Genomic DNA, 71,664 nt, shown 5'->3' with positions numbered 1-71,664 from the left:
GGAGGGTCGGTTAGAACTCTTAGTGGTACAGACCACATTTTTATACTCTTACTTAAAGATGGGGGGGGGGTGGGCTGTTGGGTCCGTTACAGTTCAATTGTTAAACTTGTAGTTACATTGAAAGGGATTGTTTTTCTTGTTTTTCTTAGATTTTGGTTCATTAGTTATCACTCTTTCAGGAAAGATAATATACTCTGTATTTAATCGCTGTTTCTCATTCTAGAACAAAGGAAGGAGATATTACTCAGACATCAGAGATTTGGGTAAGACTGTACTCTCTCCCTCGACCAGCAAACAGTAAGTAACCACAGGTGACCAAACACTCACAACACACTATTCTCACTAAGCAATAGCTAGTCACTAACACAAAAATGAGCATCAGAAAGATAGTGTCATGGAATGTAGGGGGCATAACCTCCCCCATAAAAAGAAAAGCAATACTCAAATATCTAAAAAACCAGCACGCAGATATTGCAATTCTAGAAGAAACCCACTTATCAAATGTTGAACACCAAAAGCTGAAACAGGGGTGGGTGGGGGAAGTAATTCATACTACCTATCAGGAAAAGCGAGCTAGGGGAGTAGCCATATTATTCAGGAAAAACTTGGATTATACTATAGACAAGCAACTAATAGATGAGGAAGGGAGGTATGTCCTCCTTAAACTAAAATGCACAAACAAAACTCTTACTGTTGGGGGGGTTTACGGCCCTCACATTAACAAGAAAGAATTTTGGAGAGACCTAAGCAATAGGATACTACAATTTGCAGACACTCCTATAATCTTGGGAGGAGACTACAACATAGTACCGCAATTCCCAGCTGACAGATTTAGAGACCCTGCCTCAGATATCAGACAGATTACAACCCAACGTAACTCTAGGAGAGACTCTATCATCCTATCTAAGTTTAAACATTCCTTAGCCTTAACAGATATCTGGAGAGATACACATCCTGAGGATAAAAACTACACATGTTTCACCCCAGCTAAACACACGCTCTCCAGGATAGATTTATTCCTTACATCCAATTCCCTAGGGCCAATTATAACAGACACAAAGATTGACACCCCAACAATTTCGGACCATGCTCCCATCAGTCTAAAAATCTCCCTCACGCCCAAAAGAGAGGGACCGCGTAGATGGTTCTTCCCAACTTATCTCTATGGAGACGTAAACTTCAAACGACTACTAGTGGGGGAGTGGCAGGCATATGAGACCCTAAACGAGGCACACAAAGACAATACTCTCCTATATTGGGAGGCGAGCAAGGCAGTGCTGAGGGGGGTTATAACATCATATTCTGCGGGTAAACTAAAAAAGAGAAAACTAAGATCAGAAATATTGCTGAGAAGACTGTTAAGTGCCAAAAACAAATATCTACGAAACCCTAATTCTATAACGTATCAATGCTTCGTAGAGGCGAAAGCGGTGAGAGACACAGCATTACACCAGGATACAATAAGGGGAATGACGATGACACAGGCTAAATTCTATAGATATGGAGATAAGACTGGGAAATTTTTAGCCAGGCTTACTAAACTCAGCAGACCGAATAGACACATAAATGCCATTAAAGAAGGGAATTGCATTCACATTGCTACATCTGACATTCAAGCAGCCTTCACAAAATACTATCAAACTTTGTACAAGGGGAACATAGTAGACAAATCCCAACAAGACCAATTTTGGGAGACCATACACACACCTTCCATATCAGAAGAACACCGAGACCTCCTTAATGCCACAATCACGGAAACAGAAACGCTGAAAGCAATATCAACATTGGCACTTGAAAAAACACCGGGCCCGGACGGGCTTCAGGGAGAATTTTATAAGCTATTGGGGGGAGACGTTGCTTCAGTGCTCACCTCCCTCTATAACAAAATTATGACCGGAGAGGTGTCTCTCACTGATCGCTTCACAGAGGCTAATATTAGTGTAATCCCCAAGGCAAATAAAGACCCACTTCTTCCTCAATCATATAGGCCCATCTCGCTAATGAACCAGGACTACAAATTATTGACAAAAATATTGGCAGATCGCTTGGCGATGTTTCTGCCCACCCTAATACACCAAGACCAAACAGGTTTTGTAAAGGGAAGGTCCTCGGTTTTAAATATTAGGAAACTCCAATTTGTTCTAACTCATTACTGGAATAAGGCTGGGAGGAAAGAAAGAGGGGCCCCAGATGCATGTGCGCTGCTTGTGGACGCGGAAAAGGCCTTTGACATGGTCCTCTGGACCCATCTCTTCTACACACTAGAGAAATTTGGTATCACGGGCCTTTTCGCGCACACGGTCGGCGCACTATATGCCAACCCTAAAGCCTCCATATTAATTAACGGGACCCCATCACCCCCCTTCCAGTTGGGTAGGGGAACTAGACAGGGATGCCCGTTATCTCCCCTACTCTTTGACCTATCAATTGAGCCTCTAGCCATCAAAATTAGAACGGAAACGGAGGGATTGTGGATCGGGGAGGTCCAGTGTCATCTGTCTCTTTTTGCAGATGACATGATACTCTATTTACAAAATCCCAAAGAAAATATACCACAAATTATGCAAATTATTTCCCAATTCGGATTAGTCTCAGGTTATAAAGTTAACACGGATAAAACCGAGCTGCTCTGGCTACAAAAGACATCACCACACCCGAACATACCATTCAACTTTAAACATGTTAACAACTCGTTCACATATTTAGGAATCAAACTCTCTTCAAACCCAAGGGAATGGTATCATCTTAATTATCGCCCCATGCTTAGGGACATCCAAGATATGTTGCATAGATGGAACAAGCTGCCCATCTCAATGTCTGGAAAGATTGCTCTCATCAAAATGATACTGTTCCCAAAACTCCTGTACTTGTTTCAAATGATACCAGAAATTATGCATAAATCTGACCTTAAGATACTCAACAAAGCCTGTCTAACATTCGTATGGGCAGGGAAAAAACACAAAATAAAAGGCTACTAGGATGACAGCAGGCATTAGTTCTGGAGGTTTCGCGATCCCACATTTTGAGGCATACTGTGGGGCGGCCCAAATTAAATATGTGCTGGACTGGATGACGGGAAAACAGAACTTTACATTACCGACACTAGAAGAACAACTAGTGACCCCATGGTCACTTCAGGCTTTACCACACATGTCACCTTCACACATCCATAAATTACTCAATGACTACCCATTGCTACTCCAACCTCTCCGAGCCTGGTGGAAAATGTGTAAAAAACTAAAATTCAATCACAATTACACGAAATTCCTCCCACTAAAAGGTAACCCAGAGTTCCCCGCAGGGGTATACACAGCATGTTCAGACAGGGGTTTGACATCAGTGTCTCAGATCGTTAATAATTTAGACATGACAATCAAGTCGTTCAGAGACCTACAAACACAATACAACCTACCACACAAACACCATTTTGCATACTTACAGGTGAGGCACTATGTTAATGAACTAATCAGACAGGAGGAACTCAAGAACCAAACCCTAGGAATGAATAGACTGCTCAACAGGAGAGAGCAGGGAGAGACATCTATTTCCCACATCTACAAACTATACATTCAACAAACTAACGATGAATCCACTAAACATATTAGTGATACACGGACATCTACGCTAAAGGTAGAAATAACACTAGACACAGTTAAACGTAGCATAGAGAGGGTGAGAGGGGCGACTCTATCAACGACAAATCGAGAATCACATGCCAAATTGTTACAAAATGCATACATATCCCCCAAAATCTACAAAAAGTGGAGACCAGACTCAGAGGGACATTGCCCGAAGTGCAGGGCACTGAATGCAGACTTGCTGCACGTCCTGTGGAACTGCCCCAAAATAAATAGATTCTGGAGAATGATATCCTTCTGGATAAAAAATACTTTCCACACAACTTTAGAATTCTCTCCAGAATTAATAATTTTTTTAGACTCCCCGACACTACCCTCAGACAACATTAGGAAATGGACTGTTAACATTATTCTTCAAGCCAGGAGACTTATCTTTAAGGGATGGTTGGGTACCAAGGCCCCTACGATACCACAACTTAAAACAAGTGTGAAGAAGCAATTGCTCAGTGAGGCAGCGGATGCTTTGGGGGACGTGCAGAATAGAACGAGACCATTTATGAAAAAATGGGAAACTTACATTCACACTCTGGATATCCCCACACAAACTCTGATATTGTTACCCCTTAAAAATTCAGAATTTCTACTAGAAGAGAGGCTCAGAGGTAAATGGGACTTCTTATATGCTGATAGAAAAGACAAAACACACATAGATAATAGACAAACACTACACCTTGACACATGATCTGTGGTTGCTATTGGAAGAGGGAGAGAGGAGGTAAAACTGTCTGTGACTAAGAAGGGGAGGTGGAAGAAAAGGAGAAAGAAATAATATATTGAAAAAGAAGGTATTGCCTAAATAGACTCAGAATAGTATATAGTTCATGGACAAAGACTCATACTTGATCTACAAATGTACTAGAATCATTGCTTTACAAACGAAACTAATATGAATCTGTATAATACTCATGAAAATGTAACCATTGAAATATCTGGATGAGATTGTTTATTTGTTCATGGCAACCTTTGAATGAGAAATAAAGTTTGAAAAAAAAACATAGAGAGAAGGACGCTGAAAGGGCACGTCGCAACCCCTAGCAAACAGGACGATCTAGTCCTTTATTAACTCCATAAGCAGGGACATCTGAAAAGCGCAGCATGCGCATAAAATAAAATGGGTCGCATAGCACTCCTCAAAATAGCCATATATATATATATATATATATATACGCAAGTACCATTGTGGGACTAAACCCTTTTTTCTCTATCTATATAAAAAGGTACACCGAATAACAAGGAGGCAGCATTAACTATATACTTATAAAACATGGCGGCCAGAAGATTGCCTAAAGGTAAGAAGCTCACTAAAAATCAGAACACAGCACCGATATCAGTAAGCACGTTTTTTCAGCTCTCAGACACAGCAAATAGCTCTGTGCTTAATACTGCAGTGCCCGCTGAGACTCTCATTGATTCACCCAGCACCACAGAACCTCAGGTAGCTGCTTCTTATATATCACAACTAAAACAGGATATTGCTAACTTGCCATCAAAAGAAGATTTTGCCTCTTTAAAATAATTGATAACCACAGAACTAACATCTATGCAAAAGGACATTAATGTCCTAGGAACCAGAGTAGAAGAGGTGGAAGATATGCAAACTACTATTAATGAAATGATGGGAGCTTCTGACACTCATGCAAATGTACAAGCCTCACAAATAGAGTCTATGTAAGAAAAACTCGAAGACCTTGAAAACCGCAGCAGGCGGTCCAACGTAAGAGTGCATGGTATTCCAGAAACAATAAAGAACTCTGAACTCAGGGAATACTTGCAGAACCTTTTTCAACAGCTTCTGGGAGATCCGGATATACCTGATATGGATCTAGAGAGGGTCCATACGGCTCTGTGCCCTCCTCCACCTATAGGAGCACCCCCCAGAGACGTCATTCTCAAATTCCTGAGAGAGAGGAAATCTGGACCAAGGCGAGGCAGTCGCAAAAGATATCATACCTAGACCATTCGCTGAAGATTTAACCAGATCTAAGCCCAAGCACATTACAGTGCAGAAGAGATGTCCGTTTCATTACCACTGCACTGCAGGAGAAGAGCATCAAGTACTGATGGGGGTACCCATTCAGCTTGGTGGTAATCAACGAGGGGCACACTCACACCTATAGAGGACCACAGGACCTGGAATTATTTTCCAAAGGACTGGGACTGTCATTACAACCCCCTCATCCATCTGAACTGTCACTAGACTCTGCAGCTATTCTGCCACAATTCAAGGCAGGCACACAATGGCACAAAGTTGTTAACAAGAAAAAGAAGCACAGCTCCAAATCGTGAAGCACAGACGAACTACCTAAATCGCCTCCAGATCCCACGGATTAGTGAGATTAGTATAGACATTTACCATTATATTGTTTTCCTTTTCCTTCCATATATGTCTTAGGTACCTGCAACAGCCCTTTGATAGAGGAGGGCTCCTCGTTAAGGAGGATATCTTAAAATATGGACACGCTGTAGAGACAGTCGAGGGTGTTAACGCACTTATGCAGCAATATGGACACATTAAATGTTTAATTTTTGACGTTACCTAGTTTATATTGAATAAGTAGGAGCCCTACGAGTTATAGCACCGGGGCCATAGCATTATATGTTCCCTTAAGACAGTGCTCATATCTATCATTTCAGATCAGTGGTTGTTAAATGGTTACGCATCCATCTGGGTCCCAGTAATCGGCCGACCCCTATTGTTCTTATAATTATTATGTCAGAAGGAATGTTCTCAATTCCTTCAACTGATGTTTTTACATGTATTCTTAGTTATTTGTTTATTGTTCATGTTATTTTTGCTACTGTTTATTTTTTACCACAATGTGACTGACCACTCTCACATCCCACGAGGTCTATCCACTGACATATTTTACACTTTACGCTACACTTCGTATTGCCCAATGCCTATATATGACACATTCAACGACCTGTACTGATCAATTGCTTTCGACTACACTAGAACACCATAGAACCTAGTAAAACGCTGCTGAATATATTAACAGTTAACACAAAAGGTCTCAACAGCCCTAATAAAAGGAGTATTGCCTCAGGGATTTCAAAGATAACAAAGGAGACATCATTTTACTCCAAGAAACCCACTTCCTCCACAAGAAAGAGCCCAAAACATTCAAATATAAATTCAGAGAGGTATTTTACGCATCTAACCACAATAAAACGGGGTGGGCATATTAATTAGACAAGGCATACCCTTTACCTTATTCAACTTATCACAGGATCGACAGGGAAGATATTTGATTTTAGTCGGTAAATTATACAATACAATAGTCACACTGGCCTGCGTATACGCCCCTAATACCCAACAAGACCGCTTCTTCAAACGCCTCTCTGATGCTATACTGGAAGTTAAAAAGGGCTTATTAATATTGGGTGGGGATTTCAATGTTTCCCTTGACACCGATCTAGATACCTCAACAAGACTTTCCTCAACACCAAACAGAGTATTACACAGAGTCAAACAGCATATCAGGGATTTAGCGATACATGACGTATGGAGGATACATCACACGGATGAACGCCAATACACATTCTTTTCCTTCCCCCACTCCCGCTTTTCTCGCATTGATTATATATATTCCTAGATGTGTCCTTTCTATCTTTGGCGGTTAGATCCACAGTATCCCCCACAGGCTGGACAGACCACTTGTTGGTGAGCTGCTCAGTCGATTGGCCATCAGCACCACAGTCCACATTTGTCTGGAAACTAGACAATGACTTACTCGACCATTAACTTTACCTAGAAAAAATAGAGATGCGCCTTCAAGAATATTTTAATTTAAATGTAACCTCTATACATGACTTTAGGCTTATTTGGGAGGCACATAAGAGTACACTCCGAGGGGATCTCATTAGCATGCAGTCCCATAGACGCAAGCAACAGCGCATATTATTACAGAGCGCATTAACTACCATCACTAACACTGAAGAGAAACTCAAACACTCACCGACTGACTAAAGACTGAAAAAAGACTTACAAACACAGAGATTGATAGTCAATACTTTATTAGATAGAGAATGGAAACTGCTAGCACTCAAAATTAAACAAACTCACTACGATAGCGATAACAGATGTAGTAGACTATTTGCTCGCAAATTGAAACGGCGAACCAACAGATAACATATATTATCCATCACTAGACCTGGTAAAGGTATAGCTTATTCCACTTCTGATATATCAGAAGCATTTTGTGCATACTATGAATCTTTATATAACCTTTTAGACCCCATGCAAATTGGCCCATCTAAAGCAGCTTCTATAGAATCCTTCCTATAAGATCTCACCATACCCACAGTTACCCAAGCCCAGGAAGAAGCACTCAACTCCCCTTTTACAATAGAAGAGCTGCTATTGGTTATAAAAGACCTACCACTAGGGAAAGCCCCAGGCCCTGACGGCTTCACCAACTACAACTATAAAAAGTACAGTAAGATATTAGCCCCACACCTACTAACCCTCTTCAACTCCATTTCTCAAACAAATCCGTTCCTTAGTGGATCACTAACTGCACACATTTCACTGATCCCAAAAGAAGGTAAGGACCACACTAAGGTCGAAAACTACAGACCAATCTCCCTATTAACCACTGACGTGAAACTTTATGCCACTTTATTAGCGACCCAATTGAACGACCTACTCCCATATTTAATACATGCTGACCAGGTGGGCTTTGTCCCTAGAAGAGAAGCTAAGGACAATACAGTACGGGCCATCGACTTAATTGACAATGTTAACAAACGCTCCATCCCCACAGTAATAGTATTCAGTGATGCGGAAAAGGCATTTGATCGGGTTTGCTGGCATTTTCTTCAAGTAGTCTTATTGCGCATGGGTCTGGGCGCGACATTCGTCGATAGAGTATTTGCCATGTATTCACTTTCAATGGCCAGAGTTCGAGTGAAAGGATCCCTATCAGCCCCCTTTACGATATCAAATGGAACCAGACAGGGATGCCCCCTATCACCACTGCTATTTGCCTGTGTGATTGAGACTTTAGCACTAAAAATTAGATCCATTCCCGATATCACAGGAGTCCAAATTGAAGAGTGCCAACATAAGCTTTTGCTATTTGCGGACAATGTGCTTTTTTTCTTACCGAATCCAGTACAATCTATCCCAAACTTATTATACCAATTAGATAAATTTGGAAAGGTCTCAGATTTCCTTATAAATCAGAGTAAATCAGAATTATTAAATATCAATTTCCCAGATGAGGACATACAACATATTCGCCAGGTCTGCATATTTAGATGGAAAAATCGTAGATTAAAATACTTGGGAATATTCCTGACTCCAATGGTTAATGACATTTTTGAAGCCAACTTTATACCACTCCAAACCTCCATAATAGCCACTTTGTCCTCCTGGAGAAGGAAACGCATGACCTGGACGGGTAGGATAAATGCCTTTAAGGTGAGCATTCTCCCGAAGATACTATACCTAATGCAAACATTACCCATTGCACTTCCACAATACTACCTCACACATACAGTACAGGAGACTTTGTTGAAATGGGATAGAATTCTCATAGAATACCCCAATATTTCTTCTAACTATTCCCCTCTTACAGCTTTCATTTCCAACAAAGAATTTACACCAGGTCTCCCAGCTATGAATAAATACGATACATCGTCAGACAGAATGTTGATGATGTGTCACTTGGGGAATGAAAATAGGTTACACAATAGAGACGACCTAATTGAAAAGGGATTCAATTGCTTCAGAAACTGGTATTTCTACCTGCAGTGTTACAACTATTTGTCAGGCCACCCACAAAAAAGGAACATGTTGAGACCTTTGACAACTTTTGAGTCCTTGTGTCACAAGGCCTCCCCTACCCGACACGCACTATCCCTTATTTACACATTACTGAAGCAGACCACACCAGGTCTTATAACTCACTTCATCAGCAAGTGGGGGGAAGAGTTAGATGTACAGATTCCCCACATTGACTCCTCTAAAATATACATAGCTATCAAGAAATCAGCCACCTCCAGTAAATACTTTGAACTGAACATGAAAATACTACACAGATGGTATCTCACTCCATCACATTGTAAGAAAATCTTTAAAAACACTACCGCCATTTGTTGGAGATGCCAAACACATATAGGCCACATGGCGAATATCTGGTGGCGGTGTCCTAACATAATCCCAGTATGGGAAGACATCTCAAAGGAAACCTCTAAATTAATAGATAGGCCTCTGCTAGATATATACACACAACTTAAGATACTCTGGGAGGAATATTTGAAAGATAAATTCAATCCATGTACACTATAACATCACTGACCAACAGAGTAAAAGGATGTCTGATTAGGGCACACACAGGGGAAATGGAGATATGTGAGTATGTAAACAAAGGAAACTTATTGGCTTTGACCAACACATTGATATGTCACAGTAGATAATCTAAATACTTAGATAAATGGGATTATCGGAAGATGGACTAATTATACTGTTGTATGATGCAAATTTTATATCAGACCACACATTGTTTTTTGTTTTATATGTTAACTATTTGTTTTCAATATCTTCTTTTAATGTATGTTACCTACACTGCGCATATGCAGGCTATACAGATGTAATCTTATGCAGACCTATAATAATGTCAACTGTATATGTGCAGTGTAAATATTTTGCAAAATAAAAATTATTTTTGAAGAAAAAAACAAACAAACTTCAATTCTGAAACAGTATCTTTCATTGTCAATGTTTTTACCCTAATTCAATACATTCCTTTTCTTTAATCACAACTCTAAAAACAATTACCAATGAGAAATTCCAGGGCTGGTGAGGAGCATGATTAAGGGCCATGTGGGTCTGAAACGTCGCTAATCCTGTTGTTTTGGGATTTTTTATGGTCCTGTAATAAAGATTTTTTTAACTTTTATACTAAGTGGTGCTGTCACATACTCTTTTGTGGAAAAGGAAAATGTGCGCGCACACACACACACATGCCAAAGGTTTAAAACTGTGTAAAGTAACAAGTCCTCCAGCACTTCCAATAATAAAAGACCTTTATTAATATTATAACATGGGTCAACAAATATCTGCAACGTTTTGGGCCTAGCTCTGCCCTTCCTCATGCATTAGGAAGGGCTGAGCTAGGCCCAAAACGTTGCAATATTTGTTGACCCATGTTGTAATATTAATAAAGGTCTTTTATTATTGGAAGTGCTGCAGGACTTGTAGCTTTACATATGATTTGAGACTTGGTAAGTCTCCTTCGGGCACTCAGTTTGACAAGTGCTGTTCCCATTCCTGGATTGTTTACAAAGGTTTAAAACTGATCACTCAAGCTCCTTGGCCACATTCTTATGCACCCAGAAGTCCAAAAGTATAAATATAAACATTTGCAAAATATATACAAGATGTGTTTACAAAACCAGGCTTTCCCAAGAGCACAAAATAAAAAAAGCAAGTGTAGCTATCAAAACAGATCTCTCCTTGCATAGTTAGCTTTGCTTTTATAATATTGGAGCTTATATTGAAAAATCCTTATTGCTTAAAGTTAAAAGATTATAAATAAAAGTGTGTCACTGTAAAACAATATAATCACACAGTGTACTGATCTTAGATGAAAATGTATTTATTTACTATTATATTGTAATATTTACAGTGTGGTTTAATATTAGTATAAGAAAAAAAAAACTTCAATATTATTTTTATAAAAAGAAGAATTTTTGCAGTAGGTGGAGATTCAACCCAAAAAATGAATTGCCAAAAAAGGCAATCAGTTATTCTTTGTTCAATACTAAATGGAGCATATTTTTTTTACTTTCAGAAAGAAAGACTGGAAGCAAAAGTTGTTTTTATAAAATCTTGGGATGGTGTTCATGTGCTCCTTACCATCACCTAAAAGCAGGGCATATCTCAATTTCTTAAACTAGGTTTTATAGTTCGATACAAAGTGACTTTTATTGATCCTTAAAGGGATAGTAAACCCAAAAATTTTCTTTTATGATTCAAATAGAACATACAATTCTCTTGTTATCCATTGCTGAAGGGACATTATTACACTACTGATAGGAAGCTGAAAACAGAATTTATGCTTACCTGATAAATTACTTTCTCCAACGGTGTGTCCGGTCCACGGCGTCATCCATTACTTGTGGGAAATGTTCTCCCCCACAGGGAAAGGCAAGGAGAGCACACAGCAAGAGCTGTCCATATAGCTCCCCCTCTGGCTCCGCCCCCCAGTCATTCGACCGACGGTTAGGAGAAAAAGGAGAAACTATAGGGTGCCGTGGTGACTGTAGTGTATAAAGAAAAAAAATTTCAACCTGATTAAAAAAAAAAACCCAGGGCGGGCCGCGGACCGGACACACCGTTGGAGAAAGTAATTTATCAGGTAAGCATAAATTCTGTTTTCTCCAACATTGGTGTGTCCGGTCCATGGCGTCATCCATTACTTGTGGGAACCAATACCAAAGCTTTAGGACACGGATGAAGGGAGGGAGCAAATCAGGTTACCTAAACAGAAGGCACCACGGCTTGCAAAACCTTTCTCCCAAAAACAGCCTCCGAAGAAGCAAAAATATCAAATTTGTAGAATTTGGCAAAAGTGTGCAGAGAAGACCAAGTCGCTGCCTTACATATCTGGTCAACAGAAGCCTCGTTCTTATAGGCCCATGTGGAAGCCACAGCCCTAGTAGAGTGAGCTGTGATACGGTCAGGAGGCTGCCGTCCGGCAGTCTCATAAGCCAAGCGGATAATGCTTTTCAGCCAGAAAGAGAGAGAGGTAGCAGTAGCTTTTTGACCTCTCCTCTTACCAGAGTAAACGACAAACAAGGATGAGGTTTGTCTAAAATCTTTTGTTGCTTCTAAATAGAACTTTAAAGCACGAACAACATCTAAATTGTGTAATAAACGTTCCTTCTTTGAAACTGGATTCGGACACAAAGAAGGAACAACTATTTCCTGGTTGATGTTCTCGTTGGAAACAACTTTTGGAAGAAAACCAGGCTTAGTACGCAAAACAACCTTATATGAATGGAACACCAGATAGGGTGGATCACACTGCAAAGCAGATAATTCAGAAACTCTTCTAGCAGAAGAAATAGCAACCAAAAACAGAACTTTCAAAGATAGTAACTTAATATCTATGGAATGTAAAGGTTCAAACGGAACCCCTTGAAGAACTGAAAGAACTAAATTTAGACTCCAAGGAGGAGTTATGGGTCTGTAAACAGGCTTGATTCTAACCAAAGCCTGAACAAAAGCTTGTACATCTGGCAAAGCTGCCAGTCGTTTGTGCAACAAGACGGATAATGCAGAAATCTGTCCTTTTAGAGAACTAGCTGACAATCCTTTATCCAAACCTTCTTGGAGAAAGGAGAGAATCTTTGGAATTTTAATCTTACTCCAGGAGAATCCTTTGGATTCACACCAACAGATATATTTTTTCCATATTTTATGGTAAATCCTTCTAGTCACAGGTTTTCTGGCTTGGACCAGAGTATCAATCACAGAATTTGAAAACCCACGCTTGGATAAAATCAAGCGTTCAATTTCCAAGCAGTCAGCTGCAGAGAAACTAGATTGGGATGTTCGAATGGACCTTGTACTAGAAGGTCCTGTCTCAAAGGTAGCTTCCATGGTGGAGCCGATGACATATTCACCAGGTCTGCATACCAAGTCCTACGTGGCCACGCAGGAGCTATCAGAATCACTGAGTCCTTCTCCTGTTTGATCCTGGCTATGAGCCTGGGGAGAAGAGGAAACGGTGGAAACACATATGCTAGGTTGAACGACCAAGGCGCCACTAATGCATCCACTAGAGTCGCCTTGGGATCCCTGGATCTGGACCCGTAGCAAGGAATCTTGAAGTTCTGACGGGATGCCATTAGATCCATGTCTGGAATGCCCCATAATTGGGTTAACTGAGCAAAGACCTCCGGATGGAGTTTAGATGCTACTTGTTCAGAGCGGCAAGGAGAATGACTGGGGGGCGGAGCCAGAGGGGGAGCTATATGGACAGCTCTTGCTGTGTGCTCTCCTTGCCTTTCCCTGTGGGGGAGAACATTTCCCACAAGTAATGGATGACGCCGTGGACCGGACACACCAATGTTGAAGAAATATCTATTTAGCCAATCACAAGAGACAAATGTGTGCAGGCACCAATTAGCAGCAGCTCCCACTAGTGTAGGATATGTGCGTATTCATTTTTTAACAAGGGATACTAAGAGAACGAAGCACATTTGAAAATAGAAGTGAATTTAAAAGTGTCTTAAAATGACATGCTCTATCTGAATACTGCAAGTTTATTTTTGAGTTTCCTATCCCTTTAAGGATAGGTGCGCAAAACAAACATTCTGATATAATCTAGATATTTCAAAACAAAAATTGTAACTTTGTATAGTTCATTCAATCATACCATATACCATTTCAGAAAATAAATATCAAAATGTAAATTTATCAAAACAAAAAAAGTAAATGTATTTACATATTTATTAGTTAGAACTAGCAGTATAAGACCAAAACAATAAATACATTATTGTGATACCAGAAAACAAAGCCTGACAGAAATGGTTGGTTTATGTAGCATGAGAGCTTTAGCCAATCACAAAGTTAAACACTGTACTGTTCTATTTGGCAAATATCTGCTGATATTAGGTATTGTAAAGTTTAAAGAATTAAAGCCCAGTATCTAAAATTACTCTTAAAAACAGGGGCACTTTAATTCATACTTACCTTTTTGTTAGGGTAAACAGACGATCCTCCGCCCGCTTCTCCTTCTGTATTTTGCAGATCAATGACGAATCCAGCTTCCTCCAATCGTTGCGTGGCCCCATTGGCGTCCAGCTCGTGGGGCACGCAACGATTGAAGGAAGCCAGATTCGTCATTGATCTTTCCAAAAACAGTTGGAGAAGGGAGCGTAGGATAGGCTGTCTGTTTACCTTAAAGAAATGGTATTTTTTTTTAAAAAAAGCGTGTTTGTAAAGTTTAATGAATCAAAGTGCTACTGTTAAAGGGACAGTAAATGTAAAAAATAATGTTACATAATTCTGCACATAGTGCAGAATTATGTAACATTATTTTAGCGACAGCACTTACCTGGTCTCCTCTCAGGACTCTTCTTATCATGTCATCTTTTTCAAAAGTGCTTCATGGGCGCACCCAATCGCACTATTGAATTGAATGTAGCGCACTCCCACTCCGGTCTGGTAGTGAACTACATTCAGTTCAATAGCGCAATCGGGTGCTCCGCAAAGCACTTTTGAAAAAGAAAAAGAAGACATGATCAGAAGAGCCTGGAGAGGAGACCAGGTAAGTGCAACTTAAGGGGTAAAATCTCTAAAATGACTGTCCCTTTAAGAGTATTTTTAGATATTGGACTGTCATTCTTTAAACTTTACAATAACTTTAATCACTCTGCACTTAAAACTGCAAATAAATGTGGCAGAGTAGAAACTTCCAAATCAAAGTAAAAACTTCCAGTTTGAAAATGATTAAAGGATAGATGTCTTCAAATGATTTGATACTCTGATTCAGCTTCAATCTTCTCAAATCCTCAATAGAAATAAACAGTATACAAAGTATAACCCTGTATGTGAAAACAGCAATCCAACCCAGACAAGGTTACTTTAGCTCTAAGACAAGTACTTTATATACAAATCCCAAGCCAATCAAGAACATTTCCAAACCATTTTGGTGGATAAAATATAAATGTATTACAATGTATTAAAAACAACATCACACATAGTCACTAGGGTGTTATGTATACAGATGACACTCCACATAAATTCTATAAGTATGAACTTAAAAGGAAAATTAAGTCAAAATTAAAATCTCATGATTCAGATAGAACATGCAATTTTAAAGAACTTTTCAATTTACTAATTTGATCATATATGCTTTGTGCTCTTAGCATCTCTTGTTGAAGAGTAAACCTAGGTAGGTCCATAGTAACTCAGGGCTGCGCACTTGTCTTTTGTACTCTTTGGCAGCAGTGTTTGCAACAATGTATAGCTTTGTATAACTTTACTATCCCTCTGTGTTTCAAAACCTCTCTTGAGATATTGAGTATCTTGTCATTTGGAGACCTTTACTTTGAAGTTTCCCTTTTCAAATTGGAAGTTTCTATTCTACCACATTTATTTTAACTGTGTTATAATGACTGTTTGTTGTGATACTTATTTATTTTGCAAATATCTGTCTTGAATAGCGCACTCTATTCAATGTTGTCATAAACTCGCATTACTTCCGGATGATTGTTCACTATCTCCAAAAGCTGAGACGCCAGCTCCATGTCACTATCTGAAAGCTGTACTGTGGTATTAGGGATGAATTCTGGTCCAGAGGATACTAGAACCAACCCAAGAGCAGTCAACTGGGAGTGGACATCCCGCAGAAAGGGTACCTCGCAAATAAACTGGAAAAAGAGAAAGAAAAAGACAAGAGAGAAGGACATATCAAATACTACTGCATGTTTTGAGGTTTCCACAATGAGTAAAACTATTTCAATCCAATAGAAAGAAGCAGTTTGAATAATTAAAACTGTTCAAATTTATATAAGAAAAACTTCTTAAAACTGTAAAAAACTACAAGAAACCAGCTTTTCAATGGGGTTTTGGAAGGATGCAAAAGATAGTTGACCAACGCAAATGTAAAACAGATAACTCCCTGATGTAATTGTATGCAGTTTTTTTAACTTAATAATTAATATCAATAATTAATACCAATTCATAATGTTCAATTATTAATTTCCTATAATTATGTATAATTGTACAATTTATATTTTTGCAAACATCCAATCAATTTATTGCAATCAAATTCTGAGGACTGTATTGACGTTGTATACATGGTCCCGTCACAGTGTCAAAAAGATGACACTTGATACAGGCCAACGTGGGTTTTAGAGAGGGCTTGGGTTATGAATTAGGTAAGTACAAAAATAATAATAAGGAAATATGCATGACAATTGGTTTCTAATGAATTCTTTACATCTTATATATGAAAAAGAAAAATGTGCATTACAGCTATGGCATAACATTTAAATTTTGTTAACAAACATAATCCAGAAACACTTTTGGGGTTGTGAATGTCTTCATTGTTTATGTTTAGTAAACATGTCTGATCCACTATTTAAAAAAAAAAAAAGATAAATAAAATCTCCTCAGTGGGCTTTGAGTTTGGCACATTCACAAATTCAGTCATTTGCTGTATTAAAGGGCCACTCAAGTCAAAATAAACTTGTGTTTTTCAGATACAGCATACAATTTTAAGACACTTTCCAATTTACTTCCATTATTACATTTTGCACAGTCTTTTTATATACACACTTTCTGGGGAACAAGATCCTACTGAGCATGTGCACAAGCTCACAGGGTAGGCATTTACTAGTCTGTAATTGGCTGATATTTGTCACATGATACAGGGGACCAGAAAATGGAATAAAAAATAAATTTGTCAGAAAAAAATCTACTGCTTATTTGAAATTCAGAGTAAGTGTTATTGCATTGTCTTTTTATTATGTACTTGTTAATTATGTAATTGTACTGTCTAATGTAGATCTGTTACCGACTTCTGACCCTGGACACATTAACAGTGCTGCATTAAATTAACCAACTTTACCAGTACAGCTTTAAAAAAAACCTTTATTAATTCATAAGGTCACAACGCATATTAGCATTTGTTAGGCAACCGCCTTTATACACTGTGACCTTATGAATTATTTTAATTGTCTTTATTACAGCGTTGTTGAAGATCTATATTGGTATCATTTAACCTGTACTGTTCTCCTGACAAACTCTGCCAGTTTACCCTCTCATATTAATATCACATAGACATTAAAGCACCGTGTCGATGAGAGGTGAAATATGTTCACTGACAAGTTATCTGTGCCAATGACTTTTTTCTATACTGTGCATAAAAATAACTCTTCATCTCCGCTTTCTAAAATGTATTTTATTAACCAATGAAGCAGTCATTTCATATAACCAGAGCAACACATAATCTGCATCTATTAGAAATTGTATTGCAGCAGAGACAATACAAGGAGGCTTTCTGATGCCAGTGTATAGCAGCATTGTAGCAGCTGATGAGCTGTACTTTTTATCTGTTCTAGTAAGTGCAATTTTGTTGTGAGTTTGTGCAAATAAATTATTTTGTGAGTCATTGGGGGGGCATACAACCTAACTACCATGATATAGTACAAATTGCTACACTTTTACTTTGCTTCACTACTGTCTCCTCTTCTGACCCTTTTGAAATTGAAGTTTGAGCAGCACTTGTTTCTTAAACAGAGCACTGCCATATTGGTGCGCAGGTACACGAGAGCCGCTAACTCCACTGAGGAGGTGTTGATGATACAGAGCCAATATTGCAAGCTCAGCTTATTAAGAGAGCTCTTGTGAAGGATTCATATTCCTTTAAAAAAAAAACTTTATTGAAAGACTCTGAATAATGACAATGTTGTGTTTATTTGTTAACTTATGGATTTCTTTGAGCATAGTAAAGGCCACTCTTGGACCCATATGGCAAATCTGTGATCAGGGGTGAGCATTAACCAAAAAGAAGAAAAACAAATAAAATAGTGAATCTCTATAAAGATAAATATATGAAAAGAGATTAATACTGCTCTAGTATTACCATTTGTAAAGGGAGTATGCAAAGGCCAGAACTGAGAACACACACATAGCAAACAATAAAGAAGCTAGGATCATTATAACAAGGTCAAAAGGAGAGGTAAACAAGAGAGGTAAACAACTGGTATGATATCTCACAATAGTCAGAAGAGGTCTGATAACTGTCTATTATTCATGGAACTCTGGTGGGATATACCTTCTATAAACCTGACTGGTTATGTACATTCAAATTCTGGAATATAACTGCAAGTCAGTTATCCTAAATTAGCATGACAGGTTGTCCAGTGGTCTGGGGTCAGGCTATTCGTAGCATTAGTCAAGAGAGTAAATGCCAATGTGAGCTAGAGTTGTTTAATCAACTGTCAGATAATGTTGTAAATATAAGGGTATGCTTGGGAAACCATGTATAGTGTTACGGCTGCTATAGCATTTATGTGTGTACATATTAAGCCTATGGCCCCAAGTTATCAAGGTCTGCGGATCAGGTCTGACAGACCTCGCTGAATATGGCGAGCAATACGCTCGCCGTATTCAGCATTGCACCAGCCGCCCCTGCAGACTCGCGGCCAATAGGCCGCCAGCAGGGGGATGTCAATCAACCCGATCATACTCGATCGGGATGATTTCCGAAGATGTCTGTCTGCCTGCTCAGAGCAGGCGGACAGGTTATGGAGCAGCGGTCTTTGTGACCGCTGCTTCATAACTGCTGTTTCTGGCGAGCCTGCAGGCTCGCCAGAAACACGGGGCATCAAGCTCCATTCGGAGCTTGATAAATATGCCCCTATGTATGAGAACAATGTATCCTACATCTTTTAAGTATTATAAGATTTCTCATGTGAATACAGAATACCTCTCGCCCTCGCCGCAGAGCAATAGATTAGGCATCAAAGAGAAGCACATCGTCTCTGTCTTTATATATATATGGCAAATAACTAGTAGTGTAAATGAACAGAAAAATATATAACACAATGCTATTGTGAGAGCTATCTCTGCTATATTCAGATCCTTTCTACTTTATAACCACTGGGTCTAAGGGCACATATTTAGTATCACATAACGGTTGCTGACATAGCAGTGTGAAACAATAATCAAAACTAAACCTAGTGAGAAACAATTAGATTTCTTATTGGTAACCTGGCAAACTATATGATCCTGAGATAGATGCTTCTGCCTGTTCATTTAAATACGTATGACTGGTATTGAAAAACAAAAAAAAACGCTTGCTTATAAAAGTGAGAGACTGTATACAAAACATTACAGTTCTTATTTAGAACGTGACAATATATTCAAACCTAAGTGAGGTGTAGATAGGGCCTCTATCCCGGGTTTTTTGTCTAATAACGTCCCAGAGCACAATTGAGAGTCTTTTTGTAGAGGGTGTGTGGGCCAGATTGGTGAGGATATGTAATCCAGGTGAGCGTTGGCCTTTATCCTATTTACAAAGGACAGATCTTTTAGACGGAGAAGAATTTCCAGCTGCAGAAGGAAGTCATCTTGAGTACCGACTTTAGATTTAGCGGCAGACGAGGGAGGGGTCCCGCAGTCCCCCTGTCACGCCGCTCTGTGTCGGTTTCCTCTCCCATGGTCGTTGCCATGGTTACTGCAGTTGTTGTGGGCATGCAGCGATGACGTCATCACTGCACGCCGAGTCTTGCTCCTGAAGCTAGCCGGATCACCTGTGGGCCCTCCTTGGCGCGTATCTGCGCCTATGTAAGTGCAAACATTTAATTCCCACATTGCAAAAGTATAGGTTGTCTTGTGCTCCCTGTGTGTTTCTTTCTAATACTCTGTTTGCTTATGCAAGATTGCCTTACTGTTGCTGAACTCTGCTTGTCTGTGACCACTCTACCGTTTAACCCCTGAACTGCTGAATTGCCTTACTGTTGTTGAACTCTGCTTGTCTGTGACCACTCTACTGATTAACCCCTGAACTGCTGGATTGCCTTATTGTTGCTGAACTCTGCTTGTCTCTGACCACTCTACTGATTAACCCCTGAACTGCTCGATTGCCTTATTGTTGCCAAACTTTGCTTGTCTCTGACCTCTCTCCTGTTTTATCCCCTGAACTGCTAATCCTTGGATTGCCTGTCTGTTGCAGAATATTTGCTTCATTCATCACTCTCTGCATTAACCCTTTGGTAACCTGAGGGATTGGACTGTCTTCCTGGTGCCTTCCTCGCCCTGTCTGGGACTACTTCCCTGTTTCCTCATCTCTATTGTGAGTATTGGATTGCATCTTCATTTATTATTTCTCCTTTGTTCTGGGATATTTCCTTATCTTGCCACTTGACACCAGGATAAGAAGACTACTGGCCAGGATTGGTCTGATAGGGAAATATCCCACGAGCATTACACCCCCACGCCGATCCGGGAGTCCCCCTGATCCCCCAGAAAGGCACGCCTCTAGCAGACTCCGACCCACTCGAGTAGGTACACGCAAGGTATCAGTAGGCATCTTGGGGGATGAGGCACTGGTTGATGAGCTGTCTCCGTCTGGATATCTGTGTGGGTCAACTGGGCTGGATATGTTGGTGGAGGTTATGTTATTTTACTTTGCAGGATCCGTTGAAAGGTATGTATCTTGTAGTATATATGTTGGGGCTTCCTGTGGTTTTGTGGTGATGGAGTGCATAGGGAATGCACGTGGCTATAGACCTGTCCGTTCCAGGGCTTGAGTCTGGAGCTCCGATCAAGGTAGTTAGTGTCAGTGTTGTAGTCTGGTGATTCATCAGAAAGTCAAATGGGGCTCTTTCTAATAAGCTCAGCAAACGTTTTTCAAATTGTTCCAAGTGCTGATTAAAACGGCTCATAAGCTCCGACTTCTACTCGGCAGCCATGACTATTGTGAAATAGTGCGTTCCACGAGGAGCTGTGATCCCCTTCTTCTGTTGTTTGTGGATTCCTCTTACTGTGTCTAAGTAGGGTAGGTGAAGTCAAATTTAGATATCTGGTGTGTTCAGTTATGGCAGTTTACCTCAGCGTACCGAGGGGGGTAGCTCTTCCTACTGTGAGCTGCCACCCTAGGCCTCAAGACACCCGATCCCTAACTCCAGTGTCAAGAACACAGCCAGAATTGAAGTAGGTAACTTGCTACCGAGTAGCACAATGATAGGGATACAGATTTTGTATTCTCGCTGTATGGTGGCTCTGATATCGGCAGATTTTCAGAGATTCGGCAGGAGCTCTGGGAAGTTGCGACCACTCAGGATCGCTGTTCGGACACGCCCCCCATAATGTTAATATTTAACTAAAGAATGAAGGATTTTATTTTTAACTCATTCACATGCATTATCTCTCAAGCAGCTCTTGCAACAGCAGCTCTGTATCATGCACTGTAAGAATAAATGCCTAATACAGAAAAATATGGCTATCTTTTCAGTGAAGTTTGCAGCTTATTGTATTTAAACTGTTCATTTTTATTATGTCACTTTAATCATTATTTTACTTTGTAAACTCCCCAGTTTACCGTGCTCTATTCCTCAGCTCTACTACATTTCCCCTCAGCCTATGTGTGCTTCTCCTTGCCACCTTTTCTTGTACTCTTTCCAATTTACATTGCTCTTACCTTGTACACTCCTTTATCCTCTTCATCTAGCACCTCCTTCACATCCTCCGCTCCTGCTTCAATAGCCAGCTCTAGTGCTTGTTCCAAATGTAGAGGGGCGCCATTTTTGTCACATGACTGCACTGTTACTACTCCTTTTTTATCAAAGAAATGTCGAGCACCATCACTTAGGGCAGCACTGCAAGTCAGAAGTCAGATTGGAAATAATAAAAGAAGATAATGTTAAATGCAAACTATGCTAAAAGCAATGGCTGAATGGACATTCATTAAATTGACTTCTACACATTATTTTTTCTGAGTTTATTTGTTAAATAAATAAATAAAATGTATAACAGTGTTTTCTTTATTTAAAAGGGCTGTTCCTCTGCTGAAGAAACAAACTTCTTTCTTCTTTCAACCTCGTCTACTATGTTACTATGTGATACTACTCACATTGGTGTGGAAGAACTGAAGTAATGAGGTAAGACAGACCAAGGATCTAGGTCTAAGTATCGTACCGATCTGTGGATTTTATTCAGTCTGCTGTCACCTAACTGGAACTGTGCCGCCAGCACACTGGTTGAATACCAATGCATAGGGCAACACACAGTGTCTTTGCCTTTTTGGGATCCCACAACTGTTTTCACTAAGGTTGAGTAACCCAGGAGCAATGGTGCAAGTGGTAACTAGAATTGACCTCGTAACCACAAAAAGAGAGTTGCAGGGCCTACAACTAGACCAGTCCCTGCAGTATGCAGTACGAAGTTTCTGCACATCCCTGTGTTATTTCCATGTTGATTTTCCCGGCTACCTGAAAGCCACAGTGACTATGTTGATTCTGCATTTCTTTTAATTAATCTGTATAGCAGACAATACTGTGTGACTAGAAAGTTTATCACACAATTAATCTGCACCATTCTGAGAGTTTGAAGGAAAATCTTGAAGGAAAACAAAATGAGAAGCTTTTTAAACGGACATTGATGTGTAATACCCAACTATTAACATTTGTATTTAGAGAAAAATAACATGAACAGACTTGCTCTTTCTGCAGGTTCAGCCCATTTAAATAATTATATCATTGTTTATAATGGGTGCTGGTTTTAATTAGCAAAAACAAGTATTATCAAGTATTTAAAAAACAAACAGAAAGCAGCAATTTCCCATACATTTAATACTCTGCAGCTCGTATAACAAGTCACTGGAAACTGGGAGCTTGCTGCAAACAAAACTATGCCTGAATTAAAGGGGTTAATTGGGATTAAAAAAGAAACTGTTTTATTTTAGTTAAGCTTTGGCTGCATTATATATTTAGAAACGTATGTTAGTTCATACTGTTTTATATCCATTTAAAGTATGAAGCATCACATACCCATTTTTGCAAGTCCTAGAAGACAGAATGGAGGTGCCTAATAGCGTGATATCGTCAATCATAGAAACATACAGGGGGACAGACAAATAAAAACTCACAAGAGTGTTGGCACACACATTGCTATCATAGGCAGGCCGAGACCTCAGAGTCGCCCGGCAGGCTCACTCCAGGAATCACACAGCCGGTCACGTGATAGTATAACCGCCAATCAGAGTGATCCTCTCCAGCTGCATCAGATAGAATATCCGGGGGAATCAGCCAATCCATCAGCCCAGATTGAGAGGAGTGTGGAGAGGAGTTTAAAAGACATCAACGCGTTTCTCGGTTCATATGCCAATTCATCAGGACAGCCTGATGAAATGGCATATGAGCCGAGAAACGCGTTGCTGTCTTTTAAACTGTTTTTAATAAAATGTTTAAGCATATCCCCGCTCTGTTCTGTATATTTGATCTGGGGGGTTTTCCCTGGACTCCACACTCCTCTCAATCGGGGCTGACGGATTGGCTGATTCCCCTGGATATTCTATTTGATGCGGCTGGAGAGGTTCACTCTGATTGGCGGACATACTATCACGTGACCGGCTGTGTGCTTCCGGGAGTAAGCCTGCCGGGCGACACTGAGGTCTTGGCCTGCCTATGATAGCACTGTGTGTGCCAACACTCTTGTGAGTTTTTATTTGTCTGTCCACCTGTATGTTTCTATGATTGACGATATCACGCTATTAGTCTTCTAGGACTTGCATTATGATTCTTCACTTGGGAGTACTGCCTTAACTTTGGATCAGGAACGACATATTCAGGACTATTGTTTGCTATTAACTCATCATTTGTTTTGTTAGCGCACCTCTTAAGTTTGTACATACCCATTTTTACTCATGAGGCTTTTAAAGTCTGTGTATGAACGGCTGTTATTGTCTGTGAGGGCCTCTATCAGAAGGGAAGAGCCGCCAGGCCCTCTTCCCTCATAAAGTGCGTAGGAAGAAGGTTTTGCCTTTTCCTAGAGAGAGAGAGAGAGAGAGAGAACAGGTCATTTTCTTTACTTTAGTAATAAACTCAGAAAGTGTATTGTACCTGACCACTGTCAGGGGCAGTGCACATAGCACCTAACACTACCTGATAAATACTAATATCCAGTTCCACAGTAGGGAGTAATTTTGCTATATTGCTCTCATGTTAATTACCTGCTCAGACTGACAGCTGTCATTGATCTCTCTGGGCTTTACTCCAAAAATCTGCCACCTAAATTTAGACATCTTAAATGACAGCTAACAGCTGAACAATATGGCTCAGGATGAAGCCCAGTAAGTGACAGGCTTGAAAACCCCCCCTTGAAAAACAGAAAAGTGATTATGTACCAATTAACATTTTGTCCATAAATAATAGCAATCTGGGCTGTTCCTACCTAAGCAGATAATCTTATTTCATTAAAAGCATGGACATAAGAATTATGTTTTGGAATACACAGTGGTCATGACATTAAAGAGACATAAAAGAAAACGCTCTAATGTATTTGTTTTATTATTGTTCTATCGCTTGCAAATAATTATTGTTAAACCTGTGCAAAGTGGTTCCACACATATTTAGTCAGCCCTATAGCAGTAATGCACTATCAGGACCTAGCTGAACACATCTGGTGAGCCAATGACAAGAGACATATGGGTGTAGCCACAGATCACCAGCTAACTCCCAGTAATGCATTGCTGCGTCTGAGCCTATCTAGGTATGTTTTACCAACAGAACAAAATACATTTGATAATAGAAGTAAACTGAGATGTCTGCATGATGTATCTGCAACACAAAAGCTTAATTCTGAAATTCATGTGTGATATGTGTATAATATGTGCATATATGTTCTTTCATTAAAACCAATAAGTATTTTCATTGGGGGACTTTATGTGACACAGAAAAACTGAACTGTAATCTCAATAAATTAGAAGTTATAGTAAGTTTGCAACTCTCATTTCCATAACTTTATGTGATCTAAGCTACATCATTTAAATATGGAGTAGCCAGTCTTTCAAATGTTGTCTACTATCCTTAAAAAATAAATAAATAAAAAGGACTTTTTGTAATAGGGAATCCAAACATTTTAACTAATCAAGTTCCCTTAAGGAACCAATTGGCAGTGACCCCTGTTTTTCAAAGTAAATTCATAAATGTTGTATCGTAATAACAGTTAGAAATTATATTAGCATAGATCTTGTGTGTGTATATATATATATATATATATATATATATATATATATAAAACAAAGAGAAAGTCCAGCACTCGCTTGCAAGCTCTCAGGTAAGATTAACAAAAAAATAAAGAAGCAACCGTGATGAGAATCACTGGGCTTCTATAAGAGGCGCTAAAATTGTAAATACATACACACAATGTGATATATAAAAAATTCCCTGTATGTGCAAAAAATAAAAACAATACAAAGTGATATGACACAATAAAATGATTAAATGGATGAATTAGACAAGCCAGATCTATTAAGTCCAACAGGTGTCCTCAAACGTCCCAGAACTTGATAGGCCGCTCTCTGTCGTCACCCAAGGGGATGATGTACTTCTATGATGTTAAGACAAAAAACAAAAACAGAGGCGCCACATGTGTAGGTCAAAACGATAAATGAATCCAAACAGCAGCAGATTAAGGGTACTCACAAAATTGGCGGCACTCTATTGTGCCAACAGGAGCAGGCTGGTATTCTACAGCGAACCAGCTGGCTGTGTGGAAGATCCCCACCGGATGTATGCAGTATTGGGATTTTACTGCCTGCAGGGCTTCTGGATAGGACCCAATAACAATCCTTCCCTTTGACTGGAACTGCAGGTGGAATGGAGAGATGGGCTGGAATGCCCTAAGGTTACTGATATGGAGACAAACACACCAACACCAGACATATCAGTAACCTTAGGGCATTCCAGCCCATCTCTCCATTCATGGATTCATTTATCGTTTTGACCTACACATGTGGCGCCTCTGTTTTTGTTTTTTTTTTGTCTTAACATCATAGAAGATTAACAAACAGTTTGTTTGATTGAGAGCTTTCATTTGTATGGCTGAATTAGGGACACAGGTTTTGGGAGAGACCTTGACGTGGTACCTGGGCTTGTCCCATTTGGCCAGATTCGGTAACTAACTCTTCCAGTTTTGATGTTAATCTTACCTGATAGCTTGCAAGCGAGTGCTGGACTTTCTCTGTGTTTTATATATATATATATATATATATATATATATATATATATATATATATATATACATACAGTGGATATAAAAAGTCTACACACCCCTGTTAAAATGTCAGGTTTCTGTGATGTAAAAAAATGAGACAAAGATAAATCATTTCAGAAGTTTTTCCACCTTTAATGTGACCTATAAACTGTACAACTCAATTGAAAAACAAACTGAAATGTTTTAGGTAAAGGGAAATAAAACAAAAAAAATAAAATAATATGGTTGCATAAGTGTGAACACCCTTAAACTATTATTGAAGCACCTTTTGATTTTATTACAGCACTCAGTCTTTTTGGGTATGAGTTTTTCTTTGCAAAAACACTCTAAATCTGTCAGAATGCGAGGGCATCTCCTGTGCACAGCCCTCTTCAGATCACCCCACAGATTTTGAATTGGATTCAGGTCTGGGCTCTGGCTGGGCCATCCCAAAACTTTAATCTTCTTCTGGTGAAGCTATTCCTTTGTTGATTTGAATGTATGCTTTGGGTCGTTGTCATGCTGAAAGATGAAGTTCCTCTTCATGTTCAGCTTTCTAGCAGAAGCCTAAAGGTTTTGTGTCAATATTGTCTGGTATTTGGAACTGTTCATTATTCCCTCTACCTTGACTAAGGCCCCAGTTCCAGCTGAAGAAAAACAGCCCCAAAGCATGATGCTGCCACCACCATGCTCCACTGTGGGTATGGTGTTCTTTTGGTGATATGCAGTGTTGTTTTTGCGCCAAACATATCTTTTGGAATTATGGCCAAAAAGTTCAACTTTGGTTTCATAAGACCAGAACACCTTTTGCAACATGCTTTTGGGAAACTTCAGATGTGTTTTTGCAAAATTTAGCCGGGCTTGGATGTTTTTTTTTTGTAAGAAAAGGCTTCCGTCTTGCCACTCTACCCCATAGCCCAGACATATGAAGAATACGGGCGATTGTTGTCACATGTACCACACAGCCAGTACTTGCCAGATATTCCTGCAGCTCCTTTAATGTTGCTGTAGGCCTCTTGGCAGCCTCCCAGACCAGTTTTCTTCTCGTCTTTTCATCAATTTTGGAGGGACATACAGTTCTTGGTAATGTCACTGTTGCACCATATTTTCTTCACTTGATGATGTCTGTCTTCACTGTGTTCCATGGTATATCTAATGCCTTGGAAATTCTTTTGTACCCTTCTCCTGACTGATACCTTTTAACAATGAGATCCCTCTGATGCTTTAGACGCTCTCTGCGGACCATGGCTTTTGATGTAGGATGCGACTAACAAAATGTCAGGAAAGACCTACTAGAACAGCTGAACTTTATTTGGGGTTAATCAGAGGCACTTTAAATGATGGCAGGTATATGCCGAATCCTATTTAACATGATTTTGAATGTGATTGCTTAATTCTGAACACAGCTACATCCCCAGTTATAAAAGGGTGTTCACACTTATGCAACCATATTATTTTATTTTTTTATTTTTATTACCCTTTACCTAAAAGATTTCAGTTTTGTTTTTCAATTGAGTTGTACAGTTTACAGGTCATATTAAAGGTGGAAAAAGTTCTGAAATTATTTATCTTTGTCTCATTTTTTTACATCACCGAAACCTGACATTTTAACAGGGGTGTGTAGGCTTTTTATTTATCCACTGTATGTATATATATATATATATATATATATATATATATATATATATATATACACACACACACACAAGATCTATGCTAATATAATTTCTAACTGAGAGCTTGCAAGCGAGTGCTGTACTTTCTCTGTGTTTTTTGTTAATTTATTTTGTAATTTTTCCTATGGGCCTTGCACCCAGACTTGTCTGGGGTTAACTGCCTGTGACTCTGGGGACAGCACAGCTTCCTGAGAGTGCTATTGAGCACCCAGGGCTGAGCATGTTCCCGGGTCATAGGATGTGTACCCAGTCCAGTCTGAGAGTGCAGTGGAAGAAACCTTGATGTGGTACCTGGGCTTGTCCCATTTGGCCAGATGCGGTAACAAACTCTTCCAATTTTCCTTTTAATCTTAGCTGAGGGCTTGCAAGCGAGTGCTGGACTTTCTCTGTGTGTTGTATTAATTTATTTTGTAATTTTCCCTATGGACTTGTCTGGGGTTAACTGTCTGTGACTCTGGGGACAGCACAGCTTCCTGAGAGTGCTATTGAGCAACACACCACAATATCGGTCCAGCAGCTGAGTGTATGAGAAGTGCAAGCTGTCAGGAGCCACTGATCAACACCCAAACAATACTTTATCCAACAAAACAGCAGCACCTCAGTAAAGTTCAAAGATTTATTGAGGAGACAAGAAAGAACTGCAGTTCTTTTTCTTGTCTCCTAAATAAATCTTTGAACTTTACTGAGGTGCTACTGTTTTGTTGGATAAAGTGCTATTGAACACCCAGGGCTGAGCATGTTGCAGGCTCATAGCATGTGTACCCAGTCCAGTCTGAGAGTGCAGTCCCTTCCGTGTTTTATATATATATATATATATATATATATATATATATTCCTAAAATTAATTTCAGTTTATCAAATTTTTTTGCAAACAGGTGTATAACATTTGTTTAATACAAATAAGTATTTTTAGGTTTTACATAAGCATCTTCTTGTAAATATTACTACTTTCCTAATTTGAAAGCAATATAAAGGGCACATTAAAAAGGGGAAATTTAAAATGCATTGCTTATTTTTAAAGGACCAGTAAATACAGTAGATTTGCATAATCAACAAATGTGTGATAAGACAATACAATAGCACAGTCTGAACTTCAAATGAGTAGTAGATTTTTTTCTGACAAATTTTAAAGTTATGTATATTTCCACTCCTCCTGTATCATATGACATCATCAGCCAATCACAAATGCATCCTATATTATAAAAGGTCAGGTATGTTTGTCCGATGCAGTCATGCACAGTAGAGACTGCAGCACGAGACAAACATACCTGGCCGTAAGGAAGGATCAGTCAAGGCCGTGAGGATCAGACAGCAGAGAGGGTGGGCAGGAATGGGCGTGGACAGTGTGAGCGGGCATGGTGGGGTGTGGCCGGACGGAGCAGGCATGATGGGTGCGTGGCCGGGTGGGATCGCTGCACTGCAGAAATGGCCCGTGTACACAGGCTTTAGGACTAGTATATATATATAATCTGTAAATTTGTGCAGGATCACACATAGTGCACTATAACAAAATAGCAGTGTGAGTAAAATCAGTTTGCTGAAATGCAGATGCTATATAAAACCATTTTTCTCTACACTGTTTTCATAGCTGCTCCATGATAGCAACCTGTATAGGATCTAGGCCTAAAATATTGTATTCTCTGAGATTAATCAATAAGCTTACTTTACTAAGGCTTCATAACTAACAACCTTCAATGTTAATGTGAAAATTACCTAACCAAACTGTCTGTAAGCCTTTACAAGGCCTTTAATTATATGATATTGTTGTTACGTATTATGATTACGATATTATTTAAAGCATTATGAATATTAATAATTAATAACAATAATAAAACTCTAGTCGGCAGTACCTCAATTAATATAGTAGAATCTTATCAGTACACTGCAGTGAAAGGTTATATAATCTCTGTAGTGTATTCCAAGATAATACTATTGAGGTTTTCAGTAATTAATGACAACAAAATTATTATTAAATATTAATACTCAATCCCAAATTAAAATAATTCCTAAATTCTGATGTGAACATTATAGACAGTGCTTATATATATGCAGTAAACTGAATATCACCTATGACCAGATATATATATATCAATTGAATTGATTATTACAATATTAAAGTAATTTAACACACTATAAAAATCTTTAGGTCAATTAATATTCAATTAAATTGTCTGGTACCCTGGATACGGATACAATATAATCTATACATTTACCTTAACTCAAAAATGAATTCCTTATCAAAATAACACACTTGAATTTTACTAGAATCATTTATAATTAACCAGAAATATTAACCAATTCAATATATAGCTTATTTAAAGGGTCAGTAAACCTTAAAATTAATGTTATGTAATTCTGCACATAGTGCAGAATTATATAACATTATATTAGCCAACCATTATTTAACATAATATTGCCTTTTTATTTTTAGCAAAAAATGCTGTTTTACAGACCCGCTCTCTGGGCTCTGCTGAGCGGGTCTGTTTTTTTTCCTCAGCGCATCGGGCCAGCTGTATAGTCACAGCCCGGCCCGACCACGCCATAAGACTAAGTGCAGCTCGCTCCTGCTGTCAGACAGAGCGGGAGCGAGCTGCACTTAGTCTTATGGCACGGTCGGGCCGGGCTGTGACTATACAGCTGGCCCGATGCGCTGAGGAAAAACAACAGACCCGCTCAGCAGAGCCCAGAGAGCGGGTCTGTAAAACAGCATTTTTTGCTAAAAATAAAAAGGCAATATTATGTTAAATAATGGTTGGCTAATATAATGTTTTATAATTCTGCACTATGTGCAGAATTATATAACAATAATTTTAAGGTTTACTGTCCCTTTAGCAACGTTTGGACAGCACATATATCTAAATCTCACAATAAAATCTTATCTTAACTCCCACAAATCTAATGGAATTTCCAGGAAAATATAATTTAATTATCTAATCCAAAATATAGCCTTAGGTGACTTAAAATAATCAACCAGAGATTTTTACCTTATTAACAATTCAATATATCATCAATTCAATAGTACTAAGTTATCATCAAGCCAATTAAAGTGCAATTTCTAAGAGATATCACAGTAAATAAAAATTAAATTTGTGAATATTAATGCCCAACACTTTTCTCAATAATAAAGTTACTTAATGCGAGTCTAATTAATATCTAGAATACCCTGGTCTATGCTATGTTAAATGGACAGTATACTGTAAAATAGTTTTTCCCTTAATGTGTTTCCAATTACTTTTTTTACCAGCTGCAGAGTATAAAATGTATGAGATTTGCTTTTTTAAGGCTTATTTGTGTTTATGAATTAGCTGATTTTGTGTTTTAAAGCCACAACCTAATAAAATGGGTTGAGCTTGTAGCTATAATCAGATCTCATTACTTTATCCCATTGTGTACATATACCTGCTTCCTTATCTTATATCTGTCCATAAAACAATCACCAATACTTGGAGAGAACAATGGAAAATTAACATTTTATTACTTTATCTCTTCTATACCCCACTGGGAGTGTAATTTCTTATAATGACTGTGTTAACACAACTTGGCCTTGAGGCCAAAAACTTTCAGGATGGGTGGGGATACCACAGGCTAAATAAACTATTTGATATGCCAATATAGGGGTAAGGAAAATACTTGTAAACAATTTAATACACTCCAGCAGGCAAAGTGGATGATTGGGAAAAAATTAAAGGAGAGAACATTTTTGAGTAAACTGTCCCTTTAAATTATAAATATAAGTTACCTTTAAGCTTTAGCTATTTCCCTTTTTCTATAAAGAATATCTAGCTATAGTCTATTAAAAATATCTAAAACAATCGCTATACGTTACCAGTTAGCCAATTTGAGAATCCAGCTTTTCTAATCAGAGTTCTTCACTGTCATACAAAGGAAGATATGCACAATTTGGAAGTGGAGTGAATTGAGCCCAATAATCTCTTATACAGAAAGAGGGTCCCAACATGGTTTGTCTTACAAGACTGTGTTCCCACACTCGCGTCAGGTAAGCAAAAATGCACAAAAGCAGGTTTGGAACAAGACAGCAAAAAAGAGGCCCTCTTTCTGGATAAGAGATTATTGGGCTCAATTCACTCCACTTCCAAATTGTGCATATCTTCCTTTGTATGACAGTGAAGAACTATGATTGGAAAAGCTGGTTTCTCAAATTGGCTAACTGGTAACGTACAGCGATTGTTTTAGATATTTTTAATAGACTTTAGCTAGATATTCTTTATAGAAATAGTGAAATAGCTAAAGCTTAAAGGTAACATATTTATAATTTAACATTGCATAGACCAGGGTATTCTAGATATTAATTAGACTAACATTAAGTAACTTTATTATTGAGAAAAGGGATAGGCATTAATATTCACAAATTTCATTTTTATTTACTGTGATATATCTTAGAAATTGCCCTTTAACTGGCTTGATGATAACTTATTAACAAGGTAAAAATCTCTGGTTGATTATTTGAAGTCACCTGGAAATTCCATTATATTTGTGGGAGTTAAACTAAGATTGTATTGTGAGATTTGGATATATGCACTGTCCAAACGTGGTTAAATAAGCAATATATTAAATTGGTTAATATTTCTGTTTAATTATAAATTATTCTAGTAAAATTCAAGTGTGGTATTTGATAAGTAATTCATTTTTGAGTTAAAGTAAATACAGGTGGCCCTCTGTTTATGCCGGTTCAATTTGCGCCGTTTCAGAATAACAACTTTTTTTTCAGTCATGTGACTGCTATTGAAAAGCTTTGGAAAGCAATGCACTAATTAAAATAGCCAGTAGGTGGAGCTGTCCGCTTGTTTTGCAGCAAAGTTATGCAACTTAAAGGGACAGTCTACACCAAAAGTTTTCTTATTTAAAAAGATAGATAATCCCTTTATTACCCATTCCCCGTTTTTGCATAACTTTTTACCTCTGTGATTACCTTGTATCTAAGCCTCTGCAGACAGCCTCCTTATCTAAGTGCTTTTGACAGACATGCAGTGTAGTCAATCAGTGAAGACTCCTAAATAACTTCACGGGAGTGAGCACAATGTTATCTATATGACACACATGAACTAACACTGTCTAACTGTGAAAAACTTTCAAAATGCTCTGAGCTAAGAGGCGGTTTTCAACGGTTTAGAAATCAGTTTGAGCCTAGCTAGGTTTAACTTTTTAAAAATACCACCAAGGGAACAATGCAAATTTGATGATAAAAGTAAATTGGAAAGTTGTTTAAAATTGCATGCCCTATCTGAATCATGAAAGTTTAGTTTTGACTTTACTGTCCCTTTAACCCCTTAATGACCAAGGACGTACGCCACACGTCCTCAAAAAAAATACAGTTAATGACCGAGGACGTGTGGCGTACGTCCTTGGTCTGGAAAGCAGCTGGAAGCGATCCTGCTCGCTTCCAGCTGCTTTTCGGTTATTGCAGTGATGCCTCGATATCGAGGCATCCTGCAATAACCCCCCTTAGCCATCCGATGCAGAGAGAGCCACTCTGTGGCCCTCTCTGCACCGGACATCGGTGGCCGGTATCGTTGGTGGGAGCAAGTCTGGGAGGCGGGTGGGCGGCCATCGATGTGCCGAGTGGAGGGAAGGGGGCGGGATCGGGGGCGGAACAGTCGGGAGCGCGCGCGTGCACGGGGGGCGGCGGGCGGGCGCGTGCACGGGGCGGGAGCGGGAGGGAACCGCTACACTACAGAAAAATAAAGCTGGTAAAAGCTAAGAAAAAAAGTTTTTAAAGTTATAAATAACAGCTAAGGGATCTGGAAGGGGTGGGGGGTTGGTCTTGGGGGAGGGGGGGTGAAGCTACACTACATTAAAGGGCATTTTTTTTTTAAAAAAAAAAGGCACATTTGTTACTAAACTGGGTACTGGCAGACAGCTGCCAGTACCCAAGATGGCGCCCATTAAGGCAGAGGGGGAGGGTTAGAGAGCTGTTTGGTGGGGGATCAGTGAGGATCCTACACAGCAGCATATGTAAATATGCCAAAACAAAAAACAAAAAAAAGCCCAAGTATAGCTTTTATTTTAGTACTGGCAGAGTTTCTGCCAGTACTTAAGATGGCGGGGACAATTGTGGGGTGGGGGAGGGAAGAGAGCTGTTTGGGAGGGATCAGGGGGTCTCATGTTTCAGGTGGGAGGCTGAGCTCTACACTAAAACTAAAATTAACCCTGCAAGCTACATAATTAACCCCTTCACTGTGAGCCATAATACACGTGTGATATGCAGCGGCATTTGGCGGCCTTCTAATTACCAAAAAGCAACGCCAAAGCCATATATGTCTGCTATTTCTGAACAAAGGGGATCCCAGAGAAGAATTTACAACCATTTGTGCCATAATTGCACAAGCTGTTTGTAAATGATTTCAGTGAGAAACCTAAAATTGTGAAAAATGTAACGTTTTTTTTTTATTTGATCGCATTTGGCGGTGAAATGGTGGCATGAAATATACCAAAATTGGCCTAGATCAATACTTGGGGTTGTCTACTACACTACACTAAAGCTAAAAGTATCCCTAAAAGCTCCCTACATGCTCCATAATTAACCCCTTCACTGCTGGGCATAATACACGTGTAGTGCGCAGTGGCATTTAGCAGCCTTCTAATTACTAAAAAGCAACGCCAAAGCCATATATGGCTGCTATTTCTGAACAAAGGGGATCCCAGAGAAGCATTTACAACCATTTAAGCCATAATTGCACAAGCTGTTTGTAAATAATTTCAGTGAGAAACCAAAAGTTTGTGAAAAAATTAGTAAAAAAGTGAACGATTTTTTGTATTTAATCGCATTTGGCGGTGAAATGGTGGCATGAAATATACCAAAATGGGCCTAGATGAATACTTTGGGATGTCTACTAAAAAAAAATATATACATGTCAATGGATATTCAGAGATTCCTGAAAGATATTAGTGTTCTAATGTAACTAGCGCTAATTTTGAAAAATAATGGTTTGGAAATAGCAAAGTGCTACTTGTATTTATGGCCCTATAACTTACAAAAAAAGCAAAGAACATGTAAACATTGGGTATTTCTAAACTCAGGACAAAATTTAGAAACTATTTAGCACGGTGTTTTTTGGTGGTTGTAGATATGTAACAGATTTTGGGGGTCAAAGTTAGAAAAAGTGTGTTTTTTTAAATTTTTTCCTCATATTTTATAATTTTTTTATAGTAAATTATAAGATATGATGAAAATAATGGTATCTTTAGAAAGTCCATTTAATGGCGAGAAAAACGGTATATAATATATGTGGGTACAGTAAATGAGTAAGAGGAAAATTACAGCTAAACACAAACACCGCAGAAATGTAAAAATAGCCTTGGTCCCAAACGGACAGAAAATGGAAAAGTGCTGTGGTCATTAAGGGGTTAACAGCCTTAAATTGATCTGTGTACACAGATCAGACCAGATCTATCGAGCAAAATTTAGCAGGCACTTCCCTGTTATCTTCCTGTCCAGCAGCTTGAGGTGAGGGTGCCTAACTGCTTATTTAATCACTGCAGATTGAAATGCATAGAATAGGTGCAGACCCAATATTATCTAACATGCTAACAATGCAGAGAACTGATTGCAGAAAAATGCAAGTAAAAAAAACGTTTTTGTTAATTAAACTTAGTTTGATGATGATGCAGTCTGTTGTGTAATTATTTTATTAGGTGATGTTTAACAAATGTTTTTGTTCATTAAACTTAGTTTGATGATGATACAATCAATATTATTAGGTTTATAATGCTGTTTAGCATTTAAAGTCTTCATTTCAAAGCTTTAAAAATAATGTATTAGGTGTTACTTATGACAATTTTGAGAGGGGCCTGGTACCTAACTCCCTCACTTCCCATTGACTTACATTATAAACTGGGTTTCAATTTACAACAGTTTCGATTTACAACTATTCCTCCTGGAAACTAACCCCGGCATAAACTGAGGGCTACCTGTATATAGATTATATTGTGTCCGTATCCAGGGTACCAGACGATTTAATTGAATATTAATTGATCTAAATATTTTTATAGCGTGTTAAATTACTTTAATATTGTAATAGGGCTGAGCGATATAGGGGGGGGGGGGGAATCACGATTGCGATTTAATCGCAATTTTCTTAAAAATTACTATAACACCTTAATTTTTCAATAACAAGTTTATTTAACACTACAGAATCCTAATGTACATGTTTCTCAATGTCCAATACACTCTGGGAGCATAAAAATACAAACCACATGTATATATATATATATATATATATATATATATATATATATACACACACATATATACACAATCACATACACAGTTACACACACACGTGTGTTTGTGTGTATGTGTATATATATATATATAAATTATTATTATTATTATTTCTTCTTTTTTAAACATTTTATCTTGACTGAAAACGAGCCCTGCTCCTGTCCAGGAATCCAATACAGGCATATAGCAGTAGGGGTGGGGGGCTGCTCCTTTCAGAAATGCTGTGCCTTGCTGATATCAAATACATTGTAGATGCAGTTAACCCAGCAGCTAGCTAGCAAAGGGGACTGCAGTTTTAGCCTTTTTGGCAGCCGTGGGGTTAACTGCATCTGATATGTATTTGAGCTGTTTCTCAGAGAACAGGAGATTGTGTGGGAGGTTCCATAATGATTACATACCCTAAGTTTCAGACTGCAGACGTCCCTAGGGGGAAATATAAGTAAGTGGTTTTCCCTCCTCTTCAGTCTCCTGCATGGGCTCTGCTTTTAGACTTCTATAGATTGATCGGCTGCTACTGAGATCAAACAGAAAGTGAAAGTAAAACAGACATTTTACAAATGTGTGCTAAAAGCAACCACTAGATGGAGCTGGTTTGCAAAAAATCAAATACAAATCAATGCAGTACAGACACGTCGGAAGATTTTTTTTCCCCCAAAAATCTCGTACTCTGGCGGTTTTAAAACGCATCCGTGATTATGCGTGCAATCAATAGATATATATATGTGGGCATAGGTGATATTCAGTTTACTACATAAATATAAGCACTGTGTCTATAATCTTCACATATCAGAACTTAGGCAGGGCATATGAATAGACCGGTCGGGTCGCCAATAGCGAGTAAAAATTCTTGTGGGCAAGTAAAATTTTTAAGTTACCAGCCCGAACGGCGACCTGACATTTTAAGTGGGATATAAGAAGCAATAAAAAAAATGTAAAATTGCCTTCCACATATGCGCACACAGGAATGGAGGGAAGAAAGGGGAGGTTCTTTCTGTTAAATGCATTCAAATACCTCCCCTTATCTCCATGGCTCTTGGTCTCTTCCTTGTCAGTTGCTACTTCCCACCCCTAAGGTTGTCTGCGCGGGAAGACATCCTGCTAGAGCGGTGAGTGTTTCTTCTCTGTGTGTGTATGAATGAAATATGGGTTAAAGTGACTATATAGTTATGGTAGAGTTATGGTAGGCAGCTTGCTAACGTACATTAATAATAATTTTGTTGTCATTAATTGCTGAACACCTCAATAGTATTATCTTGGAATACACTACAGAGATTATATAACCTTTCACTGTAGTGTACTGATAAGATTCTACTATATTAATTGAGGTATTGCCGACGAGAATTGTATAATTGTTATTAATATTCATAATTCTTTAAATAATATCTTAATCATAATACGTAACACGTTGGAGGCACTCACCTTGAGATATATTGAAGTATTATCACTGTGTCTATAATGTTCACATATCAGAATTTAGGAATTATTTTAATTTGGGATTGAATATTAATATTTAATAATAATTTGTTGTTATTAATTGCTAAACACCTCAATAATATTATCTTTGAATACACTACAGAGATCATATAACATTTCACTGGAGTGTACTGATAGGATTCTACTATATTAATTGAGGTATAGCCGACGATAATTTTATTATTGTTATTATTAATATTCATAATTTCTTAAATAATATCGTAATCATAAATACATAACAATAAAGAACACTGCATAACTAGTAAATACTTAAACCTATGCACATCACACTTACTGCTCCTTTTATAGCAGCCTCAATGGAGGTCTTGGGCATATTTTTCTGCTTGCACTGCTCAATCAAGTTGGACAGGTTAACATTCATATCTGGGTTGGGTCCTCCCTCTAAAAAAAACAAACAAGAAAATAAAGTTTTCTTACACAAGGACTTATTTGCCCACGTCTGCCTCTTGTCTATTCTCAAAAGGCTAAGTGTCTATTTATTCTCAAACTTTATTCTCAAACTTATCATTTGAAAGAGGCTACCAAATCTATATTTAATTACAGTGGGAAATAAGAAGGCTTGAGGGGAGATATAAATTCTTACACTGAATTGACAGATATATGTTTGTAAATGTTCTTATAAGTAAATTATAAAAAAATTAAAGGAGCATAGCTTTTAACATTTGAGAAAGAAAATAGTGCGCCACGTAAAGAGCTAGAGGAATTCACTACCAAAGGGTATTGTAAAGAAATCCCCAAATGCATTTAGAAAGGTTTACCTAGTGATCCCCAAAAGTCAATACTTTCTATCCCTAACAAAAAAACTCAATAACTCACAATGTTCTTATTAAGATATGCGTCACTATTCATCTTGTCTTCTTACATTAAACTTAGATAGAACCTTCTATCCTATATGACTATTGCATATCACTCACATGCATTCTGTGGCCCCTTAGTCCTTAGGGTGTCACTGTGTTTTTTTCCCCCCTTACCTTTAACAGCAACTTTGATCATCATGGAAAGCTTTGCAAAAAGGCGAGCCCTAGCTTCATCCTTTGGTCCCTTTATATGTTTCACCTTAGACCATTTGTTGTGTCCTGCAGAGACTGCAGAAGAGGTGTGAAGCGCCGCTTGCAAAATGTTAATGTTATGGAACGAACATCTGTCCAAAGGCTGACAGAAGCTTTGCACATATCTCCATGCCCCACTCTGGTGCAAGCAGCAGATTCTGCCCAGTGCCCCAGACATTATATAGATGAGCCAATTCCTGTAAATATAAATAGCATGTAGGTTTTAAGGGAAACACAGCCATAAAAAGAATGATATTAAGATTATCCATTTATGACAGGGTGAATTATATCAAGACTGCTTTTCTAATGCAGTTAGAGAAAAATTGTAATACTGTGCACTCCAAAGCACCTCGTGCCAGCAGAATACCCATCAGTGTTACAATTTACAAGATGCTAGCAGTGCATGTTAGATATATAAGGCTATTAGGGCTCAATTTATCAAGCTAGGGCAGGCAGGGGCGTATATATGCACCCGTCCGCCCCAGCTTGTCTCTGGCGGGCAGCAATCCGCTGCCAGAATTCAGCATTGCACAAGAGCGATATTTTGCGCAACAGAGCGGTCAATCTCCCCGGTCAGATGAGACTGTGGAGATTGAAATTCTTCACCTAAGAGGTAGAGAAGAGGCTAGGAAGCACCGGTCTGATGACCACTGCTTGATCAATACTGACTGCAGGTTATTTTGTGAGAACCTGCAGTCTGAGCTGGGCCAAGGCTTGGTAAATCGAGCCCTTAATGTGAATGTTATATTTTTTATTTCTATATCACATAAGAATATATTAGGGACAATAAAAACCCTGTAATTACAAGACATTTATCTTGTGTTGCTATAGAATAACACATAATCCAAGTCTAAACATTTTTAAACAAACTAACATCCTTTTTACTACAATTATTTTTCATAGCAAAACTTCAGCCACCAATTGCCTTATTTGGAGTCCACAAACAACAAAGCTAGCCACTGTTATAAATGTGGTATAAAATGCATTGCTTTGCAGTTGTTATCTAATTAAGTAAATTAGGAGCAGATATGAAGCAGAGTTGGCTTTGAGAAGTCAGCAGAGCACATTTCACGCTCTGAGAATTACAAATTGTTTATTGTCAGAGCTAAATTACATGAAAAGGAGACAAAATAAATAGTGACCATTCACTGCAAAGTTGTTTTATTATGCATAACTACACATTTTATATAAAATAAATAAACGCGTTTACTGCCGATTTGTATATATATATATCACCATGGACAGAAATATTATTCAAACTTTTTTTTTCTTTGCATTATCTTATAATATAGGTGTCTCTCCTTACAGCCAGAACATAACTTTGGCAACATAAATAGCTCTAATCTTGAGGGACCTTGCAGTACTAATGAGTTTTCTTAGATAATCTTGCCTGACAACCATAAAGCTTTAGAGAATTGGGCTCATAAAGAAAAAGTGTGTGTGTATGTATATATATATATATATATATATATATATATATATAAAAATAATATATATAAAGTTATGACAGTGTGGTAGATTCACTCGGAACCTTCTGCAAGCACTCCACTATGTTCATTATATCTGTTATTTTATGGAACCCATTCACTAAGAAACAGAGGTATGTCCTTAAAAGCATGGGTACATTAGAACCGGAGAAGATTCTTGGAAAATCCAATCCACCTTCTATTTTACCTCCCGACAGACTCAGGTCATACAGGGTAAATTGTGTAACTTCTATATTGATCCCCGAAAAAGCAGAAACAGGTATTCTTAGGCTGACACTAGAAACACTACCACAACCGGAAATAGAAGGCAAACGTCTAGTCATGTGTGGCTTTTAGATAGATCCCTTGGAAATCAAAGCAGAATATAAGGTTCCTTTTTTTTTTTTTTTAGAACAGGCAATGTATGTGGCGTACAGGTTTAGCTCATTTTCTTACAACAAATATTTCGTGGTTATACATTTAAAAAATGAGGATACAGCAGCTTAAATCTATTACAGACAGAAGTAGCTCCGCAGATCGTCGTTTTAATTGGGAAATATATAACACGTGTTTTTGGAGCTACAACAGTATTGACGTTTTAGAAACAATGTGCCATTATTAAATGCATTCTGTCATCTAATTAATATACAAGTGCTAATGAGACATGTCGATAAAATTAGATTCTACTGATGTTTTCTGGGAGCGTCTTGTGATTTCTTCGGTAATACATTTAGTGCTGTGGGATATATCTGATGTCCTTTGCTTGGGGCTACATTTCTAGCTGTCTATGAAGAGATACATTTTTTTTACCATTCTGGGTTAATGTGGGTGAAACTAAGATCACCCCAAAAGAAAAAAACTATAGTTGTTATAGAGTCACAGACTTGCACACATAGCTACATATTGACATGCGCAACTACATCACTTCATGTTATGTTATGAACACGTTTACACTATCTATAAGTAAAATAAAGGAATTACAACAAGCATCCCAGAAACAGTAATAAACGATGGGGTAAACGAGTATTTTGCCCTGTAATTTACCTCTGGCAACGAACTGAACCCAGTCAGAATCTGGAGTATATGCTGCAGACTTCAGAAACTGTTACATGCTTATATCAGCACAGGATCTGTCCCTAACTGGTCACAGCAAAGAAACATTCTCAAGTTGCTTTTCAATGAGTTTCTCCATAATTGTAAAAAAAAAACACATTTTGGCAAAGTATTAAAGGGCTATTATAGTTGAAAAATGACATGTTCTAATTTTGCAAAGGGTTAAATTTACTACTACTTTATAGTAGTAACCCTTTGGATCCACAGAGCACTGCTGGCCTCTAGTGGAAACAGACGCTGATCCAATCAGTAGCTGACTAGTGGCATGATCCAGCTGTGCTCTGCAGCTCCCGGGGCAGTTCTTCTACTATGTGTTTAATTTCTTTGTTGGAGGGGTTAAACACATAGGTGTGCAGGGTCACTAGTCTTACAATTAAATGCTCTCATTTTTCTGTGATTCAGACAGAGCATACAATTTTTAAAAAGTTTTCAACTTCTATTATCAAATTTGCTTTGTTCACGTGGTATTATTTGTTGAAGAGATCACTATGTAGGTGTGTGGAGCACTACAGGGCAGGAAATAGGTCCCTGCTTTTTAACAAAAATATCTGAATCATGAATAAAAAATGGGTTTCATGAATACCATTTGAACTAAGCAAATTTGATAATAGAAGTACATTGGATTTTTTTTTTTTAAAAAACTGTGCTCTGTCTCAATCACAAAAGAAAACTGTAAAAAATGAAAATCATTGATTTCAAACTCTCATATGAGTAACAAATAAATATTAACAACCACACACACACAACAGAGATATATACATCAGTAATATTGTGCCTCATAGATAAAAGTGTATTTTACATTTTAGTGTATGATAACCAAATGAATATTTATGGTACAACCTTTTTATGTCTAACTTCATTTTAAAAACAGTTTATCTGGCTCATTTTACTGTGACACACTCTACCAAGCACATTTCATTGTGGCACATTTATTTGGCAAGTGTTTCCATGCCACTTGTTCACAGTAGTACACTTTACAGGACACTTTCCCTGAGACACAATTTATATCAGTGAAGCTCAACTCCAGTCCTCAAATAAAAGGCCAGATTTTAAGGATTTCCTAATCTGAAGTGAATCAGTGATTGAGCTTTAGACCAACCTAGGCAGTGAAATACATACAATCTACCATTAGGAATGTTTGAGGGTAGAAATGAGGAATACTAGTTTCTGGGATATGTTATCTTTACCATAGCTACATCAGGAAAGAAAGTAATAAAGGGCAATTTCTGGGTTACCCCTTGCCAATGCCCCAAGTAACCCCAGGGGTAAATGCACCACAGGCTGAGAAACTAGGGGTTAGTGTATGCTATGAGATTGCTGCGGTTTACTCTACCAGCACCTACCTGTCAATAGAATAAGGCAAAGGTGATGTACTGGTTTAATCATATGGTTGGAAAAGATTCCATGAAAGATTCGATAGGTCTATCCGGAAAGACGAAACTATGGTTTTATTTATTTTTTGATAGTCGGGGTGGCCTATGTGCGACATAAAGACGCAGTTACTGCAAGATGTTCTCCCACCATCTCCATTGTGTGCTTGAGCTACTGTTATAAACTCACAAATGCAGATCTAAGTCCCACAAGACAGGACCAGAATAAAAGCTAAGAAACAGCAGATGAGAGCTTACAAGGTATGCTATAGTCAAAAATGAATGACTTAAAGGGACAGTCTAGTCAAAAATAAACTTTCATGATTAAGATAGGGCATGCAATTTTAAACAACTTTCCAATTTACTTTTATCATCAATTTTGCTTTGTTCTTTTGGTATTCTTAGTTGAAAGATAAACAAAGGTATGCTCATTTGCTAATTTCTTAGCCCTTAAATGGACAGTCTAGTCCAAAACAAACTTTCATTATTCAGATAGGGCATGTCATTTTAAACAATTTTCCAATTTACTTCTAATTCTCTTGGTATTCTTAGTTTAAAGCTAAATCTAGGAGGTTCATATGCTAATTTCTAAGACTTTGAAGGCCGCCTCTTAGCTCAGGGCATTTTGACATTTTGTTCACCACTAGAGGGTGTTAGTTCATGTGTTTCATATAGATAACACTGTGCTCACGCACGTGGAGTTCCTAGAAGCCCGCACTGATTGGCTAAAATGCAAGTTTGTCAAAGAACTGAAATAAGGGGCAGTTTGCAGAGGCTTAGATACAAGATAATCACAGAGGTAAAAAGTGTATTAATATAGCAGTGTTGGTTATGCACAACTAGGGAATGTGTAATAAAGGGATTATCTTTTAAAACAATAAATATTCTGGTGTAGACTGTCCCTTTAAAGGCCGCCTTTTATCTGAATACATTTTGACATTTTTTCACAACTAGAGGGCGTTAGCTCATATGTGCCATATAGATAACATTGTGCTCACGCCCGTGGAGTTACCTCAGAGTCAGCACTGATTGGCTAAAATGCAAGTCTGTCAAAAGAACTGAAATAAGGGGGCAGTCTGCAGAGGCTTAGATACAAAGTAATCACAGAGGTAAAAAGTGTATTAATATAACTGTGTTGGTTATGCAAAACTGGGAAATGGGTAATAAAGGGATTTTGTATCTTTTTAAACAATACAAATTCTGGTGTAGACTGTTTCTTTAGGAAACAATAGTTAATTTATTTTAATATCTATAATAAATATAAAGTTATTAAAAATACATACTCTAATAAAAGTTATATAAGATTATATGGGCACTGTAAGCCTATTTTATTTTGGAAAATAAAGTGTATTGTTAAAATAGAAAAAAAACAATAAATATGTATTAAATATACAGATGAGCGCAGTTATTGGCAGAATCCACAAGAGGGAGCCATATTCTTAACAATGTCATAAATGCTTAGTGCAACTTTTAAATAATATGCTGAACAACTAAATAGCTCTAGACCTATGAACAAAGTTCACAGAAAATAAGTATAAACAAATGGATTCAATAATAACAACAATAAATATAATACACGGCAATGTATTTCAAATTCCATCAGACACATACAAGTTTCTGCATTTGCGTCCTGCCACTCACATGGTGGTATCTCGTGAGCCTGTATATCCCTCTCTTATGCATACTTGAATCACTGAAGAAAAAAAAAATACACATGTGGATAGCCTACTGCAGTATCCAGTGGTGGTTCTGCTGGTGACACCTATCTTTTCTTCTCTGAGCTATTCATATTAAGTTCACAAAGTATTTCCTTCTAAGTTTTATTTCCTAAACCAAGTCCCATTTAGTAGCCCTCCTTTGGTTTCTAGTGTCCAGTCACACTGTGAAAGGGATTCATGGATGGAATTGTGTCATAGGATGATTATATAACAATAATCTGGCTTTTTTATTAAAAGCTAATATCATTTATTTCTGAAAAAAAGAAATTTTGAAGGAGTATCTCAGTAATCCACTTAAGTAAAATGGGGTGTGTGTATTCTACAGACTCATTTGTGTAGCAGGGCTGGGGTATGTTTAATATTGATGCTCAGTTGCACTGTGATATTGTGCTGTAAGAAGCCAGTGGCAAGTAACAGAAAGTCACTGGTCAGAATTAGACAAAAGATCAGAGTAGATGGTACTGGTCAGATAAGGCAATAGGATTATCGGAGGTTGGAATAGGCAATAAGTCAGGTAAAGTGGCACAGGGCCTCTAGTAAGATGTTATAACTCACATGACATGGCCATTTGTGGTAACATTCTGCGTGACATCATTTACCTTTGCCTGGTATAGGCAAATATGTGGCTACATGGAAGGTGATATCCAAGCTCTATAGTGGCTGCCTATAAGGGCTAATTACTAATCTTTGTCTTTGTATGTGATAGGTTAAGAAGTACCTGCTCAGCTTTGTAAAATATATGGCCTAGATTTGGAGTTTGGCGGTAGATGGGCTGTTAACGCTCCGCAGGCTTTTTTCTGGCCGCAGCATAAAATTAACTCTGGTATCGAGAGTTCAAAAAAATGCTGCGTTAGGCTCCAAAAAAGGAGCGTAGAGCATTTTTACCGCAAATGCAACTCTCGATACCAGAGTTGCTTACGGACGCGGCCAGCCTCAAAAACGTGCTCGTGCACGATTCTCCCATAGGAAACAATGGGGCTGTTTGAGCTGTAAAAAAACCTAACACCTGCAAAAAAGCAGCGTTCAGCTCCTAACGCAGCCCCATTGTTTCCTATGGGGAAACACTTCCTACGTCTGCACCTAACACTCTAACATGTACCCCGAGTCTAAACACCCCTAACCTTACACTTATTAACCCCTAATCTGCCGCCCCCGCTATCGCTGACCCCTGCATATTATTTTTAACCCCTAATCTTCCGCTCCGTACACCGCCGCAACCTACGTTATCCCTATGTACCCCTAATCTGCTGCCCCTAACACCGCCGACCCCTATATTATATTTATTAACCCCTAATCTGCCCCCCTCAACGTCGCCGACACCTGACTACACTTATTAACCCCTAATCTGCCGAGCGGACCTGAGCGCTACTATAATAAAGTTATTAACCCCTAATCCGCCTGTCATGTCCCTTTAAATATGGGAGTGTCTATCCTGCTTCAGCCCTATATAACTCCTTATCACACTCTCCTAGTTGCTTAGTATTGGAGTCTTATGCTATAGGACTGCTACAGCCAAGCCTATCTTCTCTGCAAACTGTGTCTGCCTCTTTTGCCTGTCAGTTCCGGATTTCACAGAGCTGTGACGTCACACGCCATCCTGCTTCACACAGCAGCAACACACAGTTCAGCTGCACTGTCTCCCAGACTGCCAGGACTTGCAAGCTCCTAATTCCTGCGGACCCTCTAATAATTTCTCAAGTAAGACCTGCTCTTAACATTCACTCTCCTGTGACTCAAATCATATATGAGCATACCAGACTTTTGTTTATCATATATATTTGCAATTGCTAAATCTATCTGAGCCAACTTTAATTAGCTATCTTAAAATACTCACTAAAGTTAGTTACTTATTATTTAGCTTTTTGCCTGATCTCTTTTTATTGCCTGTACTACTGAAATTCCAAACTAGTTTGTAATTATATTTTTCTATGTATCCATACTGGGGTTTCTATGTGTTACACTGCTGCAATTGTTTAGTGTTTACTCACAGGTGGCAGCTGTAGTGTAATCACCATTAACCCCTGCTAATAACTGAACTATGATGTCTGGGACTATCTTTTACTCTGATAGTAATTAATGATAAATCCCAGTATTCTTTGAACAACACACATAGTATTTTAAGTTTATTTCTTTTAACTCAGCAGTTGAGGTTCTTAAAAATAAATTCCTTGCCTTACAGGATACGGCAAGACTTAAATCCTGACAGAATACTAAGCCAGAAAAATAAACATGGACCCAGCTGAGTTAACTGCACACATGCAAACCCTTAGTCATAGGGTAGATTTACTCACTGATGGGTTAAATACCCTAAAGGCAGAAAATGATAATTTAAAAGCTTATATAAAAGATATTGTAGAAACAAAAATTCATGCTATAGAACCACAAGTCAGTCTCCCTGAATTATTTAAAGGTGATAGAACACAATTCAGAGATTTTAGAAATGCATGTTTTCTTTTGTTTACCCTAAAACCACAGACATATCCCACAGATAGAGTAAAGGTTCTAACAACCATATCTTTTCTTAGAGGTGAGCCCAGGAGCTGGGCAAACAGTTTTTTTGAAACAAATGATAACATACTCAATTCATTAGATGCTTTCTTTACCGCCTTAGCCCAGTTGTATGATGATCCATATAAACAAATGACTGCCGAAAATGCTATGAGGTCATTGAAGCAAAAGAAAAGATATGTAGAGGAGTATATCACTGAATTTAAGAAATGGGCAAAAGATAGCCAATGGAATAACCTTTCTCTAAGGAATCAATTCCGACTAGGCTTGTCTGAAGGTATTAAAGATGAGTTATCTCGAGTTGACCTTCCCCCCACCTTAGAAGAATTAATAAATCTCAGTATCACTATTGATAGACGCCTTAGGGAAAGGCAACAGGAAAGGTCTTACCAGGACACCACTCAAAAACGTCATACCCACACCCCTGCACACATACCACCAATAAAGCCCCCCACTGAGCCTATGGACATTGGGTTTGTGAAAGGACCGCTTACAGCACAGGAGAAACTAAGACGCCGCAGTCAAAATCTCTGCATGTATTGTGCAGCAGAGGACCATGGGGTTAAGGACTGTCCTGCGCTTCAGCGACAGAGCCGTGGTAAGACAATGTCACATACTGAATGTTTAGGTAGTTATACCTCTGCTACAACCTACCATAAATTCCCACTTCTTTTACAGTGGGACCAATGTCGCCTCAACGCCAGTGGAATCATTGATTCAGGAGCAACTGCAAACTATATTGATGTACAATATACTAAGGATAATAAAATACCTTTGGTGAAAAAGCAGACTCCTGTGTATTTGCGAGTTATTGATGGTAATAATATGGCCTCAGGCCCCGTAATGTATGAAACTGTACCTTTACTTGTAGTGACACAAGACCATCATAGGGAATTTCAAACTTTTGATGTCATTTCATCCCCCATTGTACCCATCATTCTAGGGTTAAACTGGCTATCACTACACAACCCCTGTATAGTCTGGTCACCATTCTCCATTTGTTTTAACTCTCACTACTGTAAGACAACTTGTTTCCCACCACTCATACTGCATACTATAGAGAAACCTTTAGAATTAGACATACCTCAAGAATATGCTGACTTCAATGACGTTTTTAGTAAAAAAGAGTCAGAAAAACTTCCTCCACATAGGAAGTATGACTGTCCTATTGAGCTCCTCCCAGGATCAGATATCCCTTATGGACACATCTTTCCATTGTCAAAACCTGAACTAGACCACTTGAAAACATACCTTGATGATAACCTAAGGAAAGGCTTTATCCGTCCTTCTACATCCCCAGCAGGTGCGGGGATGTTCTTTGTAAAAAACAAAGACGGATCTTTACGCCCAATAATCGATTATAGACAACTAAATAAAAGGACAGTAAAGAATCGTTATCCTCTCCCACTGATTCCGGAGCTTATTGAGAGACTACAGGGAGCTAAATTCTTTACCAAGCTTGACCTTAGAGGAGCCTATAATTTAATTCGAGTAAGATCTGGAGACGAATGGCTGACGGCGTTCCGCACCCGTTACGGGTTGTTTGAATACACCGTCATGCCATTCGGACTCTGTAATGCTCCCGCGACATTCCAGTATTTGATAAATGATATCTTTAAGGATATCCTGGATGTCTATCTTGTTATTTACTTGGATGACATATTAATCTATTCTAAGACCCTACCTGAACATATATCACATGTCAGACAAGTCCTTAGCAGATTGAGAAGCAACTCCTTATATGCCAAGGCTGAGAAGTGCATCTTCAACTCCAATAGCATAACTTTCCTTGGTTATTGCATCAGTGCTTCGGGCATTAGCATGGAGGATAACAAGATAGATGCTGTTAAGAATTGGCCTACCCCTGAATGTAAAAAAGACATTCAAAGATTCATGGGGTTCGCCAATTTCTACCGGAAATTCATCAAAAATTTTGCCTCCTTATCAAGACCATTAACAAACCTCACTAAAGCAAATGTTCCATTTCGTTGGACCCCAGATAGTCAAAAGACTTTTGAATTGTTTAAAGCACAGTTTACCTCTGCACCTATTCTTAGTATACCAGATCCTGAACTACAATATATATTAGAGGTCGATGCCTCGGATTATGCTGTGGGCGCCATTCTATCACAGAGACTCTCTCTCAAGAAACCGTTACATCCAGTTGCCTTCTACTCTCGTATCATGACTCCATCTGAAATACATTACCCCATTGGGGATAAAGAGCTGTTGGCAATCAAGGTCTCCCTTGAACATTGGCGACACTTGTTGGAAGGTACCATTCTGCCTATCATTATTTTCACGGATCACCGAAACCTTCAATTCCTCCAATCCACCAAGACTCTCACCGCACGACAAGTAAGGTGGAATTTATATTTTTCCAGGTTCAATTTTCTTATCACATACAGACCCTCCTCACGGAATGGCAAGGCTGATGCCTTATCAAGACAATACAAGAAACCACCAAACCTACTTAGTAAGGATACTGTCATTCCAACAGAAAAGTTCATTGCCTTTTCATTTGATTCCACATCATTCCTTAAGGAAGAACAAGAGAAAGATATTACTAAACCACTAACTGTTATGCAACGGGGCTCAGATGGTTTACATTATCATCAAGACAAGTTATATATTCCCCCATCCACCAGGCAGTTGGTTTTACACGCTATACATGATGCACCTCTAGCAGGGCATACGGGCCTTCGTAAAACACAAGATTTAGCTAATAGATCTTTCTGGTGGCCAACAATGCATAAGGATATCTCAGATTATATCTCTTCCTGTGGAGTTTGTACCTTATCTAAAAGAAGCAAACGGCCTCACTATGGATTACTTATGCCAGTAGCAACACCAAGTAGACCTTGGGAAGAAATCGCCTTGGATTATATAGTGGATTTACCACGCTCAGGAACTGATACCACAATCCTTGTTGTGGTAGACTTGTTCAGTAAGATGTGTCATTTTATACCATATCGGAAGTTACCCACTGCTGCAGAAACCTTACAATTACTGCTCACTCATGTTTTTAAACATCATGGATTACCTAAGACTATTCTAACAGATCGGGGAACCCAATTCACAAGTAAGTTTTGGCTGGAATTCTGCAAGGCTTTTCAAATAGAGAAAAGATTGTCTACAGCTTACCACCCTCAGACAAATGGGCAGACCGAGAGATGCAACCAATGGTTGGAGCAGTTTCTCAGAGGATTCTGTTGTGATCAGCAACATAAATGGTCATCTTTTCTTCCTTACGCAGAGTTTACTTATAACAACACAGTACACTCTACTACCAAGCTCACTCCGTTTTTTGTTAATTATGGATTCCATCCCACTTTCCATCTTCTACCTGACATCTACTCTTCATCTCCATCTGTCACACAGACTACTAATGACATTGCAACTAATTTCTCATCTGTCCGCTCTGCTATTGATGATGCTAAGCGAATACACAAGCTACATTATGACAAGAGGAGAACTCCTGCACCAAAGTATTCCGTTGGGGATCTAGTTTGGCTCTCCACGAAACATCTGAAGTTAACCACTCCTTCTAAGAAATTGTCGGTCCTCTACGTTGGGCCGTATCCAATAGATCGCATCATAAATGAGAACGCTATGAGATTAAGGTTACCACCTACAATACGTGTACACCCTACCTTCCATGTTTCCTTACTGAAACCGTATCGAGCCCTTAGATCACCTCCTGACCAAGTATCACTTACTCCAGTAACTGTGGACCCTGATACAGAATACGAGGTCCAAGACATATTGGACTCCAGACAGATGAGAGGTACTCTTCAATACCTTGTCAGGTGGAAGGGGTATTCTCCTGACGAAGATTCCTGGGAACCCGCAGCTAACATTTCTGCTCCCCGGTTGATCTCTAGGTTCCATCAGCGGAATCCTGATCGCCCGCATCCATGAGCCGCGGAGCTGCTCCTTGAGGGGGGTGTCATGTCATGTCCCTTTAAATATGGGAGTGTCTATCCTGCTTCAGCCCTATATAACTCCTTATCACACTCTCCTAGTTGCTTAGTATTGGAGTCTTATGCTATAGGACTGCTACAGCCAAGCCTATCTTCTCTGCAAACTGTGTCTGCCTCTTTTGCCTGTCAGTTCCGGATTTCACAGAGCTGTGACGTCACACGCCATCCTGCTTCACACAGCAGCAACACACAGTTCAGCTGCACTGTCTCCCAGACTGCCAGGACTTGCAAGCTCCTAATTCCTGCGGACCCTCTAATAATTTCTCAAGTAAGACCTGCTCTTAACATTCACTCTCCTGTGACTCAAATCATATATGAGCATACCAGACTTTTGTTTATCATATATATTTGCAATTGCTAAATCTATCTGAGCCAACTTTAATTAGCTATCTTAAAATACTCACTAAAGTTAGTTACTTATTATTTAGCTTTTTGCCTGATCTCTTTTTATTGCCTGTACTACTGAAATTCCAAACTAGTTTGTAATTATATTTTTCTATGTATCCATACTGGGGTTTCTATGTGTTACACTGCTGCAATTGTTTAGTGTTTACTCACAGGTGGCAGCTGTAGTGTAATCACCATTAACCCCTGCTAATAACTGAACTATGATGTCTGGGACTATCTTTTACTCTGATAGTAATTAATGATAAATCCCAGTATTCTTTGAACAACACACATAGTATTTTAAGTTTATTTCTTTTAACTCAGCAGTTGAGGTTCTTAAAAATAAATTCCTTGCCTTACAGGATACGGCAAGACTTAAATCCTGACACCGCCTCACTAACCCTATAATAAATAGTATTAACCCCTAATCTGCCCTCCCTAACATCGCCGACACCTAACTTCAATTATTAACCCCTAATCTGACGACCGGAGCTCATCGCTACTATAATAAATGGATTAACCCCTAAAGCTAAGTCTAACCCTAACACTAACACCCCCCTAAGTTAAATATAATTTACATCTAACGAAATTAATTAACTCTTATTAAATAAATTATTCCTATTTAAAGCTAAATACTTACCTGTAAAATAAACCCTAATATAGCTACAATATAAATTATAATTATATTATAGCTATTTTAGGATTAATATTTATTTTACAGGCAACTTTGTATTTATTTTAACCAGGTACAATAGCTATTAAATAGTTAAGAACTATTTAATAGTTACCTAGTTAAAATAATAACAAAATTACCTGTAAAATAAATCCTAACCTAAGTTATAATTAAACCTAACACTACCCTATCAATAAATTAATTAAATAAAATACCTACAATTACCTACAATTAACCTAACACTACACTATCAATAAATAAATTTAATACAATTGCTACAAATAACTACAATTACATAAACTAACTAAAGTACAAAAAATAAAAAAGTACTAAGTTACAAAAAATAAAAAAATATTTACAAACATAAGAAAAATATTACAACAATTTTAAACTAATTACACCTACTCTAAGCCCCCTAATAAAATAACAAAGACCCCCAAAATAAAAAAATGCCCTACCCTATTCTAAATTAATAGAGTTAAAAGCTCTTTTACCTTACCAGCCCTGAACAGGGCCCTTTGCGGGGCATGCCCCAAGAAAATCAGCTCTTTTGCCTGTAAAAAAAAACATACAATACCCCCCCCCCAACATTACAACCCACCACCCACATACCCCTAATCTAACCCAAACCCCCCTTAAATAAACCTAACACTAAGCCCCTGAAGATCTTCCTACCTTGTCTTCACCATCCAGGTATCACCGATCCGTCCTGGCATCCTGTGCTGAAGAGGTCCAGAAGAGGCTCCAAAGTCTTCCTCCTATCCGGCAAGAAGAGGACATCCGGACCGGCAAACATCTTCTCCAAGCGGCATCTTCGATCTTCTTCCATCCGGTGCGGAGCGGGTCCATCTTGAATCAGCCGACGCGGATCCATCCTCTTCTTTCTGTGTCTCCCGACGAATGACGGTTCCTTTAAGGGACGTCATCCAAGATGGCGTCCCTCGAATTCCGATTGGCTGATAGGATTCTATCAGCCAATCGGAATTAAGGTAGGAATATTCTGATTGGCTGATGGAATCAGCCAATCAGAATCAAGTTCAATCCGATTGGCTGATCCAATCAGCCAATCAGATTGAGCTCGCATTCTATTGGCTGTTCCGATCAGCCAATCAGAATATTCCTACCTTAATTCGAGGGACGCCATCTTGGATGACGTCCCTTAAAGGAACCGTCATTCGTCGGGAGACACAGAAAGAAGAGGATGGATCCGCGTCCGCTGATTCAAGATGGACCCGCTCCGCACCGGATGGAAGAAGATCGAAGATGCCGCTTGGAGAAGATGTTTGCCGGTCCGGATGTCCTCTTCTTGCCGGATAGGAGGAAGACTTTGGAGCCTCTTCTGGACCTCTTCAGCACCGGATGCCAGGACGGATCGGTGATACCTGGATGGTGAAGACAAGGTAGGAAGATCTTCAGGGGCTTAGTGTTAGGTTTATTTAAGGGGGGTTTGGGTTAGATTAGGGGTATGTGGGTGGTGGGTTGTAATGTTGGGGGGGGGGGTATTGTATGTTTTTTTTTACAGGCAAAAGAGCTGATTTTCTTGGGGCATGCCCCGCAAAGGGCCCTGTTCAGGGCTGGTAAGGTAAAAGAGCTTTTAACTCTATTAATTTAGAATAGGGTAGGGCATTTTTTTATTTTGGGGGTCTTTGTTATTTTATTAGGGGGCTTAGAGTAGGTGTAATTAGTTTAAAATTGTTGTAATATTTTTCTTATGTTTGTAAATATTTTTTTATTTTTTGTAACTTAGTTCTTTTTTATTTTTTGTACTTTAGTTAGTTTATGTAATTGTAGTTATTTGTAGCAATTGTATTAAATTTATTTATTGATAGTGTAGTGTTAGGTTAATTGTAGGTAATTGTAGGTATTTTATTTAATTAATTTATTGATAGGGTAGTGTTAGGTTTAATTATAACTTAGGTTAGGATTTATTTTACAGGTAATTTTGTTATTATTTTAACTAGGTAACTATTAAATAGTTCTTAACTATTTAATAGCTATTGTACCTGGTTAAAATAAATACCAAGTTGCCTGTAAAATAAATATTAATCCTAAAATAGTTACAATGTAATTATAATTTATATTGTAGCTATATTAGGGTTTATTTTACAGGTAAGTATTTAGCTTTAAATAGGAATAATTTATTTAATAAGAGTTAATGAATTTCGTTAGATGTAAATTATATTTAATTTAGGGGGGTGTTAGTGTTAGGGTTAGACTTAGCTTTAGGGGTTAATCCATTTATTATAGTAGCGATGAGCTCCGGTCGTCAGATTAGGGGTTAATAATTGAAGTTAGGTGTCGGCGATGTTAGGGAGGGCAGATTAGGGGTTAATACTATTTATGATAGGGTTAGTGAGGCGGATTAGGGGTTAATAACTTTATTATAGTAGCGCTCAGGTCCGCTCGGCAGATTAGGGGTTAATAAGTGTAGGCAGGTGTCGGCGACGTTGTGGGGGGCAGGTTAGGGGTTAATAAATATAATACAGGGGTCGGCGGGGTTAGGGGCAGCAGATTAGGGGTACATAAGTATAACGTAGGTGGCGGTCGGCAGATTAGGGGTTAAAAATTTTTAATCGAGTGGCGGCGATGTGGGGAGACCTCGGTTTAGGGGTACATAGGTAGTTTATGGGTGTTAGTGTACTTTAGAGTACAGTAGTTAAGAGCTTTATGAACCGGCGTTAGCCCAGAAAGCTCTTAACTCCTGCTATTTTCCGGCGGCTGGAGTTTTGTCGTTAGAGCTCTAACGCTCACTTCAGAAACGACTCTAAATACCGGCGTTAGAAAGATCCCATTGAAAAGATAGGATACGCAATTGACGTAAGGGGATCTGCGGTATGGAAAAGTTGCGGCTGAAAAGTGAGCGTTAGACCCTATTTTGAGTGACTCCAAATACCGGCGGTAGCCTAAAACCAGCGTTAGGAGCCTCTAACGCTGGTTTTCACGGCTACCGCCGAACTCTAAATCTAGGCCTAAGTGTGGCAAATATAACGATGAAGTGGTGAGCACAAATACATTACTAGGTGTAACACAGAATAGATATTTGTTTTGTATAGATAATAAAAATAAAATAAAACAATAAAATACAGTGAGGCCCCGGTTTACGCACGACTCGGTATACGAAATTTCGGTTTACGAAATCGAAATTTGAAGAAAAATTGACTCGGTTTACGAATTTTTTTCGCAATACGAAACAAAATGCCGGTTTGCCCCCCTCGGTTTACGAATATTTTTCGCAATACGAAACCAGTGGCCCCTGTGCCCCCTGCATACACAAGTATGATTGAATTAATGAAGTTTGGGTACCAGTGTGGAGGTGTTGGAGAGGTTTTGGAGCCATTTTGCAGCAAGTTGTTGAGCCTTTTGGAGTCATTTGCAGCAAGTTGTTAAGCCTTTTGGAGCCATTTGCAGCAAGTTGTGGAGCCTTTTGGAGACATTGGAGCCATTTGCAGCAAGTTGTTAAGCCTTTTGGAGCCTTTTGGAGCATTTTTTGGACACTTTATTTGAATTTTTTCGGACCTCCGGAACGCATTAATTGATTTTCAATGCATTCCTATGGGAAACCGTGTTTCGGTTTACGAATTTTTCGCAATACGAAACGACCCGGAGAACGAATTAAATTCGTAAACCGAGGCCTCACTGTACTTTGAAACTTCAAACAAGAATTTGCAGTTACAAATAAACTCTTTTTTGCTCATCTGCAATTGAGACATTATTGTGAGGATTTGATAAAACACCATGGTATAGATTGAGAATAGCACTCTACGTCCATTATAATTGTTAATGTTACAACCAGCCAGACTTAAAGGGATACTAAATCCAATTTTCTTTGTTCATGATTCAGATACAGCATGCAAATAATTTAAAGGGACAGTCAAGTCCAAAAAAAACTTTCATGATTTAAATAGGGAATGTAATTTTTTTTTTAACTTTCTTTATTGGTATTTCCATTTGGGTACAAAAAAAAGAAAAAGGAAGAGGGGGACATTTTCTTTGTATTTACATATTTGGGGATTATTACAAAACCATTATTAACATGTGTAAGTGTCAGCTCCCCATTAAAGGGACAGTCTACACCAGAATTTTTATTGTTTTAAAAGATAGATAATCCCTTTATTACCCATTTCCCAGTTTTGCATAACCAACACAGTTATAATAATATACTTTTAACCTCTGTGATTATCTTGTATCTAAGCCTCTGCAAACTGCCCCTTTTTTCAGTTCTTTTGACAGACTTGCAGTCTAGCCAATCAGTGCCTGCTCCCAGATAACTTCTCGTGCATGAGCACAGTGTTATCTATATGAAATACGTGAACTAACACCCTCTAGTGGTGAAAAACTGTTAAAATGCAATCTGAAAGAGGTGGGCTTCAAGGTCTAAGAAATTAGCATATGAACCTCCTAGGTTAAGCTTTCAACTAAGAATACCAAGAGAACAAAGCAAAATTGGTGATAAAAGTAAATTGGAAGGGGGGGGGCGTGTCTGAACAGCGGCTAAGATGGCTGCTTTTCTTCAAGGCTAATGACAGGAGCTGGGGAATCCGCTATTTTCCGCTTCTTGGATCTGTTTTCTAACTACAACAACTTTATTCTGGGAAGTTTAACAATTGTGGAGCAATTTGATATACTTTTTATGACAAGATTTAGCCTGTAAGACCTTAATAGATGATGTGCGTAGCGGAGGCTAACTAACAGCCTAAGCCTTCATCGCGCCCTCCCCATTTTCCTGTAATAACAGGAGGAACAGCAATAATAGCTGTATTCTTTTCACCTGCTTTCATTTCTGTGTGATCAGTTTATTTTGACCTACGCATGGCTAACATGGAACATTCTAACCACATTATGGACACCATATCCTTAAAATTGCAGGCCTTATTTACTAAATTTGAAGCAGAGATACTTCAGAGTATCAGAGCCTACTCAGGGGAACATCAGCCGAGAGACGGGCCGGAAAGAGAGCCCCCGCAATGCCCCATGCAGACAGAGATACATTTGGAGCAGCAGCACCATACTACTACTGCTGAGTCACTGTCTTGGGCTGACTCTGCTCCTACCCCATCTCAAACTTCAACGAGGCCATCTCAGCTCCCGGTGCGTGCCACGGAAGATGCGACCGATCCTTGTGAGCAGAGCTTGAATGCTTTGGAAGTCCAGAGAGAATTCGCAGAAGTCATATACAGAGGAAGCTATGGCCTTCTACCCCAGCTTAATGTGGTGTGGCACGCAGATGGGGACTTGAGCTACTTGATCAGGAGTGAGCGGTTCCCAGCCAGAGACAGAATATTTGTGAGTGACTCTTGTGCTTCCCCCCGGCTCTCTGGGCGGCAGCACATTACATTATTTGACCATAAGATGAGGAGAGTGGGTGTGGGGTAGGTCTGCAAATTTTATTTGCCCCGGAAAGCTCCTCAAAATTATTCTAAGGAGACTCTTTCATATACCGTTCTCCATTATGAAACTGCTTATGACGACTTGATTGTCTGAAGCCTGAAGCTCACAGACGTGTCCAAGCTCCAAAGTTTCAGAACTTTTCTATATTCATTTAGCATTTTAGCTGAATGTCTGTTATAAACAAATTAGCTTGCTTTGTCCTACCTAGAGAAGTATTGTTATCTTTAATGCCAGAAAAGTTGTTTTGCATTAGTTCATTTGGTCTGATCACATTAGAATGTTAATTGAAGACAGCTTTATTACTTGCCCATAAGCAAAGAGCACTAGTTTTATTTCATATGTGTTCTATACATTTATTATCTACCTGACAACACTGCTCATAAGTATTCCACCATTGGTAAATTGTACATTAATCTGTTTCCTTAAGGCAGTTTCTGTTTATATGTTTACATAGAGCAGGGGGTTTTGTACTCTTACTAGTCCAGTTTACTATATATGTCTGTACAGCTTGATACCCTTGTCCAAACAATGCATGCTTCACTATGTCTGGTTAGGGGAACTTCATTGACATGCACTGTTCAATAACTTCTGCTTGCATTAACATTACTTAATTGGTAGACTAAACTGAGCTAATAAGTTCCATTAATGATGCTCCCTATATTTGGATTTTATATTTATGCAGAGTCCAATCTACCCATAGCTTTGTAACAAGCACACTAGCCAGAGCAGAAACTTATATGTCTGTAATAGATATTTTTGCTATGTAGTATCTAAAATAGAGGAGTGATGGTGGCCTAAACAGCGTTGTAATGCAATGTTCAACTTTCTTTTTATTCTTATTTCTCTTATTAGCTGATGGTACAGATTTTTTCATTGTTCATAAATACATTTTGAGGTCCATTCGATCAGTCAGCAAAGTTGATCTTTGCTTGGTATAAGTATTCATAACCTTAAACCCTTCATATAGGTGTTTTGTTTCTGTTTTTTTTTTTTAAGGGACAAAATATGAGGTTCCATACTGTAACTACTCTCAAGTAAGAATTATGACCATATTTATGTAACTTTATTTTGGTAATGTTCCATGCAATGTAATTCTTCTTATTATGTATGACTAAGAACCTTAATAAAAATCTTTGGGAAAAAAAAAAAAAAAAGTAAATTGGAAAATTGTTTAAAATTACATGCTCTATCTGAATCATGAAAGTTTATTTTGGCCTAGACTGTCCCTTTAAATAAAATTGAAATTAACACATTATCAATTAGCTATGTCAAACATTTTTGTTAGTTATACTAATATCCCCCCTATCTTAATTGAGCTATTATTCCTACATCGCCCAGAGAAGAAAAAAGATAATTAAAATAAGAGCAAAAAACAGAACAAAATAAAACAAAACAACAAAACAAAACAAAAAGTGAGGGGGGGGGGAGGGAAAAGAGGGAGGGGAGGAGGGACAATAGCATCCAGTTACCATATTCCTAGTAAAATTAATTCCGTATCTCTGAACGGGTAAATTATATATTCAATCTCACTGTCGGGAAGAGTTTTTATAAATATAGACCATTTTGAAAAAAACCTCTTTACATCTTCATCATTCTGTAAGTCAGTGTCCACTTGTTCAATAATACATTGTTTCTTTAAACAGTTTTTAACTTCTTTTATACTTGGGACTGCTTTTGTTTTCCATTTCTTCAGAATTAAATATCTACCAGCCAGAATGGTCAGATTAATAATTTTGACATTATTAGAGGATAAACCCACATCCTGAACAAAAAAAAAACTACCTTTGTTGGAGAGAGAGACAGAGAGGGAAAACCTAACCTGGTATTTAACCAGTGTTGTGTCTTGAACCAGAAATTTCTTATTTTTGGGCACTCCCATAGCATGTGCAGTAAACTAGCCGAGGGGAAAGAACATTTTGGGCACTTATTGAAACTGACCTGACACTGAGAGCCTTTTTTCGGGGTAAAATGTGTCATATGCAGAATCTTAACATGCAATTCCCTCCAAGTTGTGGAGAGGGTTATCCGAGAAGCCTCTTGCACTGAAAGAGTAAGTGTGGTAAGAGTGAGAGAATCTTGTCTTAACATAACAGCCCATTTATGACGATTTTTTTCCATTATCTCTGGGCCTTTAAATGAAGCCAATGTTTGGTAGTTATAGGAAATTGATGTAAACCCATTCTTTGCTAAAAGAATCCAATTTTCAATACTCCAGATGTCAGGAATCCACTCCATGATTTCTCTCTCACCTAAACTTACCTGCTCAGCTACACCACTCCCCTATTTAAGGCTTCTGTGCACCTTAAACAGGTGCTTAGTTATTGTTGTTTCCAGCTAGATACTACACCATAGTCCTGTGTTTTACCTTACTCAGGACCAAACAAGCTATACTCCAAGTATAAACTTGAAGAGTATTCAATTCCTGCTTCAAATACTAAAATCGCAAGTGATTTCATGGGACAAGTTACTGCAGCCTTCAGCTCAACTATTATCAGCTGTTTTCAAATTCACCATTGAACCGCTGCAAGGCATAACAGGTTTCCCTCAACTCACACAGGGGACATCTCCCTGCATCTCTACTTATTCATCTCCCCGGACTTCAAACCGCCATCTGGAGAATCAGAATCAAAACTTTGCATCAAGAAAAAAGACTCTGGTTGTTCACGGAACTTAGCCACGCCCACCGGGCTCCATGGAAGCTGCATCTAGACGATACACCCAGAGCTCTGAGGTAAATTGCTTAAATAACATCCACAGTTACCCTGCTTGTATTTTACTGCTGAATTGTACTTACTCAGAGCGGCTCCGGTAACGGACATTAACCACGCCCCTTCAGGGTTGGTCAATAGTGAGACGCTTTCACTCAGAACACACAGACTAAACAGAGACAGACTGGCAAGCTGCAGCATCTAACCTCTCTGCTACAAATTGTACAGTCTTTGCCTGAACACTTCTTGCATACTACCTCACTGACATTAATCCTGTCTTTCATACAGTGAACTTTGCTGAACTTATTATCTTGTAAATATTGTGATCTCAGAACTTTACTTTATCTTTATGCTCATAACTCTGTTGACAACAGAAGACACAGTAATTTCTGGGTTGTTAACTGGACTTTCAAGTTATTACAACTATTAATTTGATTTCAAATAAAATTCACTAAAGTCATTCTGGGCATATTACTTATATCAGCACAGAGACTCGAGTGATACATTCCATCATTTAAGAAGATTGATCTACAGTTGTGATTCCCTAAAATCTAAGTAAGATATTTCTGACATATCTGACATAATAACTAAGCCTTTACATATGGATCCAGTAGATGTGATCTCAGAACTTTACTTTATCTTTATGTTAATAACTCTGTTGACAACAGAAGACACAGTAATTTTTGGGTTGTTAACTGGACTTTCAAGTTATTACAACTATTAATTTGATTTCAAATAAAATTCACTAAAGTCATTCTGGGCATATTACTTATATCAGCACAGAGACTCGAGTGATACATTCCATCATTTAAGAAGATTGATCTACAGTTGTGATTCCCTAAAATCTAAGTAAGATATTTCTGACATATCTGACATAATAACTAAGCTTTTACATATGGATCCAGTAGATCTTCCTCAAGTGGTCTATAACCTATCACAAAGAGTGGACCAACTCAGCCAGGGCTTAAGAGAACTCCAAGTGGAGAATGAAACCCTGCGTAAAGTAATTAAAGATACAGTACCCCCTAAGATCCAAACTGTTGAACATTCACCTGAACCCTCAGTTTCCCCACCAGATCTTTTCTATAGGGATAGAAGTCAGTATCGCCAATTCAAGAATGCCTGCCTTCTAATGTTCCATCTCAAACCTAGGACATATCCGAATGATAACACCAAGGTTCTTACTTTGATTTCTTATCTCTGTGCAGAACCCAGGGTTTGGGCTGATAACCTGTATGAAACACATAATCCAGTCCTAAGATCTCTCAATTCCTTTCTAACAGCTATGGATGAATTCTACTCAGACACCAACCTCCAACTCAGCGCTGAAGGAAAAATGAGAAAGTTAAAACAAGGGACAAGACCTGTTGAACTATACATAACCGAATTTAAACAGTTCGCCACGGATTCACAATGGAACAAAATAGCATTGAGGAACCAGTTCAGACTGGGTCTCTCTGAGTCTCTCAAGGACGAACTCGCCAGAGTGGTTTTACCTGAAAATTTGGAGACACTCATGAAATTGAGTATGCAAATTGACCGAAGACTTTGCGAAAGGAAGAGCGAACGTCATAATCTTGATGTGGTTTTCAAGAAACCCACCCATACTTCACATGCATCACCCATACCTACTCCAAACCAGGGTGCAGCCATGGACATTGGCTTCATTCGTGGTCCTCTGACTGCTGAAGAACGTTCCAGGCGCAGAAGCAAAGGGTTATGTATGTACTGCGGATTGGAGAACCACACAGTCAGAGACTGTCCTTCTCTTGAAAGGAATAAATCCCGTAAGTGCTCTTCTTATATAACCTCTCTAATTGTACATAATAAACCAACTCACTGTAGTCTATTACTCTCTTTACAGTGGGAGCAAAAGCTGCTGAAGAAAGAAGCAATCGTTGACACAGGAGCTCAAGGAAATTATATAGATCACTCACTTGTAACTCTAAATAAAATACCACTAATTAAAAAAATGAATCCTGTGTCTATCCGTGTAGTTGATGGTTCAGAAATCTCCTCAGGTCCCATCACACACCACACCATCCCTATTCTCGTTACAATCCAAGGTTCACATCAAGAATTAATTACTTTTGATGTAATACTCTCCCCTCTATTTCCAATTGTTCTGGGGTTACAATGGCTGCAACTGCATGAACCCTCAATAGATTGGAAAACTTTACATTTCACTTTGGATTCATCATATTGCAAGCAATCTTGTTACCAACACTCTTCTATTCCTCTGTTACAGATTAATGATGTACAACCAGAACCTGATTTACCCCACATCCCAGAAGTCTACTCCAAGTTTATTGAAGTCTTTAGCAAAAAAGAGGCAGAGACGTTGCCACCCCATCGCTCTTACGATTGTCCCATAGATCTAAAACCCGGGACCACACCACCCTGCGGACGTCTCTATCCTCTCAATAAACTGGAATTGGACCACCTTAAGGAGTACTTGGAGGAAAACCTAAGAAAAGGTTTTATACATCCTTCAGTATCATCTGCTGCCGCCAGAATATTTTTCGTCCGAAATAAGGATCAGTCTCTTCGTCCGATAATAGACTATAGAGAACTTAATAACATCACCAAGAAGAACAGGTACCCATTACCACTCATCCCTGAACTGATTGAAAGACTTCAAGATGCGAAGATATACACGAAGTTAGACTTGCGAGGAGCCTATAACTTGATTCGCATCAGAGAGGGGGATGAGTGGCTCACCGCATTTAGGACAAGGTATGGCTTGTATGAATATTTAGTTATGCCCTTTGGCTTAACAAATGCCCCAGCAACCTTCCAATTCTTTATCAACGATGTCTTTAGAGATCTTTTGGATATCTGCGTCGTGGTATACCTCGACGACATCTTGATCTACTCCTCCACCCTAGAAGAACACATAAAGCACGTTAGTTGGGTTTTATCCCGGCTACAAGTCCATCGTCTATATGCGAAGGCTGAAAAGTGCTTATTCCATACTCAAGACATCACATTTCTTGGATACCGCATCAGTCCTAGAGGTATACAGATGCAACAAGACAAGGTGGATGCAGTTAAACTCTGGCCTCAACCCACAACTAGGAAACAATTACAACGGTTTTTGGGATTTAGTAACTATTATAGAAAATTTATTAAGAATTATTCTAAAATAGTAAAACCTCTTACAAGACTAACCAGCTCCAACATACCATATAGATGGAATGATCAGGCTGACCATGCCTTCCATTTTCTTAAGGAGGCATTCACTTCAGCACCTATATTAAGTTTCCCGGATTCTACTCTCCAATATATTTTGGAAGTAGACTCATCAGAATACGCCTTGGGTGCAGTCTTATCTCAACGAAAAACCCTGAACTCACCTCTTCATCCAGTTGCTTTTTTTTCAAACACCTTATCCCCGGCAGAGATGAATTATCCCATAGGGGAAAAAGAACTGCTTGCTATTAAAAGGGCCTTCGAACATTGGAGACACCTTTTAGAGGGGACCAAAGATCCGATTATTATTTACACTGATCACCGCAATCTTGAGTACCTACAAAAAAACAAGTCACTCTCAAGCAGACAAGTCAGGTGGAACCTCTAGTTTAGTCGCTTCAATTACCAGATTATCTATAGACCTGGATCACGGAATGGGAAAGCGGACGCACTCTCAAGGTTAATAGATAAACCACCATCATCTTTTTCACCCACTTCAATTATTCCATCTGATAGATTCCTTGGAGCAATGATGGTTTCGGAAAGTGACATTCAACTAGCACTTAAATCTGATAAACAGATACCATACAACAAAGTCTCCTTCAACAAGGATCTATATTTCCATGGCACCAGACTATACATTCCAGGATCACTTAGGAGTCTTCTGATAAGAGAATTCCACGAACCACCCCTTTCAGGACATCCAGGTATCCAACGAACTCTGGAACTATTACAAAGATACTATTGGTGGCCAAACATGTTGATCACTGTACAGGAATTTATAAAGTCTTGTAAAACTTGTACTGTTTCAAAGGCAGAGAAGAAACCACCATACGGCTTTCTAATGCCTTTGCCCATTCCAAACTCTCTGTGGAACCATTTAGGAATGGACTTCATAGTTGATCTACCCCTCAGTTCTGGAAAAAATACCATCTTAGTCATTACAGATCTTTTGACTAAGATGGCACATTTCATTACTTTTCATAAGATCCCCTCATCATCTGAGACTGCTCAACTTTTCCTGGATAATGTAGTACGTCTTCATGGTCTACCCTCCATCCTGACAACCGATAGGGCAAGTCAGTTTATCTCCCGCTTTTGGAAACATCTCACTACAGCCTTACAAATTGATCATCGTCTAACTGCCTCCTATCACCCGCAAAAAAATGGTCAGTCAGAAAGAATCAATCATTGGTTAGAGCAGTATTTAAGATGCTACTGTGCATTTCACCAACAGGACTGGTATAAATTTCTGAGTATGGCCGAGTTTTCTTACAATAACACCCTAAACTCCTCTTCTCAAATGACACCTTTTTATGCTAATTATGCATATCATCTACGTTTATCATTTAACTATTCTGGTATTGAAGACATACCCTCCGTAGACGACTTGCTACGTAAACAGACGGAAAACTATCTGCTACTGAAGAAAAACATACAACAGGCTCAGGCTTCCCAAAAGTGGTTCTACGATCTTAGAAGAAGACCTTCTCCTAGTTACTCTGTAGGTGACAAGGTTTGGCTTTCCACCAAGTTTTTGCGTCTCCAGGTACCTAGCAAAAAGCTTGCCACCCTTTTCATCGGACCATTCCCTATTTTGAGAATCATAAATGAGAATGCTGTGGTTCTGGATCTTCCTCCTACCCTTAAAATTCACCCTTCATTCCATGTGTCCCTCCTAAAACCTGTTACAACTTTGGACAAACTTGAACAAGTGCTTCCTCCGACATATACCATCCTGGATGTGGACTCCTTTGAAGCGCATGATATTTTGGATTCCAGAACTGTCAGTGGGATTCTCCAGTATCTCATCCGCTGGAAGGGGTTTTCACCTGATGATGACACCTGGGAGCCTTCTACCAATGTCGATGCTCCTAGACTTGTAGCTCGCTTCCATAGACGTTACCCTTGCAGACCCAAACCCCAAGCCGAGGGTCGGCTTGCTTGAAGGGGGGGATCTGTCAGGAATCCACTCCATGATTTCTCTCTCATCTAAACTTACCTGCTCAGCTACACCACTCCCCTATTTAAGGCTTCTGTGCACCTTAAACAGGTGCTTAGTTATTGTTGTTTCCAGCTAGATACTACGCCATAGTCCTGTGTTTTACCTTACTCAGGACCAAACAGCTATACTCCAAGTATAAACTTGAAGAGTATTCAATTCCTGCTTCAAATACTAAAACCGCAAGTGATTTCATGGGACAAGCTACTGCAACCTTCAGCTCAACTATTATCAGCTGTTTTCAAATTCACCATTGAGCCGCTGCAAGGCATAACAGGTTTCCCTCAACTCACACAGGGGACATCTCCTTGCATCTCTACTTATTCATCTCCCCGGACTTCAAACCGCCATCTGGAGAATCAGAATCAAAACTTTGCATCAAGAAAAAAGACTCCGGTTGTTCACGGAACTTAGCCACGCCCACCGGGCTCCGTGGAAGCTGCATCTAGACGATACACCCAGAGCTCTGAGGTAAATTGCTTTAATAACATCCACAGTTACCCTGCTTGTATTTTACTGCTGAATTGTACTTACTCAGAGCAGCTCCGGTAACGGACATTAACCACGCCCCTTCAGGGTTGGTCAATAGTGAGAAGCTTTCACTCAGAACACACAGACTAAACAGAGACAGACTGGCAAGCTGCAGCATCTAACCTCTCTGCTACAAATTGTACAGTCTTTGCCTGAACACTTCTTGCATACTACCTCACTGACATTAATCCTGTCTTTCATACAGTGAACTTTGCTGAACTTATTATATTGTAAATATTGTGATCTCAGAACTTTACTTTATCTTTATGCTCATAACTCTGTTGACAACAGAAGACACAGTAATTTCTGGGTTGTTAACTGGACTTTTAAGTTATTACAACTATTAATTTGATTTCAAATAAAATTCACTAAAGTCATTCTGGGCATATTACTTATATCAGCACAGAGACTCGAGTGATACATTCCATCATTTAAGAAGATTGATCTACAGTTGTGATTCCCTAAAATCTAAGTAAGATATTTCTGACATATCTGACACCAGAGGGACCAGTCCCATCCATATTCGTTTGTTAACTTAGTAGCATAGTGTCTTGCTTGTAAATAGGCAAAGAAGTTTTTATTAGGGATACCGAATTCTTCTTTTAAAGAGTTAAAAGTCCTAATACATCTGATTTCGGGATCTATTAATTGATGGACCTGACCCAGACCTTGAGCCTGCCATTGTGCAAAAACATTCGATTGCATCCCAGCTGGAAACTGTGGGTTATTTAAAAATGTGTTATATCTTGATACCCTGGATTCAATAGATAATAATTTACAAACCCTCTTCCACATTTGAATTGGGTTGTAGATCGATCTTATTTTTTTTAATTCAAGAGGATAGAGGTTATTGTTGCAATGTATTAAGGCCCTCAACTCAATTGGATGTGTGATAGCAGCATCCAGTTCACGATTCTTGATGTAATTGCTGTTAGTTAACTAGTCAGCTATAATCCGGGCTAAAAATACTTGATTATAAATACGTAAGTCAGGAAGAGATAAACCTCCTGATTTTAAAGGTAATGTTAATTTGGCTAATGAGATTCTAGGCTTCTTACTTTGCCATATGAATGAACGCAAAGCTACATTGAATGATAGAATATCTTTCCTTTTGAGGATCAATGAGGTATTCTGAAGGACGTAAAGTATTTTCGGGAGAAGAGACATTTTATATAAGGCTATGAGTCCTGACAGAGAGAGAGAGAGCTTCTGCCAATTTTTGAAGGCTTCTTTAACACTCTTAAGTACTGGGAGTATATTCAGAGAGTACCACTTATCAAGGTTGTAGGATATCCATATACCTAGATATCTGACTGAGTCTTGTATTATACTAAAGGGGATCTCTATAGCTGAGTCCTTCGTCTTTTTGATCCAAAGCATCTCCGATTTTACTGTGTTTACCTTATATCCAGAGAAGGATCCAAACTGATCTATTATTGTAAGGAGCTTAGGTATATTACTAGCAGTATTTGATAAATAGATTAAAACATCGTCAGCATATAATGCAATGTGCATCTCCTTCTTTCTTACCTTAACTCCTTCCAGTTGTTGCCGGATTTGAATAGCCAGAGGTTCGATTGCAAGATCAAATAATAGAGGGGAGAGAGGACACCCCTGCCTGGTTCCCCTTTCTAGTTTTATGTCCTGAGTAAGATCTCCGTTTACTACAATTTTCGGAGAGGTGTTTTTGTACAGATTATTAAAAAAGCGAAGAAAATTGCCACCTACTCCGAATTTCTTCAAAGTATATGAAAGGTGATCATAGTGTACTGAGTCAAATGCTTTTTCAGCATCGATAAAAATGATCGCCATATCAGGACTGTCCTCTCCCCTCCCATCCCGCAGCTCCTCCATTACCTTGAAGTATTCTATTGTAAGGAGTAATTCCCTGATTTTAGCTGAGGAGTTCCATTTCGAAATAAACCCCGCTTGATCTTTATGGATAATAGAAGGGAGGAAATGTTGAAGCCTTGTTGCCAAAATAGCTGCTAGCAGTTTGTAGTCAGTGTTTAAGAGCACAATGGGTCTATAAGATTCTCTCCTTGTCGGGTCTTTCCCTGGTTTGAGAATAAGAGTTGTGTTATTTCAGTTGACAATATCTTGTAAAATTCATTTGGAAGGGAATCGGGTCCTGGGGCTTTATTAAAAGCTAGTTTATGAATTGCTGTAAGAGTTTCTTGCTCAGAAATAGGGGAATTTAAGTGGTCAAGTAGATAATGCGATAGCACCGGGTAAGTCATTTTTTTTCAGAATTCTTCTCGTTGTGTAATATTTGATGTCTTGGTGGTATAAAGAGTTCTATAATAGTCCTCGAACACTCGAGAAAGTTCTGCTGGTGTTTTGAATTGCTTACCTTCCGACGATATAAAATCTATTGTAGGGGAAGCTTTATCTCATCTAACCAGATTTGCCAAAAGTTTCCCTGTTTTATTCCCGTAATGATATAACTTAGCCTGTAGTCTAAGGTCCTTTTGTGATGTTTTATGTAGGTAGAAAGAATCTCTATCTGCTAACACAGAGATGTATCTGGACCAACTTTCCTGAGTTTGCTGATGAATATATCTATTATATGCATTTGTTACTGCTCTAAGGAGCTCTCGTTCCCTCTTCTTAGATTTTTTAGTCCTAGAAATAGTGTATGCCAATATTTCCCCTCTTAAGACAGCTTTAGATGTTTCCCAGAATAGTGCTGGTCGAGAGATGTGTTCTTGATTGAACTGGGCATAATCGCGAAACTTTGCTTTCAGCCAGTTTTTAAATTTATTGTCAGAAGTTAGGTATTGTGGAAATTTGAACCCTCTTTTCCCTCCCTCTGGATAGTTAGACTGGAATACAAGAGAAATCAGAGCATGATCGGATGTAGTGATTGGAAGAATTCCAGCTATAACTTTAAATTTGCAAAGTCTATCATCAATTAAAAAGAGGTCAAGTCTAGAGAGTGTCTTATGTGCCCGAGAATGACATGTATAATCCCTGACTTCCATATTTTGTAGTCTCCATATATCACATATCTTCAAATTATTGGTTAATTTTATAAATAGTTTCGATTCTAAATTATCTCTCTTCGTTTTTTGAGGGGTGGGGTTCTGTCTCAGCCTGTCCAGTGGATATTTGGGTGCCATATTAAAGTCACCCCCTAATATCAAGTAACCTTCTGTAAGTACCAAAAGTTTGTTTTGTAAGTTTTCCAAAATGGGAGACTAAAAACATTAGGGGCGTACACATTGCAGAGTGTGTACATTGTTTTCATTATTTTAATTTTTACAATCAGGTACCTTCCCTCTCCGTCTGCTTCTGTATGTATGACTTCATAAGCAAGCTTCTTCCCTAATAGAATTGCTACCCCACTTTTCCTTTTAGATGTGGACGAGAATATTACTTCCTTGACCCATGTAGTTTTGAGCTTACAGAAGATATTAGACCAGTGAGCGCAGGGTGGACAACACCAAACTCCTGAGAATACCTATGTGTTCCCAAAATAGGTAAATAAGATAGCTAAAAAGGGGGAGTGAATCAGGAGCGCTACAGCTAAAGGTGCTAAGAAATAAGACTATGAATACTATACTTAAAAGTATGACAAGGACAATATCGTATCTAAAATATGACACAATTTAATTGCACAAACGATAATAACAGATAAAAGATAGATAAAAACGGACGTCTCCGTAAGTGAAACTTCTTAAGTTGCCGCCATATAAATGTTGCAATGGCAAAAAGAGTTTGTGGTGTAAGTATAAACAGTCCAGTGTACACTTTCAGTATTTATATTACGTGTTGGTTTGCTAGCAAACAAGGGCTTACCCCAGACTTTCCACTCGATGTTCTCTGTGGGCTAGTTACAGCCGTATGCGTGATGACGTCACTTATGTGGGCGCTGTCCCAAACGAGCTCTCTGATTGGTCCAAATTCGGAACCAGCCAACAGCGGTAGTGGTGACTCTTTTATCTAGAGTATAGCGATCATCCGATGACAGGTACCTGCTCTTAGTGCTAGGTAGCATGCAAGGTACAAAAATGAATGGTGTAAGTAAACTTGATTATCCGATAAGGAGTTCAGAGAGTTAGTGGCACAGTCTTTCCAATAGCTAATTATATTAGCGTAATTGCACAATCCTCATGAACACTGTGGTAGCTCCAGCTACATATAGTGAATCTCAGTAGTTGTTGCAGCACATTAACGCGTTTCTCCCTCTACAGGGCTTTCTCAAGATGAATGATCTGCAACAGGTGTATCTTCATTTAAAGGTGTAGCTTGCTTCTCATTGGTTATAAAACACCTGGGAGTGTTACCTAAGGCGGTCTTGATATTTTAAGATGGTATTGACAAGCAACCAGATAGCTACTTCACATTAATATAACAAAGGTGATCCCTATCAGTAAATTTCACAGAGTTCCCTTAAAAGTGATCGTTATAGTAAATATTGTGTCTTTTAGACAATGTCTCAATCATTTCTGTTAAAATATATACTAAAAGCATTTCTTAAAAACATTTATTAAAAACAATGAGTACTTAGAATATAGTTAGAAGATAGTTACATTGTGGGTCTAAATCGGTACTATCTGTATCAAATAATAGAGTGCAAAAACGTGCATTACATATCTATTATTAATCCAATAGAAATGGGGAAATGTCTAGTTCAGAATTTAGACCAGCCGGGAACAGAGTATTATGTCTATAAATCAATTCTGCCTCTTTTATTTTCAGAAATTTTTCTAAATTCCCCCCCCCCTCCAATTCTGCTTAACTTGTAGTATGCCCCAATACTTTAAATCTTTAGTATTGCCCTTGTGTACAGATTTAAAGTGCCTATATAGATTAGTGTCTATCACTCCCTTCTCAATACATAATAGATGTTCTCTTATCCTATCTTTGATCATACGCTTAGTCTCCCCAAAGTAAAACAAGTTGCATGTGCATTTAAGAATATAGATTACCCCCTTCGTGGTGCATCTAATGCATTCTTTAATAGAGATTTCTTCTCCTGAATTTGGAATAGTGATAGCTTTCCTTTTGTCACTATGTGTGCAGGCCTTGCATGAATAGCAAGGGAAGAAACCTGATATTTTTCCCCCTTGTAAATCTTTTTGTATAAAATTTGTTTTCTGATTTATCTTACGTGAACTAGGCGCAAGTATTGTTTTAAAGTTTTTTGTCTTTTTAAAAATTAGTCTGGGTTTATGAGGGAGTGCATCTCCTAATATTGGGTCAGCTTTTAGGATGGCCCAGTGTTTATTTAGAATTCTTCTCATGATGCCATGATCTACATTGTATTCTGTTATAAATGGGACGTCAATTAAATCTGAATTCTCTTTGGTTGTCTTTTGTTTATATGTGAGGAGGCTCTTTCTGTCAGTATTCCTTGCTCTTGTTACAGCCCTGTTGACAACTTCCTCATCATATCCCTTATCTCTGAATTTTTCAATTAAGGACTCTATTTGGTATTCAAAGTCTGAGATTCTGGAGCAATTTTTTCTCACTCTCAGACTTTGGCCCACAGGGATGTTGTCCTTCCATTGCTGGAGATGACAACTTTTGGAATGAATAAAGCTGTTAGAGTTGACCTCTTTAAAATGTGTTCTTGTTTCTATATTTTGGTTAATGGCCATAATTTCTAAATCTAGAAAGACAGCCTTATCTTTGCTATGATTAAAGGTGAATATGAGACCTTTATCATTAGAGTTCATATCCGAAAACAATTTTAGTAGATTTGATTCAGACCCTCTCCATATCAACAAGACGTCATCTATGTACCGTCTATAGAGCACGAGGTCCGCGCCATAGTTACCCGATTGGAAGAAGGACT

At 38.6% G+C, this 71,664-nt stretch overlaps 1 protein-coding gene across 3 annotated transcripts; it reads right to left on the bottom strand.

The window, feature by feature from the left end:
• Nucleotides 1-14,085: 14,085 nt before the first annotated feature.
• Nucleotides 14,086-40,628, bottom strand: LOC128646637 (translational activator of cytochrome c oxidase 1). Of its 3 annotated transcripts, none has more exons than XM_053699613.1 (6): nucleotides 40,497-40,628; nucleotides 38,745-39,019; nucleotides 38,048-38,154; nucleotides 24,020-24,153; nucleotides 21,809-21,986; nucleotides 14,086-16,028 (listed from the first exon to the last, which is right to left on the bottom strand). In XM_053699613.1, exons 2-6 carry the CDS (start codon nucleotides 38,998-39,000, stop codon nucleotides 15,828-15,830), a joined length of 876 nt encoding a protein of 291 aa, XP_053555588.1. In that variant the 5' UTR covers nucleotides 39,001-39,019; nucleotides 40,497-40,628; the 3' UTR covers nucleotides 14,086-15,827. The 3 variants fall into 3 exon arrangements, with proteins under 3 accessions (XP_053555588.1, XP_053555589.1, XP_053555587.1); XM_053699614.1 differs by having other exon boundaries at nucleotides 40,485-40,616; XM_053699612.1 differs by having other exon boundaries at nucleotides 40,447-40,584.
• Between the last annotated feature and the right edge of the window lie 31,036 nt (nucleotides 40,629-71,664).

The sequence above is a fragment of the Bombina bombina genome, chromosome 1 (assembly GCF_027579735.1).
Source record: "Bombina bombina isolate aBomBom1 chromosome 1, aBomBom1.pri, whole genome shotgun sequence".
In the NCBI taxonomy this organism is placed as follows: Eukaryota; Metazoa; Chordata; class Amphibia; order Anura; family Bombinatoridae; genus Bombina; species Bombina bombina.
Note: the sequence above shows the minus strand (reverse complement) of the source record. Positions and strands in the feature narration are given on the sequence as shown.

Excerpts from the sequence above, each read along its gene's own strand:
- LOC128646637 (XM_053699612.1), bottom strand. Across the intron at positions 38,155-38,744 it reads GATCAAAGTTGCTGTTAAAG|AGGGAGGACCCAACCCAGAT; the intron begins GTAAGGGGGGAA and ends TGTTTTTTTTAG. Across the intron at positions 21,987-24,019 it reads AGCCTCATGAGTAAAAATGG|TGCTGCCCTAAGTGATGGTG; the intron begins GTATGTACAAAC and ends TCTGACTTGCAG.